We start from the raw sequence: 72,089 nt of genomic DNA on the forward strand, positions 1-72,089 counted from the left end.
CCCTACGTTACCATAGGGTGCCTCCCTACCTGCTTGCCATTATAGGGGACTACTTTCGCGACAGAGGACTAATCTATGTAGACAGAGAGGCCAACAGGAGGGAAAGAAGGGTATCGTGCGGGGTTCCACAGGGGTCGGTTTTGGGCCCCCTGATGTGGAACCTCGCGTATGACGGTATCCTTCGGTCTGCCCTCCCCCTCGGCTGCAAGACCGTATGTTACGCGGATGATACACTTGTGATGGCCGGGGGGAACACCTGGGGGGAGTGCGTGGTGCGGGCCAACTTGGCGGTAGCACGAATAACCAGAGCCATAAGGGCTCTGGAGCTTAGGGTGGCGCCCCAAAAGACGGAGGCGGTGTTTTTCCATAACGGAAGACACGGGGCGCCACCCAGATGTATAATCAGGGTGGAAAACGCTCCCATAGAGGTAAGGGCCCACATAAAATACTTGGGCCTCTACCTGGACAGCCGGTGGACCTTCGGCGAACATTTTCGTCGATTGGTCCCGAGGGTGGAGAAGGTGGCCATATCGCTATGCCGCCTTCTACCAAACCTGAGTGGGCCAGTGTCACGTCCGGCTACTTAAATTTTTCACTCCTATGCAAAATAATTCTAAGTTCTTATAACACCGTTTGAAATGCGCGCCAATGCCGGCCATGACATCTAACTCCGCCTAGTGCCTGAGCGCGGCGCTCCGCAGCACCTGGGAACTTCCCTACCACGGCAACTCCCTACTCTAGAGAGTTCCCCCACTCTCGGCCGCCGCAACCGAGCTGCCGAAAACCGAAGGACCTCAGAGCGAGCCCAGAGGAGCTCAGTTCTAATCGCGCCGTCAAGCAGAGCAGTCACCTTTAAGACTCTCTCCGAATTCTAAAATTCAAATTCTAACTCTAAGATTCTAATTCTAATTCTAAGACTCTAACTCTAAGATTCTAACTCAAAAATTTAACTTAGATACTTTGTATTACTCGTAGTGTTATACTAGAATAAAAGTGTTATATATATATATATTCTAAATTCATTCTAAATTAGTTCCAACCTCGTGTATCTCCAAGCCTATATTATTTCTACAACGCATCTCGAATTCTCTCGCCTGCACACGTCGAATAATCCATTCCTAACAAATTATTATTCTATAACATAGAAATATTTTCTGAACCTCGTAGTGATTATTCAGAGAGGACGAACCGCTCATAATCTCTCGCCGAAAGCAACAACAAACAGTGAGGACCGCCGCACGTTAATTATTGCAGAAGCGAAACGACGTTCAGAACGTTTAAATTTTACAATGCCTAAAACACGCGTCAAATAATCCATTCCTAACAAATTACTATTCTATAACATAGAAATATTTCCTGAACCTCGTAGTGATTATTCAGAGAGGACGAACCGCTCATAATCTCTCGCCGAAAGCAACAACGAACAGTGAGGACCGCCGCACGTTAGTTATTGCAGAAGCGAAACGACGTTCAGAATGTTTAAATTTTATAATGCCTAAAACACGCCGTGCAGGAAGAAAGAATCAACTACGGCGTATAACAGCACGACTACATCGCACTGAATCAACACGTGGTCTCTCTAATTTCATTGGAATCGACTATCATAACGACGCGGAATACGATAGATTGTTCGGCGACTCCGTGCCTTTTAGCATTAATAATAATAATAATAATCACGCGGACGTTAAATTACGGGAGTGGCCTACGCAATTGCACGCGATCGAAATCAAGAATTCCAAGGTGCCATTGAACGACATCCCGGACAACGATCCACGCCGTACAAGGTATCTGCAGAAAGGTCTGGCATCCTGTACACCCTCTACAACGCGGGTACCCCGGATCATCGCCATCCAGTCGTTGTCCATTCCTTGGAAATTAAATAAGGTAGGTGCTCAAGATATTTCTTTACAACACGAGCCTCCCTTCTGCCCAGGAACCCGCGAAATACAAGAATCTATTTCGGAAACTACGTCTACGCATTTTTGAATCACTTAACAATAATAACTAATAAATTCTCTTGCAATTTTAGAAATATTAGCTTACCACGTGGTTTCCAGAATATTCTCTGCGCGTCTTAAATTTTCTCATCTCCCAAAAAGAGAAATCGTGCGAAACCTTTTTTTTTTATCAAGGGTCAGTTTATGGCCCTCATAAAACTGCAGTAGGTATCCTACAGTCAACCCTTTGGAAAATTCTAAATCTTTCCAGAATATCTAGAAACTTCGTGAACGTGTTAGAACATTCAAATCGACCTCATGGCAACTATTTATTTTAACTAACATTAGTTTAAACAATTAACTCCTATGTGTCCAATAATACCGTCACACTTGGACATCCCCACCACTTTGCTCCTCCCCGAGGATGATTCCGAGGAAGAAATTATTGAAGAAACCCTAAATAACCTCCCGTATTGCCAACGGATAATCGGTTTTATTAATAAGGAAACAAGTGCCGCTCTCTGTACGGATTGCCGTATGCGTTTACCTATTGGCGTGCAATCTGAGTGGTTAACTTGCGCTAAGCATCTCCTCGTTATCGGCGACGTACCGACCGGAGTCGTTTGCTCAGTCTGCAATTTTTACCGACTGTCGACAACACGTGACATCGACCACCCTTGTTATCATTGCCAACGAGCTTACCTTCTGTACCGCCGTGGTGAAGAACCCTACCGTATCGACTCGGATGGTAATACAGTAATCACTATTTTCCACTCCGTCAACGATTCACTCGAACGATTCCGCGGATACATGGACTGATTCGTCGGTAATCGAACCTATACGAAACGCTCCCTTTCTCCCAAAACGCAACCGTGACCATAAAGGAAATACCTGTCGTCGTGGGTATCCCCGGAGTAATTCCGAAATACGACGTAGTCCGCCCCGCAGTTCGAGTTCGTAGGTCGCGATTTAAATTTCGTAAAATTTACGCCGCAACTGCACCCCCGGACGTAACAAATATAATATATAAGTTCTTTTGCTGCAAAGTATATATATGTATGCACAATGGATAATATTTCCATTAACACTAAATATGCGATGAAGACTGAATTTATTACATCATTGTCCTTTTATCAAAAGATATAAAAGACGTGATAATAATAGAATAAAATTGAATTTGAAATCTTATATTTCTATCTATTAATAAATAATAATTGTTATTATAAAAAAGAGAATTTATCCAAACTACACAAAGGATTGATCTCTTGTGCATCTAATTATATGCCCAATCCGTTTTTATGTACAATGTGTATAAAGCGCGTTTTTTGTGTTAAAGTATGCACTTGTATTTTTATTAATTCAGTGCGGACTATCCCACAATGGACTCCCAACACCCATTGAGTTAATAATAATATAGTATATAGTATAACGCAAAAATATTTGAGATAGTATTTACCGTCGGAGACGACTATGTTGTATATCGTTAAAGTTGTCTCAAATAGCACTTCTCAAAATTATATACATCTTTTGAAATAGAATACTTTGTGAGTATTCCTTAGATTTTTTGAATATGATTATCAATTGTTTTAAATATTGTTTCCTATCACATAGAAATATTGCACCTACAGATGTTATATCACACATCTTATGTGTATATATCTTAAATATATTAAAATGGTATTACATATTTTAATTAATATTATTAACTGTCAAATTACGTTTTTGGTTATGTAACCACGTTTTAATTGTAGCCATATTTCGTTCTTTTAATAAAGGATGCTGTTTAATGAGAGCTCCAATTTGATTAAATGTAGGTAATTTTGCATCATTCTTTTTTAAATAATATCCAAAGGCATCAAGGACAACTCGTTTTTCATCGTTGCTCCATCGTGTACGATTAGTAAGAACCACTGGAAATATAAGAAAGTTCTTAAACATATACGCAATTTTTTAAATAATTTATTTAAAAAATTTTTATTGCATATTATATGTATTAATTAATACTTTAAATAACAATTTATAAAAAATTGCTTTATAAACTTCGTTTAATTCGCGTCTTTTATCTTTTAGAACGATTAACTTTTTATTATTTTTACTGTATACAATTCTGTTAATGTTAATTTTCCGAGATCATTGTTTATAATATTCTTTGTGTGTGTGTGTAAATATATATATATAAAGTATCACAATTGGAAAATTTTATGTTCCAATAAAAGATTCTATAATTTTAATACATATATGTATATGTAAACATGGTGTTTTAAAAATTTGGAAACAAATAACAATGCATATAAATACAATGCACTTTAGACAAAAATGTATCAGATAAAACTTGTATAGTTAAAAAATATCTAGAGATATCACTTACTTTTTGACCATTCTACTCTTATAACTTTTTGTACAGAATATTGCGACATCCATTTATATGAAAAAAATATAGTGATTCCATTTAAAAAAATTCAAGATGAACTTATCTTACTTTAATTTTGACAATGAAAAATTCAAGATGAACTTATCTTACTTTAATTTTGACAATGACACTCAATCAAAATGATAAGATCTGTAAAGATATTTTTAAATCCTACAAATTTTATCTAAAACATCTTTTTCTAAAATGCATTGTTTATGAGATATTCATTCGATCATTTCCAGACTTCTAAAACATCCTGTATATTTTAAATGTAACTTTTTGTTTTGTTGCTATATGAATAAATATACATATTTTATAATTTAAAAAGTTTATATTTACCTTTTTTCTTTGCTGCTCGCATCTCTTTCTTTTTACGAATTGCTTTTACGAATTATTTGCTTATTTATATTTCCTACATTTTGCTCATTTTCTGCACTATTATCCGAATAACTAATCTCGGTTGAGGTACTAGTTCCATGTGAATCTATAATAAATGTATAAACATATATTGCAAAATTTAGAAAATAAGATTAAAACATACATATACTTATATATTTTTGATACACTTTTACTTTAAGCAAAATAGCTGTAAACAATTTATATCATTTCTTTACAATTTGCTTAAAAAAATTTTTAATATTAAAATTAATATGTAATTTTTTTTTAAAGAAAACTTAAAATTTTTATTCTAACTATAATTTTTTATTACCACATTAAATGTTTACAATCAAAATTTAGAGAAAGAGAAAAAAGAGAATGCCACACAAAAATAATTATACAAATTTGTTTTGTTAAATAAAATAAAATTATTTTGAAATGAATGTTAAATAGTTTATTGATGAAAGTAATATTTAATTTATATTTTAATTTATATTTACATTTACATTTATATTTTAATTTTAATTTATATTTATAAAGTGCATATTAATTTTGTTCCATAAATGTAAGAAAACAAACCTCTTGAATTTTGCTGCAAAGCATGCTTTTCTTGACGTATTGTAACTTCATTAACTTCATCATTTTGAGTTTGTTTTAATGAGTCAAATACATTTTCAAATACATTATTATTATTTAGATCGAATTCTGATGCAGAATCTGAAGAATCATCTGAATTATCTTCATCTTGATCAACTCCTTGTGCTGCTTCTAAATACTGTGAAATTTCTTTTTCTATGACAGGTTGTCTATAATGAACTAAATGTATTTTCTCTGCATGACCCATGAAATTCGCGAGTGATGTTATTTCATTCTCCGATAAATTGTAATTAATGCACATTGTCGCTATATGTTTTCGCAACTCGGTTGCACGCAAAGTTTCGGGATTTTCAGCATCGCACTCTATTGCGTACTGTCGCAACAAATCACATGCCAAGAGATATTTATACTTATTTTTTACAACAGAAGGGAGACCAAATAAATATGGATTATTTGATGAAACTTTCGCAGCTTTCCTGTGTTTTAATATCATATCAATGCAATCTCTCAATTCTTCTGTTAATAAAACTGGTACTGTTCGTCCAAGTTTGCCTCTTAATGTAAAACGTACATATTTTTTAGCTATCTTTTTGGCATGTGTCGAAAGTGTTTCATACATTTCATTTGTTTGATAATTAATTCCTTGATAAGCCTTGCAATCTTCAATGAGTGTTCTTTATATCTCTCCAACTCTACGACGGTTGAACACTTGTACTGATGTTAATGTAACTTTTGTAAGTGTAAGCCATGCCTCGTAAGAAAACTCTTCTTTTAAAATATTATAAGCTGTTGGACGTTTATCTTGTAAAAAGTTATGCAGCTTTATAATATCTGATTTTGAAGGCAGAACAATCTTCTTACGACGTTTATTTTGATTCATTGTTTCAGATATCGTTTTCGTAACACACGTTGTAAAGTCTTCAGAAAATACTTTTAAAAAATCTTCAGCAAGTAATTTTTTATCATACTCTTCTTTTCTAATAAATCGATTTACTAAAATTTTTCTAAGTTCTTTTATTAATCCTCCGAGTGACGATGCTAATGATGGAATCTTATAAAATTGTCCGCATAAGGATAAACCTGCTAGTATGTTGATTGCTTCAATGCAGGCATTGCTGTATCGTGAATAATAAATAGAAGCAAAATCTGTAATGTGTGAATATTTGTTTTTCACTATTTGTAGAAGGCGGCCGAGTCTTCTCATTTTTTGTCTTATCATGCCATCATGATGCTCTGATGCTTTATATTTTTCACACTGCTGATTTCCAAATGCGATTATTAACTCATCATAACGTATAAGTCGCACTATACGAGGGTTGTCTGAAAAGTTTCCGACCTAACAAAGATACAAGACATTTTTTCTTCAAATTAATTTTTATTTTTCTACATAGTCTCCTTGTAAGTCTATACACTTCTCCCAGCGATGCTCCCATCTCTTCAACCCGTCCAAATAGTACTCGGCGTCTTTCTCTGCAAAATAGTTGTTTACGAAGGTGATGGCCTCCTCATTCGACGAAAATCTCTGTCCTTCGAGCGCAACTTTTAGCTTAGGGAACAAAAAAAAGTCGCTTGGGGCTAGATCTGGTGAGTAAGGAGGGTGGTCAAGCAGTTCAAACCGTAATTCATGGATTTTCGCCATGGCAACCGCTGAGGTGTGAGACGGCGCATTGTCTTGGTGAAACAAAATTTTTTTTTCTGCAAATGTGGCCGTTTTTCCGCAATTTCTGCCTTCAGCTTGTCAAGTACTGATGCGTAGTATGCTCCTGTAATGGTTTTTCCTTTTTGAAGATAATCGATTAAGATAACTCCATGACTATCCCAGAAAACAGTTGCCATCACTTTCCCAGCCGAAGGAACAACCTTTGCTTTTTTTGGAGCCGATTCCCCCTTCGCAGTTCACTGTTTTGACTGTATTTTTGTTTCTGGAGTATAATGGTGTATCCAAGTTTCATCTACAGTAATTAATCGGCGCCAAAACTCTGATTTATTGCGCCTAAACTGCGCCAACAGAGCGTTGGAAATGTTCATTCGAACACGTTTTTGGTCCAAAGTGAGCAAACGCGGCACCCAACGCGCGGACAGCTTTCTCATGCCTAAATCTTGATTCAATATGTGACAAACACGTTCTTTGGACATGTTCATAGCCTCTGCTATCTCTCTAACTTTAATTCGACGGTTGTCTAGCACCATTTGGTGAACTTGAGCGATATTATCGTCAGTGGTTGCAGTTTTTGGACGTCCCGAACGTTCATCGTCACCCAAGCTGGTACGGCCACGTTTAAATTCAGCAGCCCAAAATTTCACGGTGGTAAATGATGGTGCAGAGTCCCCGTACACAGCGTCCAATTTGTCTTTGATTTTCATAGGCATATTGCCTTTCAAAAACAAGTATTTAATAACAGCTCGATACTCGATTTTTTCCATTTTCACAAAAACACTCACATCGACTCACTCAAATGATTGTCAAACAACAACTGCGCGTCCAAAATGGCTAAAATTTTGGTGAGTACCTTTCAAAGCATGCGCAAACACATTCCCCAACTTTTGTTTACGAGTGCTGCCATCTTCATGTTGAGGTCGGAAACTTTTCAGACAACCCTCGTATCATCTTTTAAAACAGGAAAAACACGTAATCTTAAAATTGTATTCGCTTCAGGATGTATTCGACCTATCACTGTTCTTACTAAAACTGATATCGCTCTAGTATCTTTATTTTTACGACCAATGCATCTACGAGAATGATGTCTTCTTGTAGATTTCAGTATAAATGCTTTGCATTTTGGGCATGCAGTATAATCAGAAGGTAACTTATTATACACTTTTTTAGATCGCCTTTCTACAAGAAGTTCACCATCATTACGTGTATTATCTACGTTGAAATAAAAATCTCCATGTCTTCGGAGTGATTCTATAATTTTTCTTCGCTCTGTAGTTCCTTTTGGTAAAGTTTTAAATTTTTGCACTGTTACGTCCGGGGGTGCAGTTGCGGCGTAAATTTTACGAAATTTAAATCGCGACCTACGAACTCGAACTGCGGGGCGGACTACGTCGTATTTCGGAATTACTCCGGGGATACCCACGACGACAGGTATTTCCTTTATGGTCACGGTTGCGTTTTGGGAGAAAGGGAGCGTTTCGTATAGGTTCGATTACTGACGAATCAGTCCATGTATCCGCGGAATCGTTCGAGTGAATCGTTGACGGAGTGGAAAATAGTGATTACTGTATTACCATCCGAGTCGATACGGTAGGGTTCTTCACCACGGCGGTACAGAAGGTAAGCTCGTTGGCAATGATAACAAGGGTGGTCGATGTCACGTGTTTTCGACAGTCGGTAAAAATTGCAGACTGAGCAAACGACTCCGGTCGGTACGTCGCCGATAACGAGGAGATGCTTAGCGCAAGTTAATCACTCAGATTGCACGCCAATAGGTAAACGCATATGGCAATCCGTACAGAGAGCGGCACTTGTTTCCTTATTAATAAAACCGATTATCCGTTGGCAATACGGGAGGTTATTTAGGGTTTCTTCAATAGTTTCTTCCTCGGAATCATCCTCGGGGAGAAGCAAAGTGGTGGGGATGTCCAAGTGTGACGGTATTATTGGACACATAGGAGTTGATTGTTTAAACTAATGTTAGTTAAAATAAATAATTGCCATGAGGTCGATTTGAATGTTCTAACACGTTCACGAAGTTTCTAGATATTCTGGAAAGATTTAGAATTTTCCAAAGGGTTGACTGTAGGATACCTACTGCAGTTTTATGAGGGCCATAAACTGACCCTTGATAAAAAAAAAGGTTTCGCACGATTTCTCTTTTTGGGAGATGAGAAAATTTAAGACGCGCAGAGAATATTCTGGAAACCACGTGGTAAGCTAATATTTCTAAAATTGCAAGAGAATTTATTAGTTATTATTGTTAAGTGATTCAAAAATGCGTAGACGTAGTTTCCGAAATAGATTCTTGTATTTCGCGGGTTCCCGGGCAGAAGGGAGGCTCGTGTTGTAAAGAAATATCTTGAGCACCTACCTTATTTAATTTCCAAGGAATGGACAACGACTGGATGGCGATGATCCGGGGTACCCGCGTTGTAGAGGGTGTACAGGATGCCAGACCTTTCTGCAGATACCTTGTACGGCGTGGATCGTTGTCCGGGATGTCGTTCAATGGCACCTTGGAATTCTTGATTTCGATCGCGTGCAATTGCGTAGGCCACTCCCGTAATTTAACGTCCGCGTGATTATTATTATTATTATTAATGCTAAAAGGCACGGAGTCGCCGAACAATCTATCGTATTCCGCGTCGTTATGATAGTCGATTCCAATGAAATTAGAGAGACCACGTGTTGATTCAGTGCGATGCAGTCGTGCTGTTATACGCCGTAGTTGATTCTTTCTTCCTGCACGGCGTGTTTTAGGCATTATAAAATTTAAACATTCTGAACGTCGTTTCGCTTCTGCAATAACTAACGTGCGGCGGTCCTCACTGTTCGTTGTTGCTTTCGGCGAGAGATTATGAGCGGTTCGTCCTCTCTGAATAATCACTACGAGGTTCAGGAAATATTTCTATGTTATAGAATAGTAATTTGTTAGGAATGAATTACTTGACGCGTGTTTTAGGCATTGTAAAATTTAAACGTTCTGAACGTCGTTTCGCTTCTGCAATAATTAACGTGCGGCGGTCCTCACTGTTTGTTGTTGCTTTCGGCGAGAGATTATGAGCGGTTCGTCCTCTCTGAATAATCACTACGAGGTTCAGAAAATATTTCTATGTTATAGAATAATAATTTGTTAGGAATGGATTATTCGGCATGTGCAGGCGAGAGAATTCGAGATGCGTTTTAGAAATAATATAGGCTTGGAGATACACGAGGTTGGAACTAATTTAGAATGAATTTCGAATATATATATATATAACACTTTTATTCTAGTATAACACTACGAGTAATACAAAATATCTAAGTTAAATTTTAGAGTTAGAATCTTAGAGTTAAAGTTAGAATTAGAGTCTTAGAATTAGAATTAGAATCTTAGAGTTAGAATTTGAATTTTAGAATTCGGAGAGAGTCTTAAAAGTGACTGCTCTGCTTGACGGCGCGATTAGAACTGAGCTCCTCTGGGCTCGCTCTGAGGTCCTTCGGTTTTCGGCAGCTCGGTTGCGGCGGCCGAGAGTGGGGGAACTCTCTAGAGTAGGGAGTTGCCGTGGTAGGGAAGTTCCCAGGTGCTGCGGAGCGCCGCGCTCAGGCACTAGGCGGAGTTAGATGTCATGGCCGGCATTGGCGCGCATTTCAAACGGTGTTATAAGAACTTAGAATTATTTTGCATAGGAGTGAAAAATTTAAGTAGCCGGACGTGACAGCACTTCCAATTCGTTAGCATGTACTCGTTCCAGGTGGCGAGCTATTTTACTTTGAAATGTGTTGCAGTACATACAAAAATGCTTTTTTTTGCCTGCATCAGCTGATAGGACAAACATTTCTGCATCATTTCGAGCACATTTACCCGATACGTTGAGTAATGTTGATATATCTAACCCACTAGATACATTTTTCGAACTGTTAGATTCTTTAGAAATAGAATCTGTTTGATTTACTTCACTCTGACTTAAGCTTTCAGATGAATTATTTGGTATATAAGAAGAATCTTTGTCAAGTGTACTTTCTGAACTGTTATTTATTTGTGCATTATCTTCATCATCAAAATAATCTGTAAAAATTATTATAGGCATAATATAAATTTAGCGAAGAAAGAATTAGAACAGAAAAATATATTTATTTTATAAGACAAATCACAATATACTACAACTACAGGATGAACCATTTTAATCAACGCACGAAGTTATGTCGTAAGGTTAGCAATATGGCAAAAACTGTTGTATACAAAAGTTGTAGGGTTCAGAGGGAAACACTTGATAGACTTTAACCCTGACCTTGAGGTTAAATTTAAGCGTCATTTCAAGGTTAACTTAATTTTTTTAAATGGAATCACTATAATTTTTTTATATAAATTAATTCCTTGCAATATTTGGCATAAAAAGTTATAAGGGTAGGATTTCAAAAAATGAAGTTTACAAAATATTTTATACTTTAATTTGGTATAATTTTACATAAATTATGAAATATCTCGTAACATATTCATTTTCCGATGATCTTATTTAAATACTTTTATGCACAAAATAATGAGAAAAATTGGTGTAAAAAAATACATAGTTGTTTCCAAGAAAAAGTATGTAATTTGCAACTAGCAACTCTCTACATATTTTTTTAAACAACTATATTTTTTTTTACATCAATTGATGACCTCATTATTTTGTGCATAAAAGTATTTAGGTAAGATCATCGGAAAATAAATATGTTACAAAATATTTTATATTTTATGAAAATTATATCAAATTAAAGTATAAACTTATCTCATAAATTATTCATTTTTTGACTATCTTACCCTTATAACTTTTTATGCCAAATATTACAAGGAATCAATTTATATAAAAATTAGTGATTCTATTTAAAAAATACAGTTAACCTTGAAATATGGCCTTCAAATTTGATCCCAAGGTCAGGATCTAAGTCACCATCAAATGTTGTCCTCTGAATCCTACAACTTTTGTATACAACATTTTTTGCCATACTGTGTCACGTCCGGCTACTTAAATTTTTCACTCCTATGCAAAATAATTCTAAGTTCTTATAACACCGTTTGAAATGCGCGCCAATGCCGGCCATGACATCTAACTCCGCCTAGTGCCTGAGCGCGGCGCTCCGCAGCACCTGGGAACTTCCCTACCACGGCAACTCCCTACTCTAGAGAGTTCCCCCACTCTCGGCCGCCGCAACCGAGCTGCCGAAAACCGAAGGACCTCAGAGCGAGCCCAGAGGAGCTCAGTTCTAATCGCGCCGTCAAGCAGAGCAGTCACCTTTAAGACTCTCTCCGAATTCTAAAATTCAAATTCTAACTCTAAGATTCTAATTCTAATTCTAAGACTCTAACTCTAAGATTCTAACTCTAAAATTTAACTTAGATACTTTGTATTACTCGTAGTGTTATACTAGAATAAAAGTGTTATATATATATATATTCTAAATTCATTCTAAATTAGTTCCAACCTCGTGTATCTCCAAGCCTATATTATTTCTACAACGCATCTCGAATTCTCTCGCCTGCACACGTCGAATAATCCATTCCTAACAAATTATTATTCTATAACATAGAAATATTTTCTGAACCTCGTAGTGATTATTCAGAGAGGACGAACCGCTCATAATCTCTCGCCGAAAGCAACAACAAACAGTGAGGACCGCCGCACGTTAATTATTGCAGAAGCGAAACGACGTTCAGAACGTTTAAATTTTACAATGCCTAAAACACGCGTCAAGTAATTCATTCCTAACAAATTACTATTCTATAACATAGAAATATTTCCTGAACCTCGTAGTGATTATTCAGAGAGGACGAACCGCTCATAATCTCTCGCCGAAAGCAACAACGAACAGTGAGGACCGCCGCACGTTAGTTATTGCAGAAGCGAAACGACGTTCAGAATGTTTAAATTTTATAATGCCTAAAACACGCCGTGCAGGAAGAAAGAATCAACTACGGCGTATAACAGCACGACTACATCGCACTGAATCAACACGTGGTCTCTCTAATTTCATTGGAATCGACTATCATAACGACGCGGAATACGATAGATTGTTCGGCGACTCCGTGCCTCTTAGCATTAATAATAATAATAATAATCACGCGGACGTTAAATTACGGGAGTGGCCTACGCAATTGCACGCGATCGAAATCAAGAATTCCAAGGTGCCATTGAACGACATCCCGGACAACGATCCACGCCGTACAAGGTATCTGCAGAAAGGTCTGGCATCCTGTACACCCTCTACAACGCGGGTATCCCGGATCATCGCCATCCAGTCGTTGTCCATTCCTTGGAAATTAAATAAGGTAGGTGCTCAAGATATTTCTTTACAACACGAGCCTCCCTTCTGCCCAGGAACCCGCGACATACAAGAATCTATTTCGGAAACTACGTCTACGCATTTTTGAATCACTTAACAATAATAACTAATAAATTCTCTTGCAATTTTAGAAATATTAGCTTACCACGTGGTTTCCAGAATATTCTCTGCGCGTCTTAAATTTTCTCATCTCCCAAAAAGAGAAATCGTGCGAAACCTTTTTTTTTTATCAAGGGTCAGTTTATGGCCCTCATAAAACTGCAGTAGGTATCCTACAGTCAACCCTTTGGAAAATTCTAAATCTTTCCAGAATATCTAGAAACTTCGTGAACGTGTTAGAACATTCAAATCGACCTCATGGCAACTATTTATTTTAACTAACATTAGTTTAAACAATTAACTCCTATGTGTCCAATAATACCGTCACACTTGGACATCCCCACCACTTTGCTCCTCCCCGAGGATGATTCCGAGGAAGAAATTATTGAAGAAACCCTAAATAACCTCCCGTATTGCCAACGGATAATCGGTTTTATTAATAAGGAAACAAGTGCCGCTCTCTGTACGGATTGCCGTATGCGTTTACCTATTGGCGTGCAATCTGAGTGGTTAACTTGCGCTAAGCATCTCCTCGTTATCGGCGACGTACCGACCGGAGTCGTTTGCTCAGTCTGCAATTTTTACCGACTGTCGACAACACGTGACATCGACCACCCTTGTTATCATTGCCAACGAGCTTACCTTCTGTACCGCCGTGGTGAAGAACCCTACCGTATCGACTCGGATGGTAATACAGTAATCACTATTTTCCACTCCGTCAACGATTCACTCGAACGATTCCGCGGATACATGGACTGATTCGTCGGTAATCGAACCTATACGAAACGCTCCCTTTCTCCCAAAACGCAACCGTGACCATAAAGGAAATACCTGTCGTCGTGGGTATCCCCGGAGTAATTCCGAAATACGACGTAGTCCGCCCCGCAGTTCGAGTTCGTAGGTCGCGATTTAAATTTCGTAAAATTTACGCCGCAACTGCACCCCCGGACGTAACACTACATCTTTCACATGTCTCAGTTGAACATTTTTTCGCTGAGTTATGTCCAAAAACGTTTGACGATCGCGGAGCAATTTCTCTTCTTCGAAGTCATCACCATAAAAATCGATGATTTTTTTCGTATCTACATCTCCACCAATAGAGAAGGTTTCAAGTTCATCAAGATGTGAGAGTGTATTCGTTTCAAAACGTTTTTTTAAAGACATCAAAACACAGTCGAACACTTCGTAGTACATCCTCGAATAGTATTCTTTTGGTGTTTTGAAGGCATGAGCTGTATTAAAATTTGGGTCAATGTGTTTAGAAACTGTTCGAGGGCGCTTCAGCTTGGGTTTTTCGAGCCCAATTGCTTCAACTCCTTCTTCACATTTTTTCCAAATTAATTCAAACTTAGAATCTCGCATAGCTTCCAAACTTATTATGACAGCATCCACTTTGCGGTGTGAGTCGAGAGCGCAAAGATTTGACTTTTGTAGTTCTTTGTTGAGAATTTCAATTTTTTCGAAAACTTCCACGGTCATTGTGAGTTGAAAATAAAATTCAAATGACTCCAAGTGTTTTAAAAATCCTGCAGCTTTTAATGAGATACTGCTGTCGACTTCCCTGTTTATTTTTATTGCATCCAAGAATTGCAAAGCTGCCATGTAATTTATTTTTTGCTGAAGCGTTTTCAGCGAAAAAATTCGCATACACCATCTGAAATTGTTAAAAAGTAATTAGGTGATTAATCATATTCGCACATATTACAACAATATGTACAATATTAAAATGAAAACAAAGAAATACCTAGTCGGGCAATATGGAGCAATCGTCGAAGCCTTTCCAAGATTCTCCTCTTCATCTTCCTTTAACACAGCTTCCTGAAATCCCTTATACTCGGCAAGACGTTTTGGGGAGTCCCGAATAAAAGTAATGAGGTCTTTGATTACTCCAACAAAGTTTCTGGCAGTAGTAACATCTTCAATTGCATCCTGAACAACCAAGTTTAGCTTGTGTGCATTGCAGTGGACAAATATAGCACGTGGCTCTTCCTTACGAATACGAGTTTGCAGTCCTGATATTTTTCCCGAGATGCTCCATCGTAGCATTGACCACGTAATTGTTTCATGTCCAATCCGCACTCAGCAAATACACGCTTGACAAGAGCATATATCGTTTCAGATTTGGTATTTTTAGTATCATAAAATCCCCAAAAAATTTCTCTGATAGATAAATTGTCAGATACAATCCTGATAGAGATGGAAACTTGTTCCAATCTTGCAATATCCGATGTTTCATCAAGTGTAAGAGCGAAGAAATGTGCTGCTTTGATTTCTTTTAAATTCTGCTGCCTTATTCTTGATGCCATCAGTTCAAGAATTTCATTTTGTATATCATGAGATGTCCATTTGTTTCCTTTTCGATCTAGCCATGCCTTTAATTCTGATACATCCTCAGATCTTGCTTGAAGGATTTGTCTCAAGTTTGAATGTTCATCGCTGTTACTGCCTCTTAGCGGCAAGCCTTGCAGAGCTAAAACTCTGATAGAACAAAAAATTGTCTTCAATGCTGTCCTATTTTCCATCATTGTTTTTTGATTCGCCATTGACATGTACTGAACAACACTCATAGACTTCGAACTTAGCAGTAACTCGTTAGCTGTACGATGAAGTTCACTTTTTTGATTATTTGGCAGCGTGAATTGTTTTTTGACAGCTTCTGTGCAAATTGAGCAAATTCCTTCTTCATTATCTCTCAAGAATAGCCAGGGGTACAACTTTTGCCAACGTCGAAAGGAAGTTTGGGACAAAACTTCTAGAAATAAATTTAAAAAATTAAACATTAATAATGTTGCCAAAAATTTGAAAAGAAGAAAAAATAAAAAGGGGCAACATACTTTTGTTCTTCTCAGAAATATCCAAAATAGGGCTAACACTTTTGGCATTGGCCAAAGTTGACTCCTTAGAGTTTGAGGTTAATTTACAAGTCGCAGGAGTAGTGGGCACATTATTATTGAAAGCGTCCAAACTAAATGGTGTCGCTAGTAATGGTTCCACATTGAGGCCTGGTTGCTTGTTTTTCTTAAGGTACTTATCCATACTCTCACTAACACCAATGCTTCGCTTTAAGATACAATTTCATGTTGTCATGAAATCTAACCTGTGTTGCCAGAAACGGGTCCCGGCTCATACGCACACAATGGCCGCGTTCAGCAGAAAAAGCAGCTTTGCACTGTTGTAAAATTCGTGAATCTGATTGGTGTATGCTTTTAAATTCAGCTAAGATGAAAAGAATACACCAATCAGATTCACGAATTTTATAACAGTTGCAAAGCTGTTTTTTCTGCTGAACGCAGCCAATCAGAACCGTACATATACTGCGCAGAACGCTCTCCCCAGTGAGAAATGATTGGTCGAATCGATATCGATTCGAACAACATTTCTCATTGGGTCGTGTGGTACGCCACATGTGGTACGCCATATGCTAAAAAATCTCACGTATGGTATGTACCATATCCACCATATTGGTTCTGCCGCCCCTGGTAGTGGATACACGTTCACAAGTTTCAAATAAATGTTCAGCAGTTGTAGTTTTTAAAGTGACACATTATGATATATCGTTAGCATCAGTTTTCTCATATACTTCAAGTATATTTTCATCATTCCAATTCCAGGGCAATACATTTTCAGGAATTATTTGTAGAGTACCTAATTAAAGATAATAAAAAAATATTAAATTCTCTAAATCTTATAATTACCTAATGTGTTATATCCATTATAATCAATTTAATAAAAATTAAGCAAACCATTATTTAAATTTTCGATGTTATACTGCAGTGGCGCCGACATGGAAAAAATATTGGGGGGGCAAGAGCCAAACATTTCAAATGACCTTTTTTTTCCAGCCTTTACATTTGATGAATAGAAGCATTTAAATTGTATATTTTTATGTTAAACAAAGTGTTGGTACAAATAACTAAATATATAATGCACGTCAACAAAATCGTAAAACAAATTTAAACTACACTCGTAAAAAGTTCGTACGACGGATTTCATTTCGGTTTATAAACTCATTAGCAATAACATTTAAATCTAACTTCATTGTTTCTTCCATATATACATGTAAAATGCTTAAGGAATTTAATCGATATTGCGTCATAGTGCTCCGTAAATAAATCAGTAATCTCCTTAAAGAAGAAAATGAGCGTTCGGCTGTGCACGTTGTTACAGGGATTGTTAAAATTAATTTTATAAATTTAACTAATTCTGGCAGCAAATCTGCTATATGTCGTTCTTGCTGCAGCAAACGAACTACATCATCAAAACTTGCCACTGATCGCGCTCAAGCTTGACTTTTTTCCTCGTAGAATGTCATGCAACATATTTCGATGCAAAATCAGTCGTTTACTATCAACATCCGAACTAAAATGCTCTACTACCTCACGTTGAAACACATCATCTCCCAAAACGAATTTTTCTGCTTTCATCAAAAACGTACTTACTTCTGTATCGAATCTTTTTTCCAAACAATTTACAACATTGTCGACTATTTCGCAATACAGTCTCTTATATTTATCCTTCATATTTGTACAACAGTCTTTCAAATTATCTTTCAATTCATCAAATTTTTTTGGTATTTTTCTCTTACGTTTTAGCTTAGGCGAATCAATTTCGAACGTAACTTTTTTTTCGTTAACTACTTTTCAAAATTCCTCAAACTGATTTCTTAAATTTTTTATAGTGTTACATAAAGTTTGAATTAATAATTTTACATTTCCAAAATGAAGTTGTTTTTTTTAATAGCAGTATTAGTCGCATCTAAATAACCGAAAATTTTCTCTAAAACATATATCGTAAAAAAAATCAAAAGATTCTATATTTTTTAAAAACCCGTTTGCTTTCGCAGCCGCATCGAATGTTTCGGATAAGGAATAATCACTGAAAAATTCTTTTAAGGTGTTGTAGTTTTCATAAATCGAGTGTAAGGATGCGTATCGTACTGTCCAACGAGTAGGACAAAATGGTCTTAAATTCGCCTTCCTATCTGAGTTTTCCGCTTTCATACCTGTACATTAACAATATCGTTAAAAAGTCATTCGATAAGTATACATTATAATTAAAATAAAAATACGAATATGATGAATAAAGTTTTTGTTTATTATACTATATACCTTTAAAAATCGCCAGCCTTTTGGGCGAATCTTTTACGAAATTTATTAAGTCTTTCGCGATGTTCAACGTGTCTCGACATTCTGTTACGGACTTGATTGAATCTTGAACAACTAAATTCAAATTATGCGCAGTACAATGAACAAAAATAGCCTTTTCTTCAATCTCTAAAATTTTGGCTTGCACTCCATTGAAAATACCAGACATATTCGCTGCACCGTCATAACATTGTCCACGAATATTGGAAGTCGATAAATCGAAACGAAGTAAAATATCAAAAATTATATCCGTTAAGATTTTTGATGTCGTACTATCAGTATAGTAAAATCCAAGAAACATTTCTTCTACTTCTATAGAATCATTTACAAACCTAAAATACAAACAGAATTGATAATACTTAATTAATAGATCTAATATCGATCATTACATATTATGTACATAAATAGTATTAAATAGATGTAGTGAATCTAAATCAAAATTATTATATTGTGTTATGCCCTTGTGAGGCACAGGATAGTTAAGGGATCGTTACCGAATTAGAACTAGGAAGCTCGGGAACGTTAGGGGGAATCTCACTCTCGTTTGTGGTTTCACAATATATTTAATATAAATAGTCAGTTGTACAAAGTATATTAGCGTCTTGGGATGACGTAAATTAAAGTATGCTTACACAGTTGTTGCGTAGATCACTTGTTCACAATCGTGTCGTGGTTTGTTATTAATGTAACTGCGCTTTACTACAGCTTGACTGGGACCTCGAGAGTTGTCTCAGAGTCCTTTTTATATCTAATAATTGGGTTACCAGTCGCAAGCGAAGGAGGTTAATGGAACGCTTTGCTTGCGATTTTGGTAATTTCTTAATAAGCGAAGTTATAACTTATTTATTAGAATAAGTGCTAAATAGATTATATTTAGTCTATTTTTAGATTTTCATACCTGATGCAAAAACTGAACTGTTCTTTAGTAGTTATATCGCTCGTTTCGTCCGCAATAATGGAAAACCAAACCGTATTTTTCACATTTTGGATAAGTTTACGTAATACAGAATGACTCATTATATTCAAAATTTCATTCTGAATTTCGTGAGACATCCACTTATATGAATCTCGATTTAACGATTTCTATAATTCTATTGAATCTTCGGATCTGAGATTTAATAAGTTGTTAAAGTTACTCTTTTCATCAGTATGGCCTCGAATTGGAATGCCTTGAACGCCGAATTAGCGTAACGATGATATTATTTTCAACAAACAGGCACGATTTTCCCTCATTTGTCGTAATTTTTCAATTGAAATACTTGCTGCTATACTAACGTTTGTTTCCAAACTGACAAATTTCAAAACAGCTTCTTTATGACACGTTGACATTTCATGAATTCGAAATTTTCAATCGCTATTTTCCAATTCGCGAATCCAGCTTCAATAAACGCATTTTCTATTTTTGAAGAAAATGTCAAAAGTAGGGATATAAAGCCGGTTCTAACCCATGGAGCTCCGAGGGGGGCGCGGGGGGAGGGTTCTCCGTGGCTAGGGGTTATGACGTCACGCGGGGCGGGGGCGCTTATCGCTGTGCGGGAGACGCTTATTGCGTATTGTTTTTCATAAACAAAACAGCGTATTGTATTACTTTGAATTATCTAACATGTTATTATAAACAAAACACCGCAAAGTGAGCGCCGATATTCGGCCGCCCTCGCGGTTCCTTCCCACCCCTCCCCAATAAGGCGACGCGCTTTGGCGGTACTTCCACCCTTCCCCCCCTGCCCATAAGGCTGCAACGTTTCTTCCTCATTGTTTAGGAAGAATTCTCTTGCGATAATTTTGTCGACATTCGGTCGCCCTCGAGGTACCGCCCCCCCTCCCACTCCACCATCTGAGGGGATCTAGGGTGCCGCGCTTATCGCAACGAACACGTCAGGACACGTGTTTTTTTCGCGGTAAAAGACCGTGTTGCATTACGCGCCGATATTTGGCAGCCTTTGCGGTACCTTTCCCCTCCCCTAAGCGGGATTCTTTCTCATTGTTTAGAGAGCGCCGATGTCCGGCCGCTTGAATTTTTATAAACAAAAATGAGCGCCGATGTCCGGCCGCTTTGTGTCAAAAGCGATAACGCGAAGGGAGATCATCTTTCTGATATGTAATTAAACAATCCGTTAATCATGAAGAGAGGAAGAAATGATTAGACGAAATATAATAAGGACTGCTGCCACTTCAAACCATAGTACGTAATTTGCAAGCGCACAGATACGTCGGTCGAAAAAAGTATAGCGGGTGCAAGTACTTTATAGAACGTGATTTTAAAAGTATAAAAAATGGAAAACATTGAGCAGACTGAACCTGTTGGAGCGGTCTCATCAAGTCGCCACTTTGGGCGAGTATTTTGAATGGGCGCTGCGCTGCGAGGAATTTATCAAACTGCTCGAAGAAAACAGCCGTGTCAAGTGTCCGCGACTCTCGATTGGATATAGACAATATTTGGTTGCTAGAATCGCGCGACTCGAGGGTGCAAAAACTCGATTGATGAGACAATTTATATCCAGTGGTAGTAATTACAGTAATGAAAATAACGCGGGAAGACTCGTTTGGCGAGAGATCGATACAGCGTTTAAAAATCGTATACTGACCGGTGCGGTGATTAACGCAGACTATATCGAACCGCGACCATTTTTGGAAGATGCTAGTAGTGTAGTACTCGAGCAAGTGCAAGACGTTATAAAAATACACAACTGTGTAAAAGTAAATACTGTGTTCAACGGTGAGTTTGTGACAGGTGATAAGCGGGCCAACAAAAGTATTAACACGAGAAATTATGAACTCTTTCGCACGTCCGATTTACGCGAGTGGTATGAGCGGCACGTCATCGAAACCACATTGACGTCTCTCGAAGAGTTTCAGGAACGTGATAGCGGATGGACATTGTCACGAATCCTCGATCTTACGGTCAACGTCAACAAGTGCAATCTTATGCGCGCGGGATACCATATTAAATTACCGCGAAAAATTATGACGAAGAGAGCGGTAATTAATGTGCTATCAATGAACAATGCGTGTTTCGCGTGGTCAGTGATGGCCGCTCTGCATCCAGCTGAAAACTATACTGAGAGAACATCGTCATATCCGCACTATACAACGGTGTTAAATTTACAAAACAATGAGTTTCCGATGACGTTGAATCAAATAAAAAAGTTTGAACATATAAACAACATCTCAATCAACGTCTACGGTATCGAGAGGAAGAAGGAACTATCAATTCTTTCGATACGACTCGTCGATCAGAAAAGAGAAAAACATGTGAATTTGCTGTACGTGGAGGAGGACGACGACAACGTTAGGCATTTCGCATACATAAAAAATCTGTCTCGCCTCGTAAGCTCGCAACTGAGCAAACATGACCACAAGAAATATATCTGCGATTGGTATGTATATTTATTGCAAATTATATAAAATAATTCTAAATAAAATTGTAATTTTTTTCTTTCACAGATGCTTGCACTACTTTAATTTGAGCGAAAAGTTGGAGGCTCACATTGTGGACTGTCGAGAAATGAACAACTGCGCCATCAGATTACCAATCGATAAGGATAAATGGCTCGGCTTCGATAACTACAACAGAAAGAAGCGACTTCCGTTTGTAGTGTACGCCGACTTGGAGTGTGTGCTGAGGAAAACATCGGAACACGTGTCATTCGATCAACATCACGAGGTATTTAGCCTCGGGTACTACGTGCAATGCTCATACGATGAAACATTATCCGCATACCGATCTTATCGCGGCGCTGATTGTGTCGCGTGATTCGCCAACAAACTCGAGGAATTAGCGCATTGCATAAAGGGTATTTTGTCTGATAATGTCCCCATGATAAATTTAACATCAGACGAGTGGGAAAAATTTCATAGCGCCACGCAATGTCACATATGCGAAAAACCGTTTGCGCCGGACGATAATCGAGTACGTGATCATTGTCATCTAACTGGGCGATACAGTGGTCCCGCACACTCAAACTGTAATCTAAATTACAAAGACTCTAATGTCATTCCTGTAGTTTTCACAATCTATCCGGTTATGACGCACATTTTATCATAAACGAAATAGCTACCGCATACGAAGGACGTGTAGATGTGCTTCCAATAACAAAAGAAAAATACATTTCATTTACAAAGACTGTCAAAAGTACCGACGACGACTACAAAGATCGGAAAGCTTGTATAAAATTACGATTCATCGATTCATACAAATTTCTCAGTGCTAGTCTTGACAAATTAGCTTCTTTTCTCGATAAGAATAAGTTAAAAATTTTACGTTTTAATTTTTTCGCATTATCCGCTCACAATTTCGAATTATTGACGCGAAAAGGTGTCTTTCCGTACGAGTACATTGACTGCGTGGACAAGCTGCAGGACACGCGTTTACCACCGCGTGAATCGTTTTATAGTTCCTTGACCGGTGACACTGTATCCGAGAGCGATTACGCGCACGCTGAGAACGTCTGCATTCGTTTCTCCCTTCGAACTCTAGGCGAATATAGCGATCTGTATTTAAAAACTGATGTCTTGTTATTAGCAGATATTTTTGAAAACTTTCGCGACACTTGCATCGCGAGTTATGGACTCGACCCTGCATATTATTATACTCTTCCCGGGTATACATGGGACGCCATGTTAAAACATACAAATATTACGTTTGAATTGCTTACCGATATCGACATGGTTATGTTTATCGAACGGGGTATACGCGGCGATCTAAGTCAATGTTCCAACAGATACGCGCATGCTAATAACAAGTACATGCACTCATACGACTCATCGAAACCATCGTCATACCTTATGTATTTCGATGTAAATAATTTGTACGGATGGGCAATGTGTCAACCATTGCCTTATGCCGATTTTCGATGAGTCGAAGACGTTTCAAACTTTGACGCTAGCGCGATCGCTCCGGATTCGGTCACAGATTATATTCTCGAGGTCGATCTAGAGTACCCGCAAAGTAAACACAACACACACATTGACCTACCGTTCTGTCCGACGCGCGACAAGCCGCCCGGCAAGCGGGAAGATAAGCTTCTCGCAACGCTATATGACAAGAAGCGTTACGTCATGCACTACCGCAACCTGCAGCAGTGCACACGTCACGGTCTTCGTATCGTAAAGATACATCGCGTATTACAATTTATTCAATCCGCATGGCTGCGCGATTACATCGAACTCAATACAAAATTTAGAACACAAGCGAAAAATGATTTTGAGAAAAATTTGTACAAACTGATGAACAACGCAGTATTCGGCAAAACTATGGAAAACGTTCGAAATCATGTGGATGTAAAATTATTGACAAAGTGGGACGGACGATACGGTGCGGAAGCGATGATCGCGAAATCAAATTTCCATAGCAGGAGCGTCTTTGCGGAAAACCTAATCGCCATCGAATTACGTAAACTAGAAGTAAAATTTAACAAACCAATCTATGTTGGTATGTGTATACTCGATATATCGAAAGTGTGTCTGTATGAATTTCACTACGAGTACATGTCACCGCTCTATCGTGAAAGATGTCGAATAATGTACACCGACACCGACAGTTTAATATATCACATCGAGTGCGACGATGTGTACGAGAACATGAAACGTGATATCGCTAGATTCGATACGAGCGATTATCCAATTGACAACGCGTACGGTATAGCGCATGCAAACAAAAAGGTGTCAAGCTTGATGAAAGACTAGAATAACGGCGCGATAATGACCGAAATCGTCGGGCTTAGAGCAAAAATGTATGCGGTAAGGGACGCCAAAAAGGACACTAAAAAAGCAAAAGGTGTCAAAAGTAACGTTGTAGCGCGTAGTATAACGTTCGACGATTATACGCGGTGCCTGAATGACGAGATTAAAATGACACATCAGCAGTCATGTATTAGATCGAAATTGCACGAAGTGTATACCATCCGCGAGACAAAAATTGCTCTAAGTCCGTACGACGATAAGCGGTATATCATACCTGATTCGACTGACACATTACCATGGGGACATTACCAGATACCCTTATAAAATATAATAATATAATATAATGTGTGTGTGTGCGTGTGTGTGATATATTGTTATGTAACATGTGTGTAATATATTGTAACGATTAAAGGAAAGGATGTATTAATAAAGATTTTGTATTTCATATATTTCATGTATATTTCATATATTTTATACGTTGTACACATTATATTTTTCTTAAAATAAATACAGTCTATATGAATTAAATCACATTGTCTTTATGTATCCAAGAATTGTGTGAATTGTCAAATCCCAGCCATTTCACGTAAACCTCGTCACCCCTCCTGCGCAGTACTTTCTCCACAAGATACACGTCCGAATAATTCGCGCGATGCAACTCGTACTCGTAAAATGCTCCAATGACAGATGTTTTGCGATAGTCCTCGAGTAAATAGCTTACGGGATTAGTACGCTGCACTTTACAATCTTAAAAACCTCCGTCGTCCAATTTGGCGTGTAACCCTTCTCGAAAAGTTTCTTGTACTTGCTAACGCGTATTGAGTTACCTACTTTGAATTTCGCCGGAGCAACAATCTTTATGTTACTACATACCGTTTTTAAAAGTTTATCAGCGATCGCGGGGGTGACGTCGGCGGGTCGCATGCCGATTGTTCGGCGCTTGCGCGCGTTGTAATCCGATACGAGTCGCGGCAACGCGTCGATCCACTTGTAAGTTCCATTCAGCGTAAACATCTTCCACATGTCGTTCTTCAGCGTACGATTGAATCGCTCGACGACCGATGCCTTCATTACCGAATATGTAGAATAATGATTGATGTCATGTTTCCGTATAAGCCGTTGCACGTCAGCGTTGTAAAATTCATTCCCCATATCAGTTTGCATGTTTTTCGGGCATCTCTTGCTATCTCGAATTATTTCGGCGATAGCGTCAGCCGTCTCGCTTCCGCCTTTACTCTTGAGTGGTACGGCCCACGCGTACTTGCTCAACATCGATGACAGTGAGTATGTAGTGATAACCTTTGTTGAAACGAGAGTACAGACGCATCTCGACGATCTCGGCTTGCCACAGATCATCATATCCTCGCACTATGACATGTCTTCGGGGAAAATTTTTTCTCGCCGGCGCGTGCAGTTCGTTCACAAACTGCCGTCTCTCCAAACTATGTTGTTTCATCGCTTCGTCGGTTTTTCCCGATCGTCGTTTGCTGCTGTTTGTTTTATCGCTCATTTCCGTTACTGAGTCGTTCGTAGCCGTTCTTGAATTCTTGACCCGTTTGTAGCCGTTCTTGACCCGTTCTTGAGCCGTTCGTAGCCGTTCTTGACCCGTTCTTGAGTTGTTTACTTCCGTTCTTGACCCATTCGAAAATCGTTCTTGATTCGTTCACTGCCTTGTTCACAGTCATTTCTAACCCGTTCGTAGCCGTTCCTGACCCGTTCGCAACCGTTCCTGACCCGTTCACAGCCGTTCCTGAGTTGTTTGTAGCCTTGCATGTAGCCTTTAATGACTTGTTCGTAGCCTCGTTCGCAGCTGTTGCTAGGCCGTTCACTACCACTGCCGTTCATTGTAGTTAGAAAGCAGTTCGATAATCCTTCGTAGCTGTTCGATAATTGTTCGTAGCCGTTCGATAACTCTTCGTAGATGTTTGATAACCGTTCGATAGCCGCTCCTAACCCGTTCACTGCTTCAGGTTGATAGTCGTTTGAGTTAGCGTTAGCCGCGCGTTAAAGTTCGTTGATCGGAGTCTGTACTGCTCGCACGTCCTTCTCGAACGAAGTCAGCTTCTCATATGATTCTTTCTGTTGATTCATCAATCTTTTAACACAGGATTCCACATACAGTTTGTTGACAGCATCAGTGTCAGCTTCAGGTTGCGCTACACGACGAATCTTGCGCGATCTTGCATCATAGTCTGTAGCGACACGACACAGAGCGTTTCCGCGTACGTAACTTCTCACCAATCTATCCCAATGATCGCTTGTGCCAATTGCATTATTTCTCCGTTCGAATAATCCAAATTTGTTGATAGGCATTTTTCGATGCGAATGACGCCGATCGACTGATTAGTTTTGCCGAGACACCGTTTAATTAATAATAATGCCAACATCGCGAAGTTCCTCAATGATCGACAAGATCTTGTTGTCGTGAGCGTTGTGGCCAACTCGGCGCGAAGCATCGAGCAATCGTACCCGATCCACTAGCTCATTGGGGTCGTCCCAGTGCACGTAATCGATTTTATTGTCGGTTAGCGTCATCGCTTGAGGCATGAATACACCCTTTCCAGATATTTTCTTTTCAATTGACATCAACGGTGCGATTATTTGTTTGTATTTGTTTCCCCTGTTACTCCGTAATTGACCTTGCGCATCATATTTGCGTTTATGCGCGTTCGTCGCCAATAATATGCTCTTGTATTTTTGCATATCGTCTTCCGTGTAAATAACGTCATCGGGAATCCTCTTGAAGACTAGCTCGTATAATCCAGGTTTACCAATGTACTTTACTTTGTCTATAATTATAGAATCATATTTATCCATGTCGAATTTGTTACCGAGCAACATTCCATCCTTGTCGAAATAGACACCATATACGTGATCGATCTCATTTTTTTTGTCGCCACCGAGGAGAGCGCCCATGTATTTTTGTCCCAGTGGTCCGAAGTGCTCTCGCAACATTTCTTGACCTTCCAACGTTTGTAACGTGTTTCGGACGGATGTTTCAAGTGAATTGCTTGTGGTTTCGAAAACATTTTCGTTTGCGAGTGATTCGGGTATTGTAAATGATTCTCGTTGTCGCGGACTGTGTAGAGGTGGACGGTGTAGAGCTTACCAGTGTTGCCAATTTCAGGGGCGAGCCGCGAGCCGTGGCGGGTGGTGGTGGGAACGGCGTGGTGGGGACTTGGGGGTGCGCGCGCCGTTTCGTCACGTGACCGCGTCACGTGGCTGCGTCACGTGGTTTGGCGGCTGCACAGAGGTGGTGGTGGGGGGCACACCAAACCATGTGACGCAGCCACGTGACGCGGTCACGTGACGAAACGGCGTGTGCACCTCCCAGCCCCCACCACGCCTCTCCCCCCACCACCCGCCGCCGCTCACTCGCCCCTGAAATTGGCATCAGTGGAGCTTACCGGTGGTTCATCCGTCCGATGTACGTGGCGTCGATGAGCGATTTGTGTTTGGTCGTTTTCTCTTTTTCGGTGTCGCATCTTCTTCCTCCTCCTCGTACCGCTTAACAGCGGGTAACATTTTAATTTTCACGTCAGCTTTACTCTCAGGTTCGTTTTTCACTGCGATCAAGCTCGCGTTGTCGACAATCTTTTGTAGTGGTTCGATAATAGGTTTAAAGTGAGTCTTGACTGCGATATCGTCATCGATCTTACCAGTCTATAAAGCACGATGGTTCTTACTGATCGATTCGCTCGTTTTCACAATTTCCTTCGCAATCTTTTCACGCTCGCGAATGTTATCGTTATCAGCCATGTCTGCAGAGTGCTCGCGTTTCACTCTTCTCGACAGAATATCGGCAGCGACTAATTGTTTTGCGGTATCGCAAACTCGTTAAATCCTTTTCTGTATCGCTCGTTTGTAAGCAAGCTGTCCTTGTCTATCACTAGGAATCCATACTTTTGTTGCCAACAAATACGACATAATTTACTGAAATCTTCGTACGACATGTCGATATTCACATGATCGTTGTACACTTGTTTCAAGTTGGTACCGTCCTGTTTAAACAAGATCAGTAAGTTCGCGTTGTCGCGGTCACGTGACGCTATAAGATGTTTTGGTATTCTCGCGTACGTCTGACAGAGATAGAAGCAATCAACGTTCGAGTGACGCCCCATTGAAAAGTACTCTCTTATCGTATCTTGCTTGTCACACGCCACGTCATCAAAGATGAAAATCGAGTTTGGACATGTCTCGCTCGGTGGAATGACGTCACTGTTATTGGAGAATGTAAAGTAGCCGATTTCTTCGATCGATATCAACAAATTCTCTAGATACCGATATTTCGGCTGTTGCAGTGACTTTGAGTACACGTACACATTTTCGAAGCAAACACCGTGCGGGCTTTCTATCAAACTAATCAAGACGTTAGTTTTACCGCAATTCGATGGGCCGCATACGATCGCGCGTATAGTAGTCGGCAACATCGTACCATGTCTGCGCATCTCCGCGTTGTCTCCCATCGAGCGTAATCTGTCGTCGCAATTCGTCACGACGATACGACAATTCGACGATACGTCAAAGGTTGTCGCACGAATCTCATTTTCCCACTCCCCGATTGAATCGAACGCTTGCCTATTTATAGCAGCACGGAACCACGAATCGCTCAGTAACGAAAAAATGTTTGTTCTGCTAACAAGTGCTTCTGATATTCACGGTTTAAGCGCCGAACAGCTGCAATTTGTGCCAAAAGCAATTTTACTGCAATGTGAAAATCACATCCACTACGTGTGGGACAAGCTTCCGGAACACATAAAGGTGGATCCAGAGATTCAGGCCTGTCGCCGCTGTTTCGAACATTACAATCGATCGTGGCAGCGAACGCACATCGACGGTCCAGCGCCGATGATAAGGATTGCAGCGAATGTCAACGAAAAAAATAGGTAGAGGACTATTAAATCACGCGATAAACTTCCAATCGAATTCCATATCCCCGGCTATCAGTTTTGTGGTCCGGGCACGCGGCTACAAAAGCGATTAGCCAGAGGCAATCGAGGTATCAACTCATTGGAAACGGCGTGCCGTGAACACGATATTGCGTACTTTCGGAACAACGATCTCACCGAGAGACACGTGGCGGATAAGGTACTCGCCGACAAAGCGCGAACTCGCATCATTGCGAGAGATTCGATACTCGATGAAAGAGCCGCCACAGCTGTCTGGGCAGCGATGAAAACCAAGACGAAACTCGGTATGGACCTGAAGACGACGAAGACGAAGAAAAAGATGACGAAGAAACGGATACTTCCGGTATCGAAACGCGGTGGCGTATTGCCAATTCTACCAATATTGGGCGCGCTTGGATCCATGATTGGTGGAGCGGCTAGTGTAGCAAAGATGGTGAACGACGGAAAAGCCTCGCAACGTCAGTTGCAAGAGATATTATGTCACAATCGCGCCATGGAAGGTCACGGACTGTATCTCGCTCCGTACAAACGTGAACGAGGAGTTTCAAGGAGGAAAAAAAAAAACGTCAAAGAGACGCTAAAAATGCCAAAGGGCGAAACTACTAATATACAATTGCTGCAACTGACAAAACGTATGCGCATTCCATACTTTATAGGTGTTTTCATGCGTGATTCGCTACCAATCGGTGGTATACTATATCAAAACGAGAGCAGCATCATAAATTTGGATAACGCTAAAGGATCAGGTACTCATTGGGTGGCGTACGCAAAGAGGGGGAATCGCGTTATATATTTCGACAGTTTTGGCAATCTTCGACCACCGAATGAATTGATGCAATATTTTGGGCAGAACGTGACAAAGATACAGTACAATCACACACCTGTTCAAACTTATGATCAGAGCATCTGCGGACTATTGTGTTTGCAGTTTCTCCGAACGGTCGATACACGCGAATTTAAAGATGGACATTGCATTATTTAACTCAGTATTCGTTAAACAGTTTTGTCGATATGCCTATGACATTCACGCTGACTGAAAAGAGTAGCGTCCTCGCGGCAAACTACTTTTCCGCCATAGATTTGAGTGACGATGAATACGAACTCGGTCTAGCGGATTTTGAGACTTATCACACGATATCGAACGTGAATTCCTCGAATAATAAATTTTACTTTGGCAAAGATGACGCGGAAATTAGTATTCCCGAGGGATCGTACGAGCTGCAAGCGATACATGAGTTTTTGAAACATGCAATTTCACGAAAACGTCCGCGACACGCTGTTCGTGATGACGATAAAAAACACATTGACAATGGTGACTTTGAAGATGAAGAATATCCGATAGTGCTCCACGCTAATTACAATACGATGAGAAGCGAATTCAAATGCGCCTACAGAATGAATTTTAGCAAACCTAACAACATTGAATCGCTGCTGGGATTCTCGAACCGTATACTCCAGCCGCGAAAACGGTATGAATCGGACATGCCGATTAACATTATCAACATGAACATTATCCGCGTAGAGTGTAACGTGACCGCGGGCGCGTACAGCAACGGCAAACTCGTTCATACGATACATGAATTTTCATCGAGGGTACCACCAGGATATAAGATATCGGAAACACCGGCGCACATCATTTACTTGCCGATCATCGCGCGGAGCATTACGGATTTAACATTACGCGTTGTCGACCAGGACAGACGAATGCTCGATTTTCGAGGAGAAGAGATCACCATTAGATTGCACGTACGACGGCGACAGCGATAACCTACGTGTGCTGCGTATGAGATGCTCGTGTTGAACGGATCAAAAGACGCGAGAGATAACACAATCTTTACGAGGCCAGCGACAACAACAACAACAACGTCAACATTCGCTAATATCCAATCATCAGGTTGCGCCAAGAAAAAGAAACTGAACGCATCAAACGTTGCGTTTTTACAATCTTTGGGATTCGCGGTGCGAAATATCTGAACAATGACCGACATCCTCAACACGGGGAAGAGCCAATCTTCGACGATCGCATCGTCAAAATCGAAACTCACATGTACAACCTATTCGCCAACACCACGTTCGGACACAGTGATGAGATACCTATACAACAACAGGATCTGTATACGTTGCCGTTTGACAGTTTTCTATACATCGAAGGAGAATTAAAGATAAATAGACCAGCCGAAGGATCTGATGTGATACTGGAAAATAATTGCGTCGCATTCATGTTTGATGAGATTCGATATGAACTCGATGGCGTGGAGATTGATCGCAACAGAAACGTGGGAATAACAAGTATGTTCAAAAACTATGTAACGATATCATCCGATAGAAGCGTGATTATGAGAAACGCCAGCTGGAGTGATCCGACTACTGTGAATGGAAACTTCAATTTTTGCGTGCCGCTCTACATGTTATTGGGATTTTGCGAGGATTACAGACGAGTGGTGATTAACGCTCGTCATGAGTTGATCTTAATACGATCGCGCAACGACAACAATTGTCTGGTTGGAGATTCGACGCTGGAGCCTGTGATCAACATATTCAAGATACAATGGCGAATGCCACATGTGTTGCTGAGCGAGATTAAGAAGCTGTCTATGCTGCGCGCTCTGGAAACCGGACGCTACCTCAGCATGGGTTTTCACTCGTGGGATCTGTACGAGTTTCCACTATTGCAGCGTACAACCAAGCATTCGTGGGCCATTAAAACCACGACTCAGCTGGAGAGACCACGATACGTTATCTTTGCTCTGCAGACAGACCGGAAGAATGTCATGTCTGAGGATATGAGTCGATTCGACGATTGCAAATTGACCAACGTGAAACTCTATCTGAACTCGGAATGTTATCCGTACGACGACATGAATCTGGACTTCGATAAAAACAGTTGGTCGATTCTGTACGACACGTACGTGCGTTTCTGCAAAAACTATTACGGATACGAGTATCTCGAGCCGAGTCTCACCGTCTCAATGTTTCTACGTAACGGCCCATTCGTAATCATCGATTGTTCTCCACAAAACGAATCGATCAAGAGCGCAACCGTGGATGTGAGATTGGAATTTGAGTGTAAGGAAAACGTGCCGATGAATACCTCTGCGTACTGTCTCATCATACATGATCGCGTGATCCAGTACAACCCGTTGACCAACGTTGTGCGCAAAATCACCTAAATGCACCAACAATTTAGAGAGGGGGAAGCATAGCGGAATATAAATCAAAGTGTTATGAGATAGTTGTCATTCTTCTTTTTTAACTGATACATCGAAGAGAGAGATCTCGTCATGTCCGTACCAACGTTTATGGATCTACTGGGGTTTATCCTCAATAAACGATTCATTGTAAAGGAAGCGGCAATCCTGAGAAGAGGATTTATTTTATCACATTATTTTTTCGCATGTCCTGTACCATGGGGTGTGCTCATAAAATCGGAGAGACACCAAGCCTCATGGTTGACTCAAAATCATCATGGATTACAATGGAAAGATGGAAACGTTCCATATAGCATGACTCAACGTTTGATTACAACAGCTATTGTTAGTGGACCACATGAAGAAGAAGAAGAAGAATCCTTTCTCGTATATGTAAAAGGACTTGAAAAGCGAGAATGGTTAGCCGATATATTGGATAATGCGGGAAACATTTTCATTATTGAGAACTTGGATGCTGATTACGATGATATCGAGTCTCTAAATAATTTAGATGTTAAAAACACTATGCGATGTGGAAAACATGTTAAGAATTGCGCATTACAAAATGTATTCAAAATATTTAACTGGTGGTCGCAACGCCAGAAAGAATTGCAAGATTTGAAAAAATAAAATATTTAAACATTAATGTGTTTTATCTCTTATTCTCCTTCCCCAATCCTTTCATCACGAATCGTTTCTAAGAATTCTTTTTATCCGAGCACCGTTTCCCCTTCTCCTAAATTTCATAGCGCATTAATCTCCCACCATATTTACCCCACTACTTTTAAAAATAAGCGTCATGTACAGCACTCGATTAATTTCTTTATACAATCAGTGTCGCGTTAACCGTTCGTACTGGTGGTTTCACTTTAATAACGTAGAAAAAAATGTACTCCACCGAAAAAGCAGCGGCTCCGGCAGACATGTGAATAATTACATACCGAATTGTGATGAAGCTTCGTTTGAGAACAAATGCGACAAGTAAGTTTAACTTTTTCTATTTTTCTATTTTTATGTCTTTATATTTTTTACATATTGTTTTATTTTTTAAACTAATTTCATTTTTACAGCTTTTCATTCAAGCCTCATGCTGTTCGTATACTAGGTAGACGATACGCATTGACAGCTACGGAATTCAAATTCCTCAAAATTGGTATCAACGTAGGTCCACCGAGTTACGTGGAGATTGTCATAGGAGATCATCGAGGAAAGGAACTGATACTATCTCTCGAAACGTGGAAGGGACTCTACGAGCAGCGTCACAATATTGAGAATTTTCTTTGGAACGACTCTGAAGATATCCACAGTTTTATAAGCTTTGGACCACTAACTGTGAGATTTCATACGATTAACGACGCCAAGCTAATAAGTCTTGAATCTTTAAATGTACGCATGATGATGATCGAATCAATGTTACACCGTATGTTCGATCTCGATCCATGCATCGATGTAACTTTTGATCGATTGGTTAAAATTATCGGGACAGTCGATATCAAGTTTACACAATTTTCAAATATTGCGTCCACTGTAAAGGATAATAAAGAAGTATTAAATGTAATACACGCTAGCGACGCCTTCAATAAACATCAACTCGTCGATTGTGAGCTGGCAGCTTTAGTTTTTAGTTCATAATATGTAAGAAAAAAATATGTAAAAGAATAAAAAAGTATTTAAATCTAAATCATGATATAATTTCTTTGCACGCATTTCCCATCCGCACTCTCTCCTATCCGTAAACAGTTCCCTAGCTCTTATACGTATAGCTCCCAATAGTTGCTTGGTCCTTGCGGGGGATGATGTCATGCGGGTAAAGGGGGAACGCGACGCTAAAGACCGAGGAGCTAGAGACTGAGAGGCTAGAGACTGAGAGGCTAGGGACCGAGAGACTAGGGATCGCGAGGCTAGGGACCGAGAGGCTAGGGACTGCGAGGCTAGGGATCGCGAGAGATAGCGCTTAGAGGAGACTAGGGACCGCAAGAGAGGTGTCGCAGCGAGAAACATAAAAGAGAGAGAGATAGCGCGAGGCGTTTATGAGAGAGCGAGAGAGGTGTCGCAGCGAGAAACATGAAAGAGAGAGATAGCGCGAGGTGAACGCGAGAGAAAGAGAGAGCGAGAGGCGCACGCGAGAGATGACGCAGTGAAGGAAAAGAAGAGGAATTTTTAAATGAATATATTAATTTAATATTAACTATTTTTTATTCAAAATGTGTTTGTATTATACATTTATGTGTGTGTGTGAATTTAAAAAGAATATAAATGTATATAAATGTATTATATATAAATGTAAATATAAAATGGATATAAAATTTTAAAAAATATAAATGAATATAAATGAATATATAAATGAATATATGAGTATATAAAATTTAAGATATAAAATATGTCGCGGCGAAGGTGGCGACCGTGGGACTGCTGCGAGGCAGGACTCCTGCATAACAGAAAAAACATTTTTTTAGTATTAATTATATTAATTTTTATTAATTATTTTTAATAATTTCTAACTTAAAACAGCGGTACTTACTAGGTCCATAATTCCTCCTTGACAGGTTTAGGAGGATATGGTTCATCCCTGAATAATCGGCGGAGGCAGAAGATCTCATCCCACCACCAATCATGTAGATGATTCAAGTCCTCCTCCTCCTCTTCTTCCTCTTCCTCCACGTCGTTCCACAGCTCGGCCAATTCCTGCCGATCGCACCACCGATAATTTCGTATTTGCTGTATCTGCCGTAGATTAAGGTATCCGCCGATTTGGACGGATTCCTCCTTCGTCTCCTGTAAATTAATAAATTAATCAATAATAATAATAGAAAAAATATATATATATAAACTTACCGGCAATGTGAAAATGAGGAATAGAGTTCTCAACAAATTTTCAATTAAACGGACTTTCCACGATATTATGTCAAACATATTTCTAAACCCTAAGAAGGGCATTCTTATAAAAAAATTAGTTATTAGGGCCTTCCAAAAATTTGGCCCCAAAATATCTTCCGATTCAGGCATTTTTCACTGCCCTTTAACTTCACTTAATCACTTCGCTCGGCGACTGTTCGAGACTTTTTGATGCGGAGACAGACTCTCTCCATAAGCTTCAGCTCCATCTCAAAATGTCCACAAAGGAATACCATAGTGATAAATATCTGTTTATAAATTCGAGCTGCCTGCGCTCACTGTCATACTGTTTTGTTTATATCCTCGAAAAGGACTTCGAGAGCGCTTAGAAGAGAAAGCGTAAAGCGTTTACTAGAGATAGCGCGCAAGAGAGAGAGAATTTAATATAATAAAAAATTGAATGAAAATAAAATATATGTAAGAAAAATACGTCGGCTGCTGCGAAGCGGCGGCTGTGAGGCGCTGGGGGATCGCGATGGGCGACGGCGGCGGATAGATCGCGAGGCGGCAAGGTCGCCGGGCGGCGGTGGGGTGGTCGGGCGCCAGCGATGGTAAGGCGTCTGCGAAGCGGAGAGGCGGAAGGAGCTCCTTCTGCAACATAAAAATTTATTAGAAATTTTTTAAAAATTTAAATTTATTGTAAAAAAGCACTTACCAGTTCCAATCAAACTCGTTTGCAATACAACCAGGATTGAGTTCTGTTACATAGAAATTATAAACTCGCCATTCAAAAAAGTCGAGTGGAGAATGATACAAATTATGCTTAAAGATGCAATCATACAGGTTTTTCGTGTGACGTTTTTTGAAACCTATTTCACGCCCGTGTATTGCCTGCACGATTGAATTTACTGGAGTGTTTGTCGATAGTGCTGGAACATTGGTATCTACGCTTAAGTAACGTCTGCGTAGCGATCTTCTTATTTCTTCAAGTCGCGCGATGCGAGCTGTCCGTGACTGCAAATCTCCGATCAATAATTTTGGATTTATTTTTATTTCATAAAATTTCCAAAAAAATCTCCATGGTCGTGGGTATTGTCCTTTCAGCAAATCGATACATCCATCGCACTCCAACTCCCATTTACTATAACTCATTTTACGTTCATTTGGATACACTCCAAAATTTTCTTTTTCGAAGAAATCGGCTTTCTTCAACACATCTTTTTCCAGCGATGCAATGTATTCGTCCTGAGTTATTATCTTCACATCACTCGCCATTTTCACAGCACTTTAAGTGTCCCAGCACAATCTCCCAAAGTTTATTGTCTGCAAATAGGGCACAGACTGCACGATACTATTTGAGACACTGATAATCGACATTCGCAGCATCTATCTCCCAAAAGTAAAATGTATCTTTCAGTATCGTGTTTCCGCACAGCACGAGCACGTGAAAATAAGTCATTGGCTCGCAAAAAACATGCTGTGCAAAATTTGTCGTTATTAACTTCATAATAAAAAGAAATGCAACACATTTTCTGTAGTTCGTCAATATCGTAGATATCAGCTCGTTTTAGAACCTGCACTTGTTTTTGTTCAGTAAGGTCCGCACTACACTCACTATCATAATCGGAGTCTTCTAAAATTCTTATATTATCATCATCATCATCAGATGATCTTCTTCATTGTCCACTTCTTCGATATCCATGTCTTCATTGTTCGCTTCTTCGACATTTATATCAATGTCTTCATCATTGTCTTCGAGTATAATCACATCTTCATCACTATCTTCGATGATAATTACTTCTTCTATGTTCATTATTTTTTCTTCTCACTTGCAATTCACACAGGACACTTAGCTCAGAGACGGTTCGAGACTTTTTGACGTGGAGACAGACCCCCTCTCTCCATAAGTTTCAGCCCCACCCCCTCAAAAATTATCGTAATTCTTCCTAGAAAAAATTCGAGCGGCCGGACATTGGCGCTGATACGTTTTTGCGGCGCTATCTGTTTATAAAATTCAAGCAGCCGGACATCGGCGCTCCCATCCCCCTAAAAATTATCGCAATTCTTCCTAAACAATGAGGAAGAATCGTCGCCGCCGCTTATTGGGGAGGGGGAGGTACCGCCAAAGCGGCCGAATATCGGCGCTCAGTTAGCGGTGTTTATAAAAATGTGTCCCTTCATCGCGTTATCGCTTTTGACAGTGAGCGGCCGGACATCGGCGCTCATTTTTGTTTATAAAAATTCAAGCGGCCGGACATCGGCGTTCCCTAAACAATGAGAAAGAATCACGCTTAGGGGGGGAGGGAAAGGTACCGCAAAGGCTGCCGAATATCGGCGCGTAATGCAACACGGTCTTTTACCGCGAAAAAAACACGTGTCCTGACGTGTTCGTTAAACGCGGCACCCAAGATCCCCTCGGATGGAGGAGGGAAGGGGGAGGTACCGCGAGGGCGGCCGAATGTCGGCAAAATTATCGTAAAAGAATTCTTCCTAAACAATGAGGAAGAAACGTCGCAGCCTTATGGGCAGGGGAGGGGGAGGGTGGAAGTACCGCCAAAGCGCGTCGCCTTATGGGGGAGGGAAGGGAAGGAACCGCGAGGGCGGGGGAGTACGCTGTTTTGTTTATGAAAAACAATACGCAATAAGCGTCTCCCGCACAGCGATAAGCGCCCCACCTCGCGTGACGTCATCCCCCTCGCCTACGAGATCCCCCACGCCCCGCGTGACGTCATAACCCCTCGCCGTGGAGAACCCCGCGCCCCGCGCCCCCCTCGGAGCCCCTTGGGTTAGAACCGGCTTTATATCCCTACTGTCAAAATACCCTTTTCATATACGGTCTTACACACATTACACAAAGCTACCTCCTTTTCGGAATCATATATCAACCACGAAAATTTTTCAATCCAAGATGATAGAAAATGACGTGTAGTATCACGTCGACTTACACTTTTCGATGTAGTAAGCTGACTGTCAGTCAATTTTTTGGATTCACTAGAGTAGTAATACTATGCCGATTCTAACACAGGGGCAATGAGGGGGGTGAGGGGCGAGGAGAACCCATGGCGCGGGGGAATGACGTCACGCGGGGAGGGGGAGGCGTCCTCGAAGTTATGGTCCGCGAGGGGCCCGAGGGGAGGGGAAGCGTCCGCGATTTAGGTGGCTGGTCCGCGAGGGGTCCGCGGGGAGGGGGAGGCGTCCGCGAGGTTAGGGGCCGCGAGGGGTCCGCGGGGAGAGAGGAATCCGCAAAAGACCGCGTGAAGCTTTGCTGGCGAGGCGTACGCGAGACTTTTTTAAAAATTTTTTATACTTATAATAATATTCTTAATAATAATTTAATAATATTATAATAGGAGGAAAAAAGAGAGGACTTATCCTAAAATAAATTATATATTTTTAATATTTAAAATAATGTTTATTATATAACTGTGTGTGTGTGTGTGTGTGTGTATGTGCAATCATACAATTTTGTGTGTGAATTTAAAATTTAAAATATAAAAATATAAAATATAATATAAAATACTGCGATGGATGCATCATGACGATCGAACCAGGTGGGTCGATATGATATTTCGTGACGATCGACCCATCTATCATGACTTGTGGTAGCGGTTGCTGCGAGGCGGAACTCCTACATGACAGAAATTTTTTATTAAATATATTATTAATTATTTTATTAGTCATTTTATTATTTTAATAATTTATAATTGAAAAGAAATACTTACTAGGCCCATAATGGCTCCGGGACATGTTCGGGAGGATAAGGTTCCTCCCCGAACAACTGGCGAAGGCAGCACACATCATCCCATTCGCCGTCAGGGACCTCTTCCTCTATGTCGCCCCACAGCAGGTCATTATAATATCGGTCATATTCCCGACCTTTTTAAATTGTTTCAGACACTGACACGTCAAACGCTAAAAACTTTATGACGAACATCGCGGAGACAGACCCGCTCTCGGTAGGAAAAGTAGGAGATAAAATATAATGTTACATAGGATAAAATATAAAGTTACTTTTGATAAAAAGACAAAAGTTAGCATAAAAATTAAAGTCAACGTCTGTTCATAAAACGAATTATATGCAAGCCACCTTCGAACCACCTTCAAACCACATTCAAACCTCGATCGAACATCAATCAACCACCTTCGAACATCAATCGAACCACGTTCATACATCGATCAACCACCTTCGAATCACTTTCGAACCACGTTCGTACCTCGATCAATCACCTTCGAACCACGTTCGTACCTCGATCAACCACCTTCGAACCTCGATCGAACATCAATCACTCACATTCAAACCTCAATCGACTACATTTAAAAAATTATAACATAAGAATGCTGTCACATACTGAAATTAATACGAGCACGTGCGGACATATAATACTTGTATGCGTATGAGGAAGAAAATGAGAGAACAAAGAGAATATTTCAATATTAATTTATTCAAAAAAAGGGTGTGGTGATTCATTGCGATGATTCAACCACCAATTAAATGTTTTAAATACATTTTGCAAAGCACAATTTTTTACATGTTTTTCACAACGTAGGCTATATGTAGGATCTAATTCGCTTAAGGCAGGAATATCTTCATAGTTTGCATCCAAGGTCTCAATAGTGAAACCGTTTCTCGCATCATCCAATATATCGGTCAACCATTCTTGTTTTTCAAGTCCTTTTACGTACACGAGAGAGGATGACTCTTCTTCTTCATGTACCCCGCCAGCGATAGCTGTTGTAATCAAATGCTGAGCCATGCTGTATGGAACATTTCCATCTTCCCATTGCAGTTTATGATGATTTCTGATCAACCATGAGGCTTGACATCTTTCAGATTGTGTGAGCACACGCCATGGTAAGGGACATGCGAAAAAATAATGTGAAACAATGAATCCTCTTCTCAGAATCGCCGCTTCCTTCACGATAAATCGTTTATTGAGAATAAATCCTTGCAGATCCACAAACGTCGGTATAACCATTTTGTTGCAAGAATGTTGGACCACTGATGTCGATTGTTAAAAATCTCAATCATTTATATTACATCGGAGGAGGGGATAATTGCTAATTAAGTAATTTTACGAACTACGTTGGTCAACGGACAATATTCAACAACACGATCGTGCAAGATGAGACAATAGGCTCTAGTATTTGCCGGTACATCTTCCTTACATTCAAATTCTATTCTCACGTCCACGGTAGAATTTTTGACAGAATCATTTTGTCGCGAGCAATCAATAACTGCTAGAGGACCGCAATGTAGAAATTTTGCGATAGGTAGTACATTCTCAATATCACACCCATAATAAGATTTGCGAAAACGAGAATATATATCAAACAAGAGGGCGAATCTATTTTTTTCAAAATCTAAATTTAAATCATCGTAGGGATAAGATTCCGAGTTTAGATAGAGCTTAACGTTGGTTAATTTACAATGATCGAATACAGTAACATCTTTTGTCATAATATTTTTTCTACCAGTCTGCAGTGCAAAGATTATATATCGCGGCTTTTCCAGCTGAGAAGCAGTTTTCACAGTCCATGAATGCTTGGTTGTACTATGTAGCAGAGGAAATTCGTATAGATCCCAAGCGCGAAAACTCATGTTTAAGAATCGCCCGCTTTCCAATGCTCGTAGCAAGGACAGTTTATTGACCTCATTCAATAGTACATGGGGCATACGCCATTGTATCTTGAGTAATTCAATAGCAGCTTCCGCAGGTCCATACAGACAATTGTTGTCGTTGCGAGAACGTATCAAAATTAATTCGTGGCGAGCGTTAATCACAACTCGCTTGTAATCTTCGCAAAATCCCAATAGCATGTTGAGCGGCACGCAAAAGTTGAACATACAAATTTCGTTACATGACCCATTATGTGTCATATCCCATCCAGCATTCTTCATGATTTTACTTCTCTCGGTTGTTAAAGAAACATAATTTTTCATCGTTGAAGTTATTCCAACGTTTCTGTTGCGATCAATCTCCACACCATTGAGTTCATATCGAATTTCATCAAACATAAACGCAACACAATTATTTGTTAATATCATCGTTTCATTTGCATCTATTTTAGATGTCATCAACTTTCCCTCAACATACAAAAAACTTTCGCACGGCAACGTGTACAAATCCTGGTGGTGTATAGGTATCCATATCTCGTCGCTATGTCCAAGCGATGTGTTGGCATATGGATTGTATGTATGTGTCTCAACCTTGACGATACGATCTGGCTCACCACCAATATTCAAAATGTCAATCATCTTTTCGTACGATGAATCCCAATGATTTTAAAAATTCGCGATTCAATGCGTTGAGTTTCTTTTTAGTGTAACGAGATCTCTGATTATTATCGCTCACTGCCGCCGCCGCAGCTGCTCTCACAAAAGTAATGTCCCTCGTAATGTCCCTCGTAAAATTATTGTCTCTCACGTGCTCCGTATCATTTAGCACAAGCATCACACGCTAATTTTGTCGACGCCGTACGTGCAATCTTACAGTAATTTCCTCTCCTCGAAAATCCAACAATCGTACTTCTTGATCAACAATACGTATCGTTAAATCAGTAATGCTCCGTACGACGATTGGGAGATAAATGATCTGTGCAGGTGTTTCCGATATCTTATATCCTGGCGGCACGCTCGGTGAAAATTCATGTATCGTGTGTACGCGCTTGTCATTACTGTACGCACCAGTGGTGACGCTACATTCTATACGAATAATATTCACACTAATAATATTTATAGGTAAATCCGAATCATGCCATTTTTGAGGTTGCAATATACGATTCGACGAGAATCCCAATAGCGATCCTATATTGTATGGTTTATTAAAGTTTATTCTATAGATGCATTTGATTTCGCTCTTTAGAGTATTATGATTGGCGCGAAGCACTATTGTATCTTCATTCTGCTCTTTATTGGAAGGATATTGTGAAATTGCACGTCTCAGATACTCATCTATAGCTTGTAATTCGTATGATCCCTCGGGTATCGTAATTTCCTTGTCATCGTTATCAAAGTAATTTATTATTCTTAGAATTCACATTCGGTATCGTATGATAAGTTTCAAAGTCTGTTAAACCGAGCTCGTAATCACCATTCGATAAATCTATAGCTGGAAAGTAGCTTACAGCGAGAACGCTACTTTTGCCTGTCAACGTTAGTGTGAGCGACATGTTGTCAAACTGAATCGTGATGATGGATTGACAGGCTTTATATCAGTCGTTTGAAGAAATCGTAAACACAATTGTCCACAATTATTCTGATTATAATTTTGATAGGATGTGTGATTGTATTCTATTTTCGTAACATTTAAATATTGCACCAATTCTTTGGGTGGTCGTAGATTACCAAAACTATCGAAATATATTGATCGATTTCCCCTCTTTACATATGCTACCTAATGAGTACCGGGACCATCAACGTCGTCCAAATTGACGATACCGCTCTCATTTTGTCGCACACCGTTTATCGGTAAATTATTGCGCATGAAAACACCTCTAAAGAATGGTATACGCATACGTCTTGCCAGTTGTTCTAATTGCACATTAGTTGTTACACGCACAGGCATTTTTAGAGTTTTTTTTTGACGTTTTTTTTTCTTAGATGAGAATCCCTGTCCACGCTTGTATGGAGCGAGATAATCTCCACGACCTTCCATAGCGCGATTATGACGTTGCATTTCTTCAAGCTGACGTTGCACAGCCTTGCTATCATTCACAGCCTTTGCGACTCCCGCTGCTCCACCGGCCAACGAACCGAGAACTTCCAACAATGGTAAAATTGGCAAGATACCACCACGCTTCGCCACAGGCAGTATTCGTTTCTTCTTCTTTTTCAAAGATTTTTGCACCTTCATCCCCATACCGAATTTTGTCTTTGCTTTCATAGCTGCCCAAACAGTCGTAGCGGCTGCTCTTTCACCAACAGTCGAATCTTTCGCAGTAATACGTTTTCGCGCTTTCGCAGCGAGTATATTATCAGCAACGTGTCGTTCTCTGAGGACGTTGCTTCGAGAATACGCAATGTTGTGCTCGCGACACGCGGCATTCAATGGATTAATACCTCGATCACCTCTAACCAACCGCTTTTCCAAATGAGTCCCCGGACCGCAAAACTGATAACCGGGAATATGTAATTCGATAGGAAGCGCGTTTATAGCACGATTAAACAGACCACTACCCTTTACAATTATCGTTGACATTCGCTGCAATCCTTTATCATCGGCGCTGGACCGTCGATGTGCGTTTGCTGCCACGGTCGATTGTAATGTTTGAAACGAGCGGGATCCGTTAGCGCACGGTGCGATAGCGCACAGTCCGATAGCACACGTCAAAATTAAAATAATTCCCGATAGCCCACATCCCTTTAGCACACATCCCGATAGCACACCAAATAAATTGCACACTATCACGATAGCGCACCAAGTAATATGCACATTTGCCCGATAGCACACAAGAAAATGAAACATAGTCCCGATAGCGCACGAAATGTTGGAAGCAATATCCCAATAGCGCACGAGGTGCGTTAAAGGGACGTGTGCTAAAGAGAAAAGATGCGTTTCTTTCCCGATAGCGAACGAGGTGCGCTAATGGGACGTGTGCTAACGAGAAGAAAAACGTTCATTTCCCGATAACGCACGAGGTGCGCTACAGGGACGTGTGCTAAAGAGAAATGACATGTTTATTTCCCGATAGTGCACGCACGTTTCTTTCCCGATAGCGCACGAGGTGCGCTAATGGGACGTGTGCTAAAGAGAAGAGACGCGTTTCTTTCCCGATAGCGCACGAGGTGCTGTCACGTCCGGCTACTTAAATTTTTTCACTCTTATGCAAAATAATTCTAAGTTCTTATAACACCGTTCGAAATGCGCGCCAATGCCGGCCATGACATCTAACTCCGCCTAGTGCCTGAGCGCGGCGCTCCGCAGCACCTGGGAACTTCCCTACCACGGCAACTCCCTACCCTAGAGAGTTCCCCCACTCTCGGCCGCCGCAACCGAGCTGCCGATGTTACGTCCGGGGGTGCAGTTGCGGCGTAAATTTTACGAAATTTAAATCGCGACCTACGAACTCGAACTGCGGGGCGGACTACGTCGTATTTCGGAATTACTCCGGGGATACCCACGACGACAGGTATTTCCTTTATGGTCACGGTTGCGTTTTGGGAGAAAGGGAGCGTTTCGTATAGGTTCGATTACCGACGAATCAGTCCATGTATCCGCGGAATCGTTCGAGTGAATCGTTGACGGAGTGGAAAATAGTGATTACTGTATTACCATCCGAGTCGATACGGTAGGGTTCTTCACCACGGCGGTACAGAAGGTAAGCTCGTTGGCAATGATAACAAGGGTGGTCGATGTCACGTGTTGTCGACAGTCGGTAAAAATTGCAGACTGAGCAAACGACTCCGGTCGGTACGTCGCCGATAACGAGGAGATGCTTAGCGCAAGTTAACCACTCAGATTGCACGCCAATAGGTAAACGCATACGGCAATCCGTACAGAGAGCGGCACTTGTTTCCTTATTAATAAAACCGATTATCCGTTGGCAATACGGGAGGTTATTTAGGGTTTCTTCAATAATTTCTTCCTCGGAATCATCCTCGGGGAGGAGCAAAGTGGTGGGGATGTCCAAGTGTGACGTTATTATTGGACACATAGGAGTTAATTGTTTAAACTAATGTTAGTTAAAATAAATAGTTGCCATGAGGTCGATTTGAATGTTCTAACACGTTCACGAAGTTTCTAGATATTCTGGAAAGATTTAGAATTTTCCAAAGGGTTGACTGTAGGATACCTACTGCAGTTTTATGAGGGCCATAAACTGACCCTTGATAAAAAAAAAAGGTTTCGCACGATTTCACTTTTTGGGAGATGAGAAAATTTAAGACGCGCAGAGAATATTCTGGAAACCACGTGGTAAGCTAATATTTCTAAAATTGCAAGAGAATTTATTAGTTATTATTGTTAAGTGATTCAAAAATGCGTAGACGTAGTTTCCGAAATAGATTCTTGTATTTCGCGGGTTCCTGGGCAGAAGGGAGGCTCGTGTTGTAAAGAAATATCTTGAGCACCTACCTTATTTAATTTCCAAGGAATGGACAACGACTGGATGGCGATGATCCGGGGTACCCGCGTTGTAGAGGGTGTACAGGATGCCAGACCTTTCTGCAGATACCTTGTACGGCGTGGATCGTTGTCCGGGATGTCGTTCAATGGCACCTTGGAATTCTTGATTTCGATCGCGTGCAATTGCGTAGGCCACTCCCGTAATTTAACGTCCGCGTGATTATTATTATTATTATTAATGCTAAAAGGCACGGAGTCGCCGAACAATCTATCGTATTCCGCGTCGTTGTGATAGTCGATTCCAGTGAAATTAGAGAGACCACGTGTTGATTCAGTGCGATGTAGTCGTGCTGTTATACGCCGTAGTTGATTCTTTCTTCCTGCACGGCGTGTTTTAGGCATTATAAAATTTAAACATTCTGAACGTCGTTTCGCTTCTGCAATAACTAACGTGCGGCGGTCCTCACTGTTCGTTGTTGCTTTCGGCGAGAGATTATGAGCGGTTCGTCCTCTCTGAATAATCACTACGAGGTTCAGGAAATATTTCTATGTTATAGAATAGTAATTTGTTAGGAATGGATTATTTGACGCGTGTTTTAGGCATTGTAAAATTTAAACGTTCTGAACGTTGTTTCGCTTCTGCAATAATTAACGTGCGGTGGTCCTCACTGTTTGTTGTTGCTTTCGGCGAGAGATTATGAGCGGTTCGTCCTCTCTGAATAATCACTACGAGGTTCAGAAAATATTTCTATGTTATAGAATAATAATTTGTTAGGAATGGATTATTCGACGTGTGCAGGCGAGAGAATTCGAGATGCGTTGTAGAAATAATATAGGCTTGGAGATACACGAGGTTGGAACTAATTTAGAATGAATTTAGAATATATATATATATAACACTTTTATTCTAGTATAACACTACGAGTAATACAAAGTATCTAAGTTAAATTTTAGAGTTAGAATCTTAGAGTTAGAGTCTTAGAATTAGAATTAGAATCTTAGAGTTAGAATTTGAATTTTAGAATTCGGAGAGAGTCTTAAAGGTGACTGCTCTGCTTGACGGCGCGATTAGAACTGAGCTCCTCTGGGCTCGCTCTGAGGTCCTTCGGTTTTCGGCAGCTCGGTTGCGGCGGCCGAGAGTGGGGGAACTCTCTAGAGTAGGGAGTTGCCGTGGTAGGGAAGTTCCCAGGTGCTGCGGAGCGCCGCGCTCAGGCACTAGGCGGAGTTAGATGTCATGGCCGGCATTGGCGCGCATTTCGAACGGTGTTATAAGAACTTAGAATTATTTTGCATAAGAGTGAAAAAATTTAAGTAGCCGGACGTGACACCTCCCCCCTTAGAAGAAAAAGTTGGACCATGTCTAACTTTTTCAGTTCTATATCATAGTGGGTATAATTTTATTTATGCTTAATGTTAAGGTTAACACTTTCTTATTTCTTAGTGGTGAACGAGTCTATACCTCTTCGTTGAGGAGGTTGCGCAATTCTTTATAATTTACATGCGCTTCACTTTTCACTTTTTGTGTTGGTGGGGAGTCTTCTTCTTGTGAGGGGGGGGCTAGGGGTGTTGATTCTTCCTGTACGGGTAGTGGTCCCAGTGGTGGTTGCTTCCTTTTGTTATTTTGTCCTCCGTCGGCCGGTCTTCCCATGTGTAATAATATGTTCGTGACTGATGTCCATACGGCTCCCAGGAGATGTAGGCTCCATCCGTAAACGGAGTGAAGCGCGTAGCCATGGATCAGTGTGTCTATTATTAATTTGGCAAGTCGTGCGACGACAAAGATGCCCAGCACTCCGGCGCTGGCAGATCCGAAGCTTATGAAACCTTTCCATAAGCGTGCTCCCGTGTTTTCTGCTAGCTTTGTTACGTCCGGGGGTGCAGTTGCGGCGTAAATTTTACGAAATTTAAATCGCGACCTACGAACTCGAACTGCGGGGCGGACTACGTCGTATTTCGGAATTACTCCGGGGATACCCACGACGACAGGTATTTCCTTTATGGTCACGGTTGCGTTTTGGGAGAAAGGGAGCGTTTCGTATAGGTTCGATTACTGACGAATCAGTCCATGTATCCGCGGAATCGTTCGAGTGAATCGTTGACGGAGTGGAAAATAGTGATTACTGTATTACCATCCGAGTCGATACGGTAGGGTTCTTCACCACGGCGGTACAGAAGGTAAGCTCGTTGGCAATGATAACAAGGGTGGTCGATGTCACGTGTTTTCGACAGTCGGTAAAAATTGCAGACTGAGCAAACGACTCCGGTCGGTACGTCGCCGATAACGAGGAGATGCTTAGCGCAAGTTAACCACTCAGATTGCACGCCAATAGGTAAACGCATATGGCAATCCGTACAGAGAGCGGCACTTGTTTCCTTATTAATAAAACCGATTATCCGTTGGCAATACGGGAGGTTATTTAGGGTTTCTTCAATAGTTTCTTCCTCGGAATCATCCTCGGGGAGAAGCAAAGTGGTGGGGATATCCAAGTGTGACGGTATTATTGGACACATAGGAGTTGATTGTTTAAACTAATGTTAGTTAAAATAAATAATTGCCATGAGGTCGATTTGAATGTTCTAACACGTTCACGAAGTTTCTAGATATTCTGGAAAGATTTAGAATTTTCCAAAGGGTTGACTGTAGGATACCTACTGCAGTTTTATGAGGGCCATAAACTGACCCTTGATAAAAAAAAAGGTTTCGCACGATTTCTCTTTTTGGGAGATGAGAAAATTTAAGACGCGCAGAGAATATTCTGGAAACCCGTGGTAAGCTAATATTTCTAAAATTGCAAGAGAATTTATTAGTTATTATTGTTAAGTGATTCAAAAATGCGTAGACGTAGTTTCCGAAATAGATTCTTGTATTTCGCGGGTTCCCGGGCAGAAGGGAGGCTCGTGTTGTAAAGAAATATCTTGAGCACCTACCTTATTTAATTTCCAAGGAATGGACAACGACTGGATGGCGATGATCCGGGGTACCCGCGTTGTAGAGGGTGTACAGGATGCCAGACCTTTCTGCAGATACCTTGTACGGCGTGGATCGTTGTCCGGGATGTCGTTCAATGGCACCTTGGAATTCTTGATTTCGATCGCGTGCAATTGCGTAGGCCACTCCCGTAATTTAACGTCCGCGTGATTATTATTATTATTATTAATGCTAAAAGGCACGGAGTCGCCGAACAATCTATCGTATTCCGCGTCGTTATGATAGTCGATTCCAATGAAATTAGAGAGACCACGTGTTGATTCAGTGCGATGTAGTCGTGCTGTTATACGCCGTAGTTGATTCTTTCTTCCTGCACGGCGTGTTTTAGGCATTATAAAATTTAAACATTCTGAACGTCGTTTCGCTTCTGCAATAACTAACGTGCGGCGGTCCTCACTGTTCGTTGTTGCTTTCGGCGAGAGATTATGAGCGGTTCGTCCTCTCTGAATAATCACTACGAGGTTCAGGAAATATTTCTATGTTATAGAATAGTAATTTGTTAGGAATGGATTATTTGACGCGTGTTTTAGGCATTGTAAAATTTAAACGTTCTGAACGTCGTTTCGCTTCTGCAATAATTAACGTGCGGCGGTCCTCACTGTTTGTTGTTGCTTTCGGCGAGAGATTATGAGCGGTTCGTCCTCTCTGAATAATCACTACGAGGTTCAGAAAATATTTCTATGTTATAGAATAATAATTTGTTAGGAATGGATTATTCGACGTGTGCAGGCGAGAGAATTCGAGATGCGTTGTAGAAATAATATAGGCTTGGAGATACACGAGGTTGGAACTAATTTAGAATGAATTTAGAATATTTATATATATAACACTTTTATTCTAGTATAACACTACGAGTAATACAAAGTATCTAAGTTAAATTTTAGAGTTAGAATCTTAGAGTTAGAGTCTTAGAATTAGAATTAGAATCTTAGAGTTAGAATTTGAATTTTAGAATTCGGAGAGAGTCTTAAAGGTGACTGCTCTGCTTGACGGCACGATTAGAACTGAGCTCCTCTGGGCTCGCTCTGAGGTCCTTCGGTTTTCGGCAGCTCGGTTGCGGCGGCCGAGAGTGGGGGAACTCTCTAGGGTAGGGAGTTGCCGTGGTAGGGAAGTTCCTAGGTGCTGCGGAGCGCCGCGCTCAGGCACTAGGCGGAGTTAGATGTCATGGCCGGCATTGGCGCACATTTCGAACGGTGTTATAAGAACTTAGAATTATTTTGCATAAGAGTGGAAAAATTTAAGTAGCCGGACGTGACACCTCCCCCCTTAGAAGAAAAAGTTGGACCATGTCTAACTTTTTCAGTTCTATATCATAGTGGGTATAATTTTATTTATGCTTAATGTTAAGGTTAACACTTTCTTATTTCTTAGTGGTGAACGAGTCTATACCTCTTCGTTGAGGAGGTTGCGCAATTCTTTATAATTTACATGCGCTTCACTTTTCACTTTTTGTATTGGTGGGGAGTCTTCTTCTTGTGAGGGGGGGGCTAGGGGTGTTGATTCTTCCTGTACGGGTAGTGGTCCCAGTGGTGGTTGCTTCCTTTTGTTATTTTGTCCTCCGTCGGCCGGTCTTCCCATGTGTAATAATATGTTCGTGACTGATGTCCATACGGCTCCCAGGAGGTGTAGGCTCCATCCGTAAACGGAGTGAAGCGCGTAGCCATGGATCAGTGTGTCTATTATTAATTTGGCAAGTCGTGCGACGACAAAGATGCCCAGCACTCCGGCGCTGGCGGATCCGAAGCTTATGAAACCTTTCCATAAGCGTGCTCCCGTGTTTTCTGCTAGCTTGTCGAGTGTTTTCTCGTCTAGCAGGTTTAGCATGGATAGACTTCCTGTGGGGACTTCGTGTCCCATTGCTCCCCTGGCGATCGTGTTGAGCATTGAGGGTTTTTCCATCGGGAACATGATGTGGTCACGCAGACGATCCAGGTCTTCGCTGGTGTAAATGCCGCTGGAGGCGAGCGAGTCAGGGCTTACGTATCTCCATGACGGCTTGGTCAACGGCTGGATTGTCGGAGGTGCGATTGACTCCACTGGTTTCGGTGTCAGTCGATACCATATGTTGTGCACTTGGTACATCGCTGGTAGGAGTTCGTTGCAGTCCCTGAGTGTTCCAGATTTTGTGAGTATTTTTGATCTGGGTAATAGGAAAAGGGATTTATTCTGGTGGGTGACGGGAAGCTCGTTGTAGCAATTGTCGACGGGTCGTACTCGGCATTCCACAGGTACGCATTTGATGAGGTGGATAACCTCGCCAGCTGTAATGGCGGTGTACCCTGGTGATTTCATAATTCTGTGCGCCATCTCGTCTGGTGCAATGCTTGCAAGGGAGAGAGCGTTGAGCAGGATTTGTCTCTCTAGGGCGCATTTCTGTTCCATTATGTCTCTGTATAGTTGTGATAGCTGTGTTCTGAGGTGTTTTTCTACGTAAATAAACTTGGAGTTTACGTACGAGAAAATATCAAGATTGTCGATTTTGATTTTTGAACGACCTTTGAACACGCGTCCTGGCTGCGTTTCGAGGACGCAGAGCTTGGGGTGCTCAGTTCGCAGGAGTTTATATCCACAGATGTTTGTCTCGGTTGTGCGGGCCAGCGCGAACGTGGTATCTTGTGTCGTTACCGTGTAGACCGTTGGGGAGTCCTTATGCGATGATTTCGGTGATAAGCGATGTGCCAATCCTTCGTATAGGACATCGTATCGGCCGAAATGGCAATTGTCGGCAGGTAACACCGACCAGTATGTGGAGGCTCCGTCTGCGTCGTTGCATTCTCCTGTTGTCACGGGGCAGCGAACACCTGAGGGGAGTATTACCTCGTTAGTGTTGTGTTTAACGGGTAACTCCAGCTTCCGGGTAGTGATCCGTATTGAGGCTTGGACGATTGCGTTATCCCAGGTGCCGTACGGATCGCTGTATTGAGTCCCGCTACATCCTCCGTCGGTTTTTACGGAACCTGCGAATGTTACTGCGCGCAGATTGGTAGCGTTTGGTTTAATGTCGGAGAGATGTCCGTTTAATCCTAAGGAGATGGTTCCCGTTTCGTGCAGTTTTCTACAAGTATCGGCCGATGTTTCGTGAATGTACTCGCGTCTGCCGTTATGTACGGCAGATATGTGTGAGTGCATCCCACAGTAATAGACAGTTCGGTCGACTTCAATTTTGCACTGGATTCCTGATGTGTGCTCGAATTCGCTCAACTGTAGCAATTGTACGTAGACCTCTTCCTTCTTTGGCTCGATGTCGTCGACTTTGCATTCTTCTATGTCCAATAGTGAGAGCGTAGTGATATTTAAACCGCGGCCTCCGCAGTCGTACCCTATTAGCCCATTAGAGGTTAGGGCTAACAGTGCGATTGCAGTTAGTATGCTTGCGTAGGTCTTCATTCTGTCGTGGTTGGCTGGTTACTGGCCCGTCCTCCGTCGGGGTGTCCGAGATATAGTCATCTTCGGAGTGGGGGTATTCCGGGGTAGGGGCTTGATGTGGCGAGGGTTTTAGCTTATCCATATGTACAATTCTAAACCTATTATTACTTATAGCTAACTTAACATTATGGTTTTTTAGGATTTGTATAATTTTATAGGGGCCTGTATATTGGTCGGATAGTTTCCCCTTTTTGGGTTCTTTTAATAGGTATACGTTATCTCCTACCTTAAATTCCTTTACATTTAGTTTCCTATCGTAATATTTCTTAGATCTAATCTTAGCTTCTATTAAATTTTCGCGCGCGTTATCTTGTACGTCGCGGATTCTAGAGAACAATTCTCGAAGATAATGCGAGTATGTTTCGTTTTCTTCATTCTCTAGTGGCGGATCGTTGGAGGGGACACGCGCTATTTTGCCGAATATAAGTTCGTGCGGAGTGTATCGCGTGCCTTCGTGTACACTAGTGTTATATGAGAACGTAGCTAACTTCAAAAATTGATCCCATTCGCGGTTTTTATTAACATATTGTTTAAGGTATTCCCATAGTACATGGTGGGATCTTTCAATCGAACCATTCGATTGCGGTCTATAAGCTGTAGTTTTATATTGCTTAATTCTAAACTTACGTGCTATATTGCGCAACAGAGAATTAAGGAAATGTGACCCTTGGTCAGTTAACCAAGCTATAGGAGCGCCGTATATACATATGAATTCGTTAGTGAGTGCATCGGCTACGTCGGTTGCGGATGCGTGCTTCAATGGAATGGCTAGTGAATACTTAGTTAAAAGGTCCTGTATGGTAAGAATGTATGTATTTCCTAAAGAAGTTGTAGGAAGAGGTCCCATTATATCCATTGAGATTTTATCAAATGCTGTGCCTGGCGTATCTGTAAGCACCATTGGTTGTTTAGTTTTTACTCTTACTAATTTTTTCAGTTGACAATCTTTACATTTACGAATATATTCACAGACGTCTTCCTTCATCTTTGGCCAGGAGTATCGTTCTTTTAGTCGGTTATACGTTTTGGTTACTCCTTTATGGCCTCCTATCGCTGAGCTGTGGTTATCTTTTATAATTCTTTCTCTATCTGCAGGGAGTGGAATTTCGATCTTGTTTGCGCATACGAATATCTTAAGATTAGTGTCGCTTAATGTACGCTGCAGCAATGAATATATGATATTCCAGGTAATGCTATCTACATTGTCTTGACATATCGAGATTGACTGTAGGTCCAATTCTGTAACTACGTCCTTTAGTGAGCGTAGCGTTTCTTTGATAATTTCTATTTCAGTGGCGGCTGAGACTCTTTCTTTAGCGATAAGTGATATTAAGTGTCTGTTACCGTTGCAATTAACTTTTGCTCTGCCCAACGTGGCGTCTTTAATTATGGGTAGTATGTTATTATCATGCAACATTTGAGCTCCTCGTCCCAGCGGTACGCCTTGTTGCGTAGCAAATGTAACAAGATTGTCTTTTCTGGTTATAAAGTTATCTGGAATAGTTATTATTTTGAATCTCGCGTTCGGTTCTCGTAATTCAAAGGGGGTTCTAGGGTTATCGAAGATTTGATTCTCTTCGTCTGAACTGGAGCTATCGTCAGTCTCGATTTCTTTGTCGGATTCATTTTCTGCGGTACTATCAACGTTATTTCTTGTTGATGAATTTACATTTGTTGGTATGGGAGAATCGACATTTGTTGGGGCTTGTGTTTTCTTATGTTGATTAGTCGAAAATAGTGATTCGTCGGAGTCGGATGTGTTTACAAGCGGGAGAATTTGTTCGATAACAGGGTTTCTAGATAACGCGTCGGCGTTAGCATTTATTTTACCTGCTTTGTATTCTACTTTATATTCGTACTCTAGTAATTTTAGACGCCATCGGACTAAACGCGATGATGGGTCCTTTACTGAGTGTAGCCATACTAAAGGCTTATGATCGGTTACTAACTGGAATTGTCGGCCATATAGGTATGGTCTGAAATATTTTACACTATATACTATTGCTAACAGTTCTTTCTCAATGGTAGAGTAGTTTATTTCTGCTTTATTCAATAGTCTCGATGTGTAGGCTATAGGAAGATCCTTCCCTATAGTGCCCTGGCTAAGTATTCCTCCAACCGCATATCCGGATGCGTCGGTAGTTACAATGAACGGTTTAGTGAAGTCTGGGTATTGCAAAATCGGTTCGTTACAAAGCGCATTGCGGAGCTGCGTGAAAGCCGACTCTTGTTCCTCTTTCCAGACGAATGATTCCTCTTTCTTTAGCAGATTCGTGAGAGGTTGTGCTATCTTGGAGAAGTTAGGTATAAACCTTCGATAGTAGCCCGCGAGTCCTAAGAATTGTTTTATGTTTTTCGCGTGTTTGGGTCTAGGGAAATCTTCGACCGCTGTTATTTTCTTGGGATCGGGTTTCACTCCGGCTTCACTTATTACATGGCCCAGGTATGTGACTTCTTTGCGGAGGAATTCGCATTTGTCGGGCTGGAGGCGCAGTCCTGCCCTTCTGAGTCGTTCCGCTAGTTTGTGGAATTTGATTTCGTGTTCTCGCAACGAACTGGAATACAATACTATATCGTCGAGATACACGAAGAGTTCGGCACCTTGAAGTCCCGACAGTACCTGGTCCATGAGCCTTTGGAAGGTCGCGGGGGCATTTTTGAGCCCGAATGGCATTCGTTTAAATTCATAATGCCCATACGGAGTGGAAAACGCGGTTTTATGTGTGTGGGATTCGTTCATCTTTATCTGGTGAAAACCCGATGCCAAGTCAAACACACTAAAGTATTTCGCGCTCCCCAGCTGATCGAGGATCTCTACTATGTTTGGTAAGGGGTAAGCGTCCCCGACTGTTTTTTCGTTCAGTGCTCGGTAATCTATTACCATTCGCCAACGCTTGTTACCTTGTGAGTCCGGTTTTTTGGGCACGATCCACAAGGGGGAGTTATATGGTGACATAGATGGTTGGATTACATCATTCTCAATGAGTTCTTGCACTTGTTTGTTAATCTCCTCCTTGTGCATCGGCGGGTATCTGTATTGTTTTGTGTGTACCGGAAGTTCGTCGGTCGTTGGGATGGTGTGTGTGGTGACGTTAGTAGAGTGTAGTTTGTCGGTAGGAAGGCGAAACAGATCATTGTAAGTGTGTATTAGGTTATGTACGTGTTTCGTTTCTTCCGTGTTTAGATGATCGAGTCGCAGTAGTGTCTTAATCTCGTCGGGACGGGATGTGTTTTGTTTACTTAGTGTTGCGACGTACTGTGTTTTCTTAGCGAAGGTCTCCTCATGCCCTAAGGTTGGGAGAGCGGCTTCGGAGGTTTTATGACTCTTGGTCGAGGGATGAGATTTGGAGAGAGTGCTTTTACGACTCTTAGAAGGGGGCGGTGAGCCCTCATGGTCTCGAGGATGGGATGTGGAGAGTTTTTCTATCTCTTGAAGACTTATTCTAGGTAAGTTGAACTTGAGATCCTTATCGCTTGTATTGACGGCTTTTATGTAGGCTATGCCGTTGCGGTTGGTGACGATGGCGTCTCCTAAGTAGATGTCATCGTTTACGTGGATCCGTGATATATACCCTACGCTAACGTTGGTATCGCTAACACGGAGCGGTAGTGTAGTTCGCGATCTTGCTGGGATCGTGAATGTTTGTTCAGCGTTGAAAGGGATTGAGGCCCCTTGCCAAATGATGCAGCGTTTGACGTAGTCTATTTTAGACGCGTCTTGTAAGAATTCGGAACCTAAGATTCCGTCTTGCGAGATTGGAAAATCGTCGGTGACGACGTGGAGTTTGATTTGGTGACCGAGGTATTTTATGCTAATAGTCCCGAGCGTTTTGATTTTATCGTTCGTGATTCCGCTAAGGAAGATCGTCGAACTTTTATCAATGTCGTTGCTGGGGAGTATTTGTCCTTGTTTAACAAGATTAGGAGCTGCACCTGTGTCTATCATAAAGCATGTCTCGGTCGATAATCCACCTGCGGCTATGGTGACCGCGGGCGCATGTGAAAAATCGTTCGGAGTTAACATTGCGATTCGCGTGTTTCCGAATCGTGTTCCGTGCTTATCGCTCTTATCGGGCGGTTCGTTTGAGAAGAGGCCCCTTGGTGAGGTGTACCCGACCTTCCCGCGGGGCTCGGTGCGTTTCCCGACTCATTTTTTTGCACGTTATTATTATATTCACGTTTTCTGCATTCTTCTATCTCGTGCCCGTTGTTTTTGCAATAGCGGCACCATTTATTGCGACGGTCGTTGTAACGAGTAGGCGCATTAGTGGTTGTGTTAGTATTATTGTAATTTTGGCGTCTATCGCCATATGTTGGGCGTTCGTCGGAGAATCTCACCGGATCGTTACGCGTATTGTTCGGATAGCGTTCCCGAAAATAATTTTCGTTGCGCGGAGGCGTATTAGCGTATCCTCGACGCGTATGTTCGTTTCGCGGTGGTTCGGGTTCGCGGCGGTCACGTGTTTTATATCGATCGCGGTCTATTTCTTCCCGTTTTGCGAGTTCTTTCGCTCTCGCGAACGCCTCAGACGGGACGGAGTATAATCGTCTATCCATCTGCAATCTGTACTGCAGAGGGAGTCCTTCGCAGAAGGATCGTGCCGTGAGTTCGTCGATTCTTAGGGCTGTCTCATTATCTATGCGTCCCATTGCGCGGCGTTCGGCGTCTAAAATCGCGGATCGTAGATCTTTGACGCGGCTGATGTAATCTAACATGTGCTCTTGGGGTTTTAAGTATACGATACTAAGTTCTCCCCTGTATTGATCGATCGTTTTCGCGGGCCCGAATGCGTTATTTAATAGGTCGATCAGTTGTGTGATGCTTTCGCAGGGCTCCCCCTCGACGGCGCTATAGGCACGCCCGCTAAGCTTATTAAGTAAGAGTTTGGTGAGGTTGCGTTCGGATGTCGGGGGAATTATTTCTTTCGCGCGTTGGCATGCCCGTGTAAATTGCCTTAACGGTATATTATAACCGTCGAAAGTAGGCACGGTTTCGGTCGCTTCGCGAAAGGAGACCTTGGGGGACTGGGGTCGTCCGGAAGGTAACTCGGAATGCCCGGCGGAGTCGTCGAGCGATAGTAGAGGTTGGCCCGAGAGTCTGATAGACGGACTGGGCTCTCGCCGCAGCCGATTCACCTCATTGCGTAATATTTCGATTTCCGCGAGGAGATCGTTTTTGAGGGAATTCATATCCTCAGGGATGGTGCCCTGGGGTTGGCTCTTTCCCGGATTCCTTTCCATATTTTCGCGGAGCGTTTCGATTTCGCGTTCTCGTTTATCTGCTCTTTTCCGTTGCTCTTCGAGGAGTGCGGCCTCCTCTCTTAGGCTGATTTCTTTGGTTTTCGCGAGAGCTTCCCTAGTTCTAATACGATTTTGAGCTTCGATAATTTCGACTTCCTTTTGCTTTAATTTTGCTTGTATATCCGCGAGCTGTGCTTCAGTTAATTCCTTTCCCGCGAATTCCTTTTCAAGCGATTCTTCCTTATCTCCCTGTCTTCCGCGCGTCCCGACCATAGCTCGGAAATTTCAGTATCCCACCGCTGCCACCAGTTTTGTTACGTCCGGGGGTGCAGTTGCGGCGTAAATTTTACGAAATTTAAATCGCGACCTACGAACTCGAACTGCGGGGCGGATTACGTCGTATTTCGGAATTACTCCGGGGATACCCACGACGACAGGTATTTCCTTTATGGTCACGGTTGCGTTTTGGGAGAAAGGGAGCGTTTCGTATAGGTTCGATTACTGACGAATCAGTCCATGTATCCGCGGAATCGTTCGAGTGAATCGTTGACGGAGTGGAAAATAGTGATTACTGTATTACCATCCGAGTCGATACGGTAGGGTTCTTCACCACGGCGGTACAGAAGGTAAGCTCGTTGGCAATGATAACAAGGGTGGTCGATGTCACGTGTTTTCGACAGTCGGTAAAAATTGCAGACTGAGCAAACGACTCCGGTCGGTACGTCGCCGATAACGAGGAGATGCTTAGCGCAAGTTAACCACTCAGATTGCACGCCAATAGGTAAACGCATATGGCAATCCGTACAGAGAGCGGCACTTGTTTCCTTATTAATAAAACCGATTATCCGTTGGCAATACGGGAGGTTATTTAGGGTTTCTTCAATAGTTTCTTCCTCGGAATCATCCTCGGGGAGAAGCAAAGTGGTGGGGATATCCAAGTGTGACGGTATTATTGGACACATAGGAGTTGATTGTTTAAACTAATGTTAGTTAAAATAAATAATTGCCATGAGGTCGATTTGAATGTTCTAACACGTTCACGAAGTTTCTAGATATTCTGGAAAGATTTAGAATTTTCCAAAGGGTTGACTGTAGGATACCTACTGCAGTTTTATGAGGGCCATAAACTGACCCTTGATAAAAAAAAAGGTTTCGCACGATTTCTCTTTTTGGGAGATGAGAAAATTTAAGACGCGCAGAGAATATTCTGGAAACCCGTGGTAAGCTAATATTTCTAAAATTGCAAGAGAATTTATTAGTTATTATTGTTAAGTGATTCAAAAATGCGTAGACGTAGTTTCCGAAATAGATTCTTGTATTTCGCGGGTTCCCGGGCAGAAGGGAGGCTCGTGTTGTAAAGAAATATCTTGAGCACCTACCTTATTTAATTTCCAAGGAATGGACAACGACTGGATGGCGATGATCCGGGGTACCCGCGTTGTAGAGGGTGTACAGGATGCCAGACCTTTCTGCAGATACCTTGTACGGCGTGGATCGTTGTCCGGGATGTCGTTCAATGGCACCTTGGAATTCTTGATTTCGATCGCGTGCAATTGCGTAGGCCACTCCCGTAATTTAACGTCCGCGTGATTATTATTATTATTATTAATGCTAAAAGGCACGGAGTCGCCGAACAATCTATCGTATTCCGCGTCGTTATGATAGTCGATTCCAATGAAATTAGAGAGACCACGTGTTGATTCAGTGCGATGTAGTCGTGCTGTTATACGCCGTAGTTGATTCTTTCTTCCTGCACGGCGTGTTTTAGGCATTATAAAATTTAAACATTCTGAACGTCGTTTCGCTTCTGCAATAACTAACGTGCGGCGGTCCTCACTGTTCGTTGTTGCTTTCGGCGAGAGATTATGAGCGGTTCGTCCTCTCTGAATAATCACTACGAGGTTCAGGAAATATTTCTATGTTATAGAATAGTAATTTGTTAGGAATGGATTATTTGACGCGTGTTTTAGGCATTGTAAAATTTAAACGTTCTGAACGTCGTTTCGCTTCTGCAATAATTAACGTGCGGCGGTCCTCACTGTTTGTTGTTGCTTTCGGCGAGAGATTATGAGCGGTTCGTCCTCTCTGAATAATCACTACGAGGTTCAGAAAATATTTCTATGTTATAGAATAATAATTTGTTAGGAATGGATTATTCGACGTGTGCAGGCGAGAGAATTCGAGATGCGTTGTAGAAATAATATAGGCTTGGAGATACACGAGGTTGGAACTAATTTAGAATGAATTTAGAATATTTATATATATAACACTTTTATTCTAGTATAACACTACGAGTAATACAAAGTATCTAAGTTAAATTTTAGAGTTAGAATCTTAGAGTTAGAGTCTTAGAATTAGAATTAGAATCTTAGAGTTAGAATTTGAATTTTAGAATTCGGAGAGAGTCTTAAAGGTGACTGCTCTGCTTGACGGCGCGATTAGAACTGAGCTCCTCTGGGCTCGCTCTGAGGTCCTTCGGTTTTCGGCAGCTCGGTTGCGGCGGCCGAGAGTGGGGGAACTCTCTAGGGTAGGGAGTTGCCGTGGTAGGGAAGTTCCTAGGTGCTGCGGAGCGCCGCGCTCAGGCACTAGGCGGAGTTAGATGTCATGGCCGGCATTGGCGCACATTTCGAACGGTGTTATAAGAACTTAGAATTATTTTGCATAAGAGTGGAAAAATTTAAGTAGCCGGACGTGACAGCTTGTCGAGTGTTTTCTCGTCTAGCAGGTTTAGCATGGATAGACTTCCTGTGGGGACTTCGTGTCCCATTGCTCCCCTGGCGATCGTGTTGAGCATTGAGGGTTTTTCCATCGGGAACATGATGTGGTCGCGCAGACGATCCAGGTCTTCGCTGGTGTAAATGCCGCTGGAGGCGAGCGAGTCAGGGCTTACGTATCTCCATGACGGTTTGGTTAACGGCTGGATTGTCGGAGGTGCGATTGACTCCACTGGTTTCGGTGTCAGTCGGTACCATATGTTGTGCACTTGGTACATCGCTGGTAGGAGTTCGTTGCAGTCCCTGAGTGTTCCAGATTTTGTGAGTATTTTTGATCTGGGTAATAGGAAAAGAGATTTATTCTGGTGGGTGACGGGAAGCTCGTTGTAGCAATTGTCGACGGGTCGTACTCGGCATTCCACAGGTACGCATTTGATGAGGTGGATAACCTCGCCAGCTGTAATGGCGGTGTACCCTGGTGATTTCATAATTCTGTGCGCCATCTCGTCTGGTGCAATGCTTGCAAGGGAGAGAGCGTTGAGCAGGATTTGTCTCTCTAGGGCGCATTTCTGTTCCATTATGTCTCTGTATAGTTGTGATAGCTGTGTTCTGAGGTGTTTTTCTACGTAAATAAACTTGGAGTTTACGTACGAGAAAATATCAAGATTGTCGATTTTGATTTTTGAACGACCTTTGAACACGCGTCCTGGCTGCGTTTCGAGGACGCAGAGCTTGGGGTGCTCAGTTCGCAGGAGTTTATATCCACAGATGTTTGTCTCGGTTGTGCGTGCCAGCGCGAACGTGGTATCTTGTGTCGTTACCGTGTAGACCGTTGGGGAGTCCTTATGCGCTGATTTCGGTGATAAGCGATGTGCCAATCCTTCGTATAGGACATCGTATCGGCCGAAATGGCAATTGTCGGCAGGTAACACCGACCAGTATGTGGAGGCTCCGTCTGCGTCGTTGCATTCTCCTGTTGTCACGGGGCAGCGAACACCTGAGGGGAGTATTACCTCGTTAGTGTTATGTTTAACGGGTAACTCCAGCTTCCGGGTAGTGATCCGTATTGAGGCTTGGACGATTGCGTTATCCCAGGTGCCGTACGGATCGCTGTATTGAGTCCCGCTACATCCTCCGTCGGTTTTTACGGAACCTGCGAATGTTACTGCGCGCAGATTGGTAGCGTTTGGTTTAATGTCGGAGAGATGTCCGTTTAATCCTAAGGAGATGGTTCCCGTTTCGTGCAGTTTTCTACAAGTATCGGCCGATGTTTCGTGAATGTACTCGCGTCTGCCGTTATGTACGGCAGATATGTGTGAGTGCATCCCACAGTAATAGACAGTTCGGTCGACTTCAATTTTGCACTGGATTCCTGATGTGTGCTCGAATTCGCTCAACTGTAGCAATTGTACGTAGACCTCTTCCTTCTTTGGCTCGATGTCGTCGACTTTGCATTCTTCTATGTCCAATAGTGAGAGCGTAGTGATATTTAAACCGCGGCCTCCGCAGTCGTACCCTATTAGCCCATTAGAGGTTAGGGCTAACAGTGCGATTGCAGTTAGTATGCTTGCGTAGGTCTTCATTCTGTCGTGGTTGGCTGGTTACTGGCCCGTCCTCCGTCGGGGTGTCCGAGATATAGTCATCTTCGGAGTGGGGGTATTCCGGGGTAGGGGCTTGATGTGGCGAGGGTTTTAGCTTATCCATATGTACAATTCTAAACCTATTATTACTTATAGCTAACTTAACATTATGGTTTTTTAGGATTTGTATAATTTTATAGGGGCCTGTATATTGGTCGGATAGTTTCCCCTTTTTGGGTTCTTTTAATAGGTATACGTTATCTCCTACCTTAAATTCCTTTACATTTAGTTTCCTGTCGTAATATTTCTTAGATCTAATCTTAGCTTCTATTAAATTTTCGCGCGCGTTATCTTGTACGTCGCGGATTCTAGAGAACAATTCTCGAAGATAATGCGAGTATGTTTCGTTTTCTTCATTCTCTAGTGGCGGATCGTTGGAGGGGACACGCGCTATTTTGCCGAATATAAGTTCGTGCGGAGTGTATCGCGTGCCTTCGTGTACACTAGTGTTATATGAGAACGTAGCTAACTTCAAAAATTGATCCCATTCGCGGTTTTTATTAACATATTGTTTAAGGTATTCCCATAGTACATGGTGGGATCTTTCAATCGAACCATTCGATTGCGGTCTATAAGCTGTAGTTTTATATTGCTTAATTCTAAACTTACGTGCTATATTGCGCAACAGAGAATTAAGGAAATGTGACCCTTGGTCAGTTAACCAAGCTATAGGAGCGCCGTATATACATATGAATTCGTTAGTGAGTGCATCGGCTACGTCGGTTGCGGATGCGTGCTTCAATGGAATGGCTAGTGAATACTTAGTTAAAAGGTCCTGTATGGTAAGAATGTATGTATTGTTACGTCCGGGGGTGCAGTTGCGGCGTAAATTTTACGAAATTTAAATCGCGACCTACGAACTCGAACTGCGGGGCGGACTACGTCGTATTTCGGAATTACTCCGGGGATACCCACGACGACAGGTATTTCCTTTATGGTCACGGTTGCGTTTTGGGAGAAAGGGAGCGTTTCGTATAGGTTCGATTACCGACGAATCAGTCCATGTATCCGCGGAATCGTTCGAGTGAATCGTTGACGGAGTGGAAAATAGTGATTACTGTATTACCATCCGAGTCGATACGGTAGGGTTCTTCACCACGGCGGTACAGAAGGTAAGCTCGTTGGCAATGATAACAAGGGTGGTCGATGTCACGTGTTGTCGACAGTCGGTAAAAATTGCAGACTGAGCAAACGACTCCGGTCGGTACGTCGCCGATAACGAGGAGATGCTTAGCGCAAGTTAACCACTCAGATTGCACGCCAATAGGTAAACGCATACGGCAATCCGTACAGAGAGCGGCACTTGTTTCCTTATTAATAAAACCGATTATCCGTTGGCAATACGGGAGGTTATTTAGGGTTTCTTCAATAATTTCTTCCTCGGAATCATCCTCGGGGAGGAGCAAAGTGGTGGGGATGTCCAAGTGTGACGGTATTATTGGACACATAGGAGTTAATTGTTTAAACTAATGTTAGTTAAAATAAATAGTTGCCATGAGGTCGATTTGAATGTTCTAACACGTTCACGAAGTTTCTAGATATTCTGGAAAGATTTAGAATTTTCCAAAGGGTTGACTGTAGGATACCTACTGCAGTTTTATGAGGGCCATAAACTGACCCTTGATAAAAAAAAGGTTTCGCACGATTTCTCTTTTTGGGAGATGAGAAAATTTAAGACGCGCAGAGAATATTCTGGAAACCACGTGGTAAGCTAATATTTCTAAAATTGCAAGAGAATTTATTAGTTATTATTGTTGAGTGATTCAAAAATGCGTAGACGTAGTTTCCGAAATAGATTCTTGTATTTCGCGGGTTCCTGGGCAGAAGGGAGGCTCGTGTTGTAAAGAAATATCTTGAGCACCTACCTTATTTAATTTCCAAGGAATGGACAACGACTGGATGGCGATGATCCGGGGTACCCGCGTTGTAGAGGGTGTACAGGATGCCAGACCTTTCTGCAGATACCTTGTACGGCGTGGATCGTTGTCCGGGATGTCGTTCAATGGCACCTTGGAATTCTTGATTTCGATCGCGTGCAATTGCGTAGGCCACTCCCGTAATTTAACGTCCGCGTGATTATTATTATTATTATTAATGCTAAAAGGCACGGAGTCGCCGAACAATCTATCGTATTCCGCGTCGTTATGATAGTCGATTCCAATGAAATTAGAGAGACCACGTGTTGATTCAGTGCGATGTAGTCGTGCTGTTATACGCCGTAGTTGATTCTTTCTTCCTGCACGGCGTGTTTTAGGCATTATAAAATTTAAACATTCTGAACGTCGTTTCGCTTCTGCAATAACTAACGTGCGGCGGTCCTCACTGTTCGTTGTTGCTTTCGGCGAGAGATTATCAGCGGTTCGTCCTCTCTGAATAATCACTACGAGGTTCAGGAAATATTTCTATGTTATAGAATAGTAATTTGTTAGGAATGGATTACTTGACGCGTGTTTTAGGCATTATAAAATTTAAACATTCTGAACGTCGTTTCGCTTCTGCAATAACTAACGTGCGGCGGTCCTCACTGTTTGTTGTTGCTTTCGGCGAGAGATTATGAGCGGTTCGTCCTCTCTGAATAATCACTACGAGGTTCAGAAAATATTTCTATGTTATAGAATAATAATTTGTTAGGAATGGATTATTCGACGTGTGCAGGCGAGAGAATTCGAGATGCGTTGTAGAAATAATATAGGCTTGGAGATACACGAGGTTGGAACTAATTTAGAATGAATTTAGAATATATATATATATAACACTTTTATTCTAGTATAACACTACGAGTAATACAAAGTATCTAAGTTAAATTTTAGAGTTAGAATCTTAGAGTTAGAGTCTTAGAATTAGAATTAGAATCTTAGAGTTAGAATTTGAATTTTAGAATTCGGAGAGAGTCTTAAAGGTGACTGCTCTGCTTGACGGCGCGATTAGAACTGAGCTCCTCTGGGCTCGCTCTGAGGTCCTTCGGTTTTCGGCAGCTCGGTTGCGGCGGCCGAGAGTGGGGGAACTCTCTAGAGTAGGGAGTTGCCGTGGTAGGGAAGTTCCCAGGTGCTGCGGAGCGCCGCGCTCAGGCACTAGGCGGAGTTAGATGTCATGGCCGGCATTGGCGCGCATTTCAAACGGTGTTATAAGAACTTAGAATTATTTTGCATAGGAGTGAAAAATTTAAGTAGCCGGACGTGACACCTCCCCCCTTAGAAGAAAAAGTTGGACCATGTCTAACTTTTTCAGTTCTATATCATAGTGGGTATAATTTTATTTATGCTTAATGTTAAGGTTAACACTTTCTTATTTCCTAGTGGTGAACGAGTCTATACCTCTTCGTTGAGGAGGTTGCGCAATTCTTTATAATTTACATGCGCTTCACTTTTCACTTTTTGTATTGGTGGGGAGTCTTCTTCTTGTGAGGGGGGGGCTAGGGGTGTTGATTCTTCCTGTACGGGTAGTGGTCCCAGTGGTGGTTGCTTCCTTTTGTTATTTTGTCCTCCGTCGGCCGGTCTTCCCATGTGTAATAATATGTTCGTGACTGATGTCCATACGGCTCCCAGGAGGTGTAGGCTCCATCCGTAAACGGAGTGAAGCGCGTAGCCATGGATCAGTGTGTCTATTATTAATTTGGCAAGTCGTGCGACGACAAAGATGCCCAGCACTCCGGCGCTGGCGGATCCGAAACTTATGAAACCTTTCCATAAGCGTGCTCCCGTGTTTTTCTGCTAGCTTGTCGAGTGTTTTCTCGTCTAGCAGGTTTAGCATGGATAGACTTCCTGTGGGGACTTCGTGTCCCATTGCTCCCCTGGCGATCGTGTTGAGCATTGAGGGTTTTTCCATCGGGAACATGATGTGGTCGCGCAGACGATCCAGGTCTTCGCTGGTGTAAATGCCGCTGGAGGCGAGCGAGTCAGGGCTTACGTATCTCCATGACGGCTTGGTCAACGGCTGGATTGTCGGAGGTGCGATTGACTCCACTGGTTTCGGTGTCAGTCGGTACCATATGTTGTGCACTTGGTACACCGCTGGTAGGAGTTCGTTGCAATCCCTGAGTGTTCCAGATTTTGTGAGTATTTTTGATCTGGGTAATAGGAAAAGGGATTTATTCTGGTGGGTGACGGGAAGCTCGTTGTAGCAATTGTCGACGGGTCGTACTCGGCATTCCACAGGTACGCATTTGATGAGGTGGATAACCTCGCCAGCTGTAATGGCGGTGTACCCTGGTGATTTCATAATTCTGTGCGCCATCTCGTCTGGTGCAATGCTTGCAAGGGAGAGAGCGTTGAGCAGGATTTGTCTCTCTAGGGCGCATTTCTGTTCCATTATGTCTCTGTATAGTTGTGATAGCTGTGTTCTGAGGTGTTTTTCTACGTAAATAAACTTGGAGTTTACGTACGAGAAAATATCAAGATTGTCGATTTTGATTTTTGAACGACCTTTGAACACGCGTCCTGGCTGCGTTTCGAGGACGCAGAGCTTGGGGTGCTCAGTTCGCAGGAGTTTATATCCACAGATGTTTGTCTCGGTTGTGCGTGCCAGCGCGAACGTGGTATCTTGTGTCGTTACCGTGTAGACCGTTGGGGAGTCCTTATGCGATGATTTCGGTGATAAGCGATGTGCCAATCCTTCGTATAGGACATCGTATCGGCCGAAATGGCAATTGTCGGCAGGTAACACCGACCAGTATGTGGAGGCTCCGTCTGCGTCGTTGCATTCTCCTGTTGTCACGGGGCAGCGAACACCTGAGGGGAGTATTACCTCGTTAGTGTTGTGTTTAACGGGTAACTCCAGCTTCCGGGTAGTGATCCGTATTGAGGCTTGGACGATTGCGTTATCCCAGGTGCCGTACGGATCGCTGTATTGAGTCCCGCTACATCCTCCGTCGGTTTTTACGGAACCTGCGAATGTTACTGCGCGCAGATTGGTAGCGTTTGGTTTAATGTCGGAGAGATGTCCGTTTAATCCTAAGGAGATGGTTCCCGTTTCGTGCAGTTTTCTACAAGTATCGGCCGATGTTTCGTGAATGTACTCGCGTCTGCCGTTATGTACGGCAGATATGTGTGAGTGCATCCCACAGTAATAGACAGTTCGGTCGACTTCAATTTTGCACTGGATTCCTGATGTGTGCTCGAATTCGCTCAACTGTAGCAATTGTACGTAGACCTCTTCCTTCTTTGGCTCGATGTCGTCGACTTTGCATTCTTCTATGTCCAATAGTGAGAGCGTAGTGATATTTAAACCGCGGCCTCCGCAGTCGTATCCTATTAGCCCATTAGAGGTTAGGGCTAACAGTGCGATTGCAGTTAGTATGCTTGCGTAGGTCTTCATTCTGTCGTGGTTGGCTGGTTACTGGCCCGTCCTCCGTCGGGGTGTCCGAGATATAGTCATCTTCGGAGTGGGGGTATTCCGGGGTAGGGGCTTGATGTGGCGAGGGTTTTAGCTTATCCATATGTACAATTCTAAACCTATTATTACTTATAGCTAACTTAACATTATGGTTTTTTAGGATTTGTATAATTTTATAGGGGCCTGTATATTGGTCGGATAGTTTCCCCTTTTTGGGTTCTTTTAATAGGTATACGTTATCTCCTACCTTAAATTCCTTTACATTTAGTTTCCTGTCGTAATATTTCTTAGATCTAATCTTAGCTTCTATTAAATTTTCGCGCGCGTTATCTTGTACGTCGCGGATTCTAGAGAACAATTCTCGAAGATAATGCGAGTATGTTTCGTTTTCTTCATTCTCTAGTGGCGGATCGTTGGAGGGGACACGCGCTATTTTGCCGAATATAAGTTCGTGCGGAGTGTATCGCGTGCCTTCGTGTACACTAGTGTTATATGAGAACGTAGCTAACTTCAAAAATTGATCCCATTCGCGGTTTTTATTAACATATTGTTTAAGGTATTCCCATAGTACATGGTGGGATCTTTCAATCGAACCATTCGATTGCGGTCTATAAGCTGTAGTTTTATATTGCTTAATTCTAAACTTACGTGCTATATTGCGCAACAGAGAATTAAGGAAATGTGACCCTTGGTCAGTTAACCAAGCTATAGGAGCGCCGTATATACATATGAATTCGTTAGTGAGTGCATCGGCTACGTCGGTTGCGGATGCGTGCTTCAATGGAATGGCTAGTGAATACTTAGTTAAAAGGTCCTGTATGGTAAGAATGTATGTATTTCCTAAAGAAGTTGTAGGAAGAGGTCCCATTATATCCATTGAGATTTTATCAAATGCTGTGCCTGGCGTATCTGTAAGCACCATTGGTTGTTTAGTTTTTACTCTTACTAATTTTTTCAGTTGACAATCTTTACATTTACGAATATATTCACAGACGTCTTCCTTCATCTTTGGCCAGGAGTATCGTTCTTTTAGTCGGTTATACGTTTTGGTTACTCCTTTATGGCCTCCTATCGCTGAGCTGTGGTTATCTTTTATAATTCTTTCTCTATCTGCAGGGAGTGGAATTTCGATCTTGTTTGCGCATACGAATATCTTAAGATTAGTGTCGCTTAATGTACGCTGCAGCAATGAATATATGATATTCCAGGTAATGCTATCTATATTGTCTTGACATATCGAGATTGACTGTAGGTCCAATTCTGTAACTACGTCCTTTAGTGAGCGTAGCGTTTCTTTGATAATTTCTATTTCAGTGGCGGCTGAGACTCTTTCTTTAGCGATAAGTGATATTAAGTGTCTGTTACCGTTGCAATTAACTTTTGCTCTGCCCAACGTGGCGTCTTTAATTACGGGTAGTATGTTATTATCATGCAACATTTGAGCTCCTCGTCCCAGCGGTACGCCTTGTTGCGTAGCAAATATAACAAGATTGTCTTTTCTGGTTATAAAATTATCTGGAATAGTTATTATTTTGAATCTTGCGTTCGGTTCTCGTAATTCAAAGGGGGTTCTAGGGTTATCGAAGATTTGATTCTCTTCGTCTGAACTGGAGCTATCGTCAGTCTCGATTTCTTTGTCGGATTCATTTTCTGCGGTATCATCAACGTTATTTCTTGTTGATGAATTTACATTTGTTGGTATGGGAGAATCGACATTTGTTGGGGCTTGTGTTTTCTTATGTTGATTAGTCGAAAATAGTGATTCGTCGGAGTCGGATGTGTTTACAAGCGGGAGAATTTGTTCGATAACAGGGTTTCTAGATAACGCGTCGGCGTTAGCATTTATTTTACCTGCTTTGTATTCTACTTTATATTCGTACTCTAGTAATTTTAGACGCCATCGGACTAAACGCGATGATGGGTCCTTTACTGAGTGTAGCCATACTAAAGGCTTATGATCGGTTACTAACTGGAATTGTCGACCATATAGGTATGGTCTGAAATAATTTACACTATATACTATTGCTAACAGTTCTTTCTCAATGGTAGAGTAGTTTATTTCTGCTTTATTCAATAGTCTCGATGTGTAGGCTATAGGAAGATCCTTCCCTATAGTGCCCTGGCTAAGTATTCCTCCAACCGCATATCCGGATGCGTCGGTAGTTACAATGAACGGTTTAGTGAAGTCTGGGTATTGCAAAATCGGTTCATTACAAAGCGCATTGCGGAGCTGCGTGAAAGCCGACTCTTGTTCCTCTTTCCAGACGAATGATTCCTCTTTTTTTAGCAGATTCGTGAGAGGTTGTGCTATCTTGGAGAAGTTAGGTATAAACCTTCGATAGTAGCCCGCGAGTCCTAAGAATTGTTTTATGTTTTTCGCGTGTTTGGGTCTAGGGAAATCTTCGACCGCTGTTATTTTCTTGGGATCGGGTTTTACTCCGGCTTCACTTATTACATGGCCCAGGTATGTGACTTCTTTGCGGAGGAATTCGCATTTGTCGGGCTGGAGGCGCAGTCCTGCCCTTCTGAGTCGTTCCGCTAGTTTGTGGAATTTGATTTCGTGTTCTCGCAACGAACTGGAATACAATACTATATCGTCGAGATACACGAAGAGTTCGGCACCTTGAAGTCCCGACAGTACCTGGTCCATGAGCCTTTGGAAGGTCGCGGGGGCATTTTTGAGCCCGAATGGCATTCGTTTAAATTCATAATGCCCATACGGAGTGGAAAACGCGGTTTTATGTGTGTGGGATTCGTTCATCTTTATCTGGTGAAAACCCGATGCCAAGTCAAACACACTAAAGTATTTCGCGCTCCCCAGCTGATCGAGGATCTCTACTATGTTTGGTAAGGGGTAAGCGTCCCCGACTGTTTTTTCGTTCAGTGCTCGGTAATCTATTACCATTCGCCAACGCTTGTTACCTTGTGAGTCCGGTTTTTTGGGCACGATCCACAAGGGAGAGTTATATGGTGACATAGATGGTTGGATTACATCATTCTCAATGAGTTCTTGCACTTGTTTGTTAATCTCCTCCTTGTGCATCGGCGGGTATCTGTATTGTTTTGTGTGTACCGGAAGTTCGTCGGTCGTTGGGATGGTGTGTGTGGTGACGTTAGTAGAGTGTAGTTTGTCGGTAGGAAGGCGAAACAGATCATTGTAAGTGTGTATTAGGTTATGTACGTGTTTCGTTTCTTCCGCGTTTAGATGATCGAGTCGCAGTAGTGTCTTAATCTCGTCGGCACGGGATGTGTTTTGTTTACTTAGTGTTGCGACGTACTGTGTTTTCTTAGCGAAGGTCTCCTCATGCCCTAAGGTTGGGAGAGCGGCTTCGGAGGTTTTATGACTCTTGGTCGAGGGATGAGATTTGGAGAGAGTGCTTTTACGACTCTTAGAAGGGGGCGGTGAGCCCTCATGGTCTCGAGGATAGGATGTGGAGAGTTTTTCTATCTCTTGAAGACTTATTCTAGGTAAGTTGAACTTGAGATCCTTATCGCTTGTATTGACGGCTTTTATGTAGGCTATGCCGTTGCGGTTGGTGACGATGGCGTCTCCTAAGTAGATGTCATCGTTTACGTGGATCCGTGATATATACCCTACGCTAACGTTGGTATCGCTAACACGGAGCGGTAGTGTAGTTCGCGATCTTGCTGGGATCGTGAATGTTTGTTCGGCGTTGAAAGGGATTGAGGCCCCTTGCCAAATGATGCAGCGTTTGACGTAGTCTATTTTAGACGCGTCTTGTAAGAATTCGGAACCTAAGATTCCGTCTTGCGAGATTGGAAAATCGTCTGTGACGACGTGGAGTTTGATTTGGTGACCGAGGTATTTTATGCTAATAGTCCCGAGCGTTTTGATTTTATCGTTCGTGATTCCGCTAAGGAAGATCGTCGAACTTTTATCAATGTCGTTGCTGGGGAGTATTTGTCCTTGTTTAACAAGATTAGGCGCTGCACCTGTGTCTATCATAAAGCATGTCTCGGTCGATAATCCACCTGCGGCTATGGTGACCGCGGGCGCATGTGAAAAATCGTTCGGAGTTAACATTGCGATTCGCGTGTTTCCGGATCGTGTTCCGTGCTTATCGCTCTTATCGGGCGGTTCGTTTGAGAAGAGGCCCCTTGGTGAGGTGTACCCGACCTTCCCGCGGGGCTCGGTGCGTTTCCCGACTCATTTTTTTGTACGTTATTATTATATTCACGTTTTCTGCATTCTTCTATCTCGTGCCCGTTGTTTTTGCAATAGCGGCACCATTTATTGCGACGGTCGTTGTAACGAGTAGGCGCATTAGTGTTTGTGTTAGTATTATTGTAATTTTGGCGTCTATCGCCATATGTTGGGCGTTCGTCGGAGAATCTCACCGGATCGTTACGCGTATTGTTCGGATAGCGTTCCCGAAAATAATTTTCGTTACGCGGAGGCGTATTAGCGTATCCCCGACGCGTATGTTCGTTTCGCGGTGGTTCGGGTTCGCGGCGGTCACGTGTTTTATATCGATCGCGGTCTATTTCTTCCCGTTTTGCGAGTTCTTTCGCTCTCGCGAACGCCTCAGACGGGACGGAGTATAATCGTCTGTCCATCTGCAATCTGTACTGCAGAGGGAGTCCTTCGCAGAAGGATCGTGCCGTGAGTTCGTCGATTCTTAGGGCTGTCTCATTATCTATGCGTCCCATTGCGCGGCGTTCGGCGTCTAAAATCGCGGATCGTAGATCTTTGACGCGGCTGATGTAATCTAACATGTGCTCTTGGGGTTTTAAGTATACGATACTAAGTTCTCCCCTGTATTGATCGATCGTTTTCGCGGGCCCGAATGCGTTATTTAATAGGTCGATCAGTTGTGTGATGCTTTCGCAGGGCTCCCCCTCGACGGCGCTATAGGCACGCCCGCTAAGCTTATTAAGTAAGAGTTTGGTGAGGTTGCGTTCGGATGTCGGGGGAATTATTTCTTTCGCGCGTTGGCATGCCCGTGTAAATTGCCTTAACGGTATATTATAACCGTCGAAAGTAGGCACGGTTTCGGTCGCTTCGCGAAAGGAGACCTTGGGGGACTGGGGTCGTCCGGAAGGTAACTCGGAATGCCCGGCGGAGTCGTCGAGCGATAGTAGAGGTTGGCCCGAGAGTCTGATAGACGGACTGGGCTCTCGCCGCAGCCGATTCACCTCATTGCGTAATATTTCGATTTCCGCGAGGAGATCGTTTTTGAGGGAATTCATATCCTCAGGGATGGTGCCCTGGGGTTGGCTCTTTCCCGGATTCCTTTCCATATTTTCGCGGAGCGTTTCGATTTCGCGTTCTCGTTTATCTGCTCTTTTCCGTTGCTCTTCGAGGAGTGCGGCCTCCTCTCTTAGGCTGATTTCTTTGGTTTTCGCGAGAGCTTCCCTAGTTCTAATACGATTTTGAGCTTCGATAATTTCGACTTCCTTTTGCTTTAATTTTGCTTGTATATCCGCGAGCTGTGCTTCAGTTAATTCCTTTCCCGCGAATTCCTTTTCAACCGATTCTTCCTTATCTCCCTGTCTTCCGCGCGTCCCGACCATAGCTCG

At 41.9% G+C, this 72,089-nt stretch overlaps 1 protein-coding gene and 2 pseudogenes across 1 annotated transcript; 1 reads left to right on the forward strand and 2 right to left on the reverse strand.

Moving 5' to 3' along the window:
* Positions 1 to 5,246: 5,246 nt before the first annotated feature.
* Positions 5,247 to 6,541, reverse strand: LOC145947287 (uncharacterized; annotated as a pseudogene).
* Positions 6,542 to 21,555: 15,014 nt separating this feature from the next.
* On the forward strand, positions 21,556 to 26,553 carry LOC145947288 (uncharacterized; annotated as a pseudogene).
* Positions 26,554 to 49,517: 22,964 nt separating this feature from the next.
* On the reverse strand, positions 49,518 to 50,578 carry LOC145947291 (uncharacterized). The gene has a single exon (XM_083057098.1). The coding sequence runs from the start codon at positions 50,576 to 50,578 to the stop codon at positions 49,580 to 49,582; it is 999 nt and encodes a 332-aa protein (XP_082913224.1). The 3' UTR covers positions 49,518 to 49,579.
* Positions 50,579 to 72,089: the final 21,511 nt, after the last annotated feature.

This window comes from Prenolepis imparis, unplaced genomic scaffold (assembly GCF_030444845.1).
Source record: "Prenolepis imparis isolate NDT839.2.m4 unplaced genomic scaffold, iyPreImpa1.0 SCAF_60, whole genome shotgun sequence".
NCBI classification, from domain to species: Eukaryota; Metazoa; Arthropoda; class Insecta; order Hymenoptera; family Formicidae; genus Prenolepis; species Prenolepis imparis.

Excerpts from the sequence above, each read along its gene's own strand:
- LOC145947291 (XM_083057098.1), bottom strand. The coding sequence starts at position 50,578 with ATGGAACAGAAATGCGCCCTAGAGAGACAAATCCTGCTCAACGCTCTC.